The following is a 58,426-nucleotide window of genomic DNA, read 5'->3' as shown; positions in this document are numbered from 1 at the left end:
GCAATGACCAATCTCGATAAAATAGTCAAGAGCAGAGACATCCCACTGACAACAAAGGTCCGCATAGTCAAAGCAATGGTGCTCCCCGTAGTGACATATGGCTGCGAGAGCTGGACCATAAGGAAGGCTGAGCAAAGGAAGATCGATGCTTTGGAACTGTGGTGTTGGAGGAAAATTCTGGAGTGCCTTGGACTGCAAGAAGATCAAACCAGGAAATCAAGCCAGACTGCTCACTTGAGGGAATGATATTAAAAGCAAAACTGAAATATGTTGGCCACATAATGAGAAGACAGGACACCCTGGAGAAGATGCTGATGCTAGGGAGAGTGGAGGGCAAAAGGAAGAGGGGCCGACCAAGGGCAAGGGGGATGGATGATATTCTGGAGGTGACGGACTCGTCCCTGGGGGAGCTGGGGGTGCTGACGACCGACAGGAAGCTCTGGCGTGGGCTGGTCCATGAAGCCACAAAGAGTCGGGAGCAACTGAACGAATAAACAACAAAAGCAAACAAATTCACCAACATGCTTTGGGGCTGCAGCTGGCATCCTGTTCACCTCCCACAAATCGCCAGAGCCCGGCTGGTTATTTTACTGAACATCTGAATTTGTTTCTCGGCACTTGGAAGCCCCCGAATCAACAAAACAAACTTGCTTTCCTGGTGTGGTCTGTGGAATGTGGTCTTGCCTTCTAAGGAGTTTTGCTTTGTCAGGGGTGTCACCTAGACCTTCTGAATGTTGGCACTTGTCATATGCAAATGTATTTAAATTTAATGGCTGCATTAAATAAAAGCAGGACGAAGCACCGAATCATCCTGTAATGGCCTGACAGGCTCTGCCCCCAAGACTCCCTCCCTCCGTTCCTTTGGTGACTCACGCAATTCATTTCATTTTCTTCTGCGCAAAGTAATTAAGGTCAGCAGATTGTAGGACCTCACTGCTCACTGCAAAACTTTTCTCCTTCAGCGAGCTGCAGAGGCCCGAGACGTGCACCTCCACGGAAGGGGAGTGAGGGGGCGACTCCAGCGGCAGGGTCGCTGGCGGTGCGTTCCCCCCCCTCCACTGCTGATGCTCTTCCTCCCCTCTCAGCTCTTGTCGTCCTTGACTTATCTGCTGTGGACGGCACCTTCAGACGAGTCTTGTTAGCGGCCAAGTAGCAGCAGCCTCTTTGGTCTCCGTTTGCCAGGGTGGAGGTGCTCTGCGTTGTCAGCTCAGCAGGCTGCCATGCCAGTATTTGGGGTGGCGAACTAGGAGCTTGCCGTTGGGAGTAGGAAAAGAAGGCTCAGTGTTGTGCAAACCTAGGCAGTTGGGTGAATTCAGTAAACTATGGTTCAGCCGACCATGATCAGCGTGAGGCATGGACCCAGCCAACCACTATCTGAATACAGGTAGTTCTCACTTAACAACCATTCATTTAGTGACGGCTCAGACAACAATGCTGAAAAAACCAACTTACATCCGGTGCTCATATGTACGACCTTTGCAGCATCCCCGCAGTCGCATGACCACGATTTGGGTGCTTGGCAACCGGTTTGCATTGATTGATTGATTGATTTTGTCCCTGCTCATCTCCCATCAGGGGACTCTTGGCAGTTTATTTTATTTATTTATTTATTTATTTGTGACTGTCGCAGCGTCCTGTGGTCAGGTGGTCACCATTTTCGACCTTCCTGGCCGGCTTCTGGCAAGCAAAATCGATGGGGAACTACATGATTCGCTTAACGACCACGTGGTTCGCTTAATAGCCACAGTGATTCACTTAATGACTGCTTTGCTTAGCAACCAAAATTCCAGTCTCAACTTTGGTCATTAAGCAAGGACTACCTGTAGCGCTGCTGCTCAATGTCCCCAAATCATTGGAGGCACCAGGATTTGTGGTTCTTGAATCCATTAGTATCTTGGACAGAGGGAACATTCCCTTTTTTTCCCCCTAAATGAGTTTTGATGCCAGGTTTCTCCTTTCAGATCCATTCTTAAGTGCCAGGCAACAGGCATTTCTGGGGGTCACCTGTGAAATTATAAGCCCGACAGAAATAGACTGCAGTTGCTGGCGCAATGCCTTGTTCTCCTGAAGCTGCTCCAGGACCACAAACGGCCTCCTTGGAGTTTGCTTGTGGCTAAACATCCAAGGTGGCACAGGATGTGTCTTCTGGCCTTTGTAGGGTCAGGGGCAAGGTTCTGGAAGAACACTAGCATCCGTGTCTGGACTCATTTGGAAACGAACGGCCACCTCAAGCAATGGCTCTAGATCAAATGCCGCGTGTCCAAGCAGTTTCCTGCTGAATTCTTCCTCCTCTAGCTAGCAGACTCCATCTTGAGTGAACTTCGACATCTTCTGCAGCCTCATTTCCATGGGATCACATCTTAGCCTCGGAAGCAGGAAGGGCAGTTTCCGCTGCTCCCACAGTGGGGAGAACTACCGCCCCTGTGTGGGGGAGATGGGCAGTGGTAAAGCTCGATCAACAGATAAATAGTTCGCAGGACATGGTTGGCTGACTTTATTCTCCAACCACTCTGGAATGTTTGGGGAGTAAAATTAATCCAAGTTAGTTGTGGTCCATTAACTGGCCCGGAAGTGTCAGCATGTCAGCAAGCACCCACCAGAATGCAGTCATGTGAACAGAGCATGAGTATTTATATTCCCACAAATGGTCTCTCATATTTCTTGCATCTGATGCATATTCTCCCTATGGCTCGGATAATGGTGAATATCGTCTTCTAGTCTGCTTAGACTGTTAACTTTTCCTGTGCGTTTTTCCCAGTGGAGAGCCTCCTGAGCTGCTCCCCGTATTTTACCTCTTCCACCATTGATTGTTTTGTATGTAACTCCTCAAAGTTAAAAAGGGCTTTTTTTAACCTTTTAATTTAAAAAAAAAAAGTAATTTTGTTTATATCTTGTGAGATTGATATATCTCCCAAGCAAGGGGAAGGTGATTGCTCACGCTTCATCAATGTCGTGAGGTGATTTTTTTTTTTTTTATCAGCTTCTTTTACTTACCAATAAGGTGTGCAGCTTGCATACGTCCCCGTATGTCTCGCATGCTGATGCCATCCTCGACAGCAGTTACTAAGCAAGAAACAGGGCCTGTGTAAAAATCCAGAGGATTTCTGAGAATAGAGCAGTGTTTCTCAACCTTGGTGACTTTAAGATGTATGGACTTCAATTCCCAGAATCCCCCATGCTGGCTCAGGAATTCTGGGAGTTGAAGTCCACACATCTTAAAGTTGCCAAGGTTGAGAAACACTGGAATAGAGGGTTGAGATGACCAGCTTTGCACCTTATAGGTTCAGCTGTGCTATTACAACTGAATTATAAACTAACAACCAGCTGGGTTCACACAACAAACTACCAAACCAAGGTTAATTCTAACCAAGATTCGCCCATTGTGTAAATGCATCAGTTAGGTTTTAAGAAAAATGGAAAAACAGACCAACACACAATGAGGATACTGTAACATCATATAAATTCGTAGTGAGGAAGTGGATAAAGTCATTGCTTTCCAAGCCCAACAGAGTCATTTTGGGTTCGTAGAAATCAGAACTTGTAATGAGGGTTGTTGCAAATTTCAAATTCCACTTTCTGTAAATGCAAAACTTGGGCTGTTCCAGTTGCTCCGCTTGTCTTTTGTCCCTCGAAATGAGGGCGGGGTGTGTGTGTGTCTTTTGGAAGTGAAAAATCGTTCCCGCTACTCCAGGATGTGTTTCTTGAGCCTTCTTCACCTTTGAGAAGCCTCACCCTTAAAAGCGTGGGACGTGGGGACTTAACAAATTTGATTCGAAGAGGTCATTTACATTCTTAATCAAAATCAAATTTAGTTTCTATGATAATCCTGAAATGTAAGTAATTTCTCCCTTCTGAAATTAAAAATTACAACTCGCTAACAACCTTTGGAAGTCGTTCGGAGAACCGCTGGCGGCCCCGGGCCTGCATCTGGGCACCCCCGCTTTCCTGGAATACTGAACAAATCAGGATCGGGCCGCGCGTAATTTTTCCCCGCGGGTCGGCTGGCTTTGCGCGGCGCTCGCGCCCCGCCAGTCCGCGGCCGCGCAGATCGAGCGCCCGGCGCGGACTTCGCCCCTCGGCTGGGAAGACCCGCGCGCCCTCCTCCGGGGGAGCCGCCGCCGCCGCCGCGCAGCCTCCGGAGCCCCGAAGCGCCACTGCCGGGCGCGCGGCCGGGAAGGCGCAACTGGCGCAACTGCGCTGCCTCCCTCCGCCTCCCTCGAGGCGGGGCGCCCTTCCGCGCCCCGGGGCCTCCGCGGCTTCCCGGCTGGCCGCGCAGCGCGCAGCTCGCCCGCCACAGGCCCCCTGCAAGCCGGGGCTCCCTGTGCGCGCGGCCCGCCCGGCGGAGAGGCTGCCGGAGCACACCTGCCCGCCGGCCCGCCCGGCCGCGCGCAAGAGACGCGCCCGGCCGGGGAGGAGCGCTGCGGCGCGCGGGTGGCGGCGGCGGCGGCGGCGGAGGAGGAGCCGCCCCTTCGCTCCGCAGCATCCCCGGCCCGGCGAGGGCTGTGCGGAGGAGCCGACCCGCGGAGCCAGCCGGGGCCGCCTCGGAGCCGCGCTGGCCGGGGGAGGCTCCGGAGAGGGCGAGCTGCGCCCGGGCGCGCCTTTCCAGGTGAGGCTGCGGGAGGGGAGGCTGCGGGGTCCGGCCGGGCGGGGCGCTTCTGCGGCCGCCGGAGCGGGACCCGGGGACGCCCCCTCCGCTCCGGGCCGAGGACGCTTTTCGGCGCTGGCGGGCGCCGGGGCGGAGCGGCCGTTCGCGGGGTGGACACGGCCAGCGCGCGCGGCGGCGGGCTCGGGCCCCCGGCCTCCCCCCGGCCGCTTGAGCCGCCGCTGCTTCGCGAGCGCCCCTCGGCTCCGCAGCCCAGGCCCACGCGGGGAATACCCAGGCGCCGCCCCGCCACCCTGGGATTTGGCGACCAGCCCTCCCACCCCGGGCTTCCCTCCCTCCCTCCACGGGCCGCTCTCGGTGCCCCCCTCATCCCCCTCTGCTTTCGGCATCGCTCTGCTTTTCCACCAGTGGGCAGGGAGTCCCCCCAGTCCTGCCCCCCCTTCCCGGGAGAAGGCCCCGGCCCCCCAGGAAGCCGCAGGGACCTATGGGGTGGGGGGGGCACAGCTGTGCGGCTCTGAAGCCCAGTGCAATCTTAAAAGCCTCAGGAAAGGCAGGGAGGGGTCTTGCAGGATCCCCGGGGAAGGGGGCCACCCCTTGGCTTTGCCCATGTGGCTGCCCCACCTGAAGCGGGTTGGAATTCTTCAGGGCCTTTTCCTGTCTTTCTGGGCCTTACAAGAACCCCAGGAATGAGATTCGGGGCAGTTGGCATCACAACCTTGGGCATGCCTGGTGCAGGCATGCCTTAGTTGTGATCTAGGCCAGAAGTCTGCTGCACCGAAATTCTTTGCTGCTTCGTGGTGAGAAGGAGTAAGACGGTGAGAGCCCCCCCCCGCCCCACACAGAAAGGCGCACCCACAGCAGTTTTACTCACCCCTTTCTCTGTTAACAGAAAATGGGTTGCCCTCTCATGTGTCCGAACAAAAAACGCGCATCCTTCCTTCCAGGCAAGTGATAGTCCCTGCCCTTCCTTAATTAAAATTGCTTTCTAGTACACTTTCCAGAAAATACTCAGAATTTTCATTCACCAGAAACAGGGTGGGGAGAAGAGGCCTCTCTTGGTTGGAGGAACAAGATCTGAGTTCCTTTAATAATAAAGGAAAACCTCATTGGAGGTTTTCAAGAAAAGACTGGACAGCCCTGAGGATTCCTGCACTGGACAGGGAGTTGGACTAGAAGACCTCCAAGACCCCTTTTAACCCTAGGATTCTGTGATTCTAGGAAGGAAGAAGAATGCCATCTTTTACCTTCCGGTATTGGTCAGGTAGTTTTCTGCAAAATCTTTCACACCAGGCATTAAGAGTTTGGCCCAGAATAGTTCTTGGGGTGTTTACATCATCCAGACTAATTTTATCTCAGATTTCGATTGGGCAGCTTCCCAAACAAACAATGGTCACGACAGACCTGTTTCGTCTCATTCTGGAGACATAGAATCATGCATTGAAGTTTCAGGAAGGCACGTTCTGATCAAATGTTAGGGGAAAAACCTTCCTAACAGTAAGAGTGCTTGTAAGTGGGACGGATCATTCCAAGGGGTGGTGGGCGTCCTTCACTGGATGGTTCGGGCAAGGCTGGGCTCTACAAGTCATTGTGCGGCTGAAGAATTGAGTCTGATCAATTGAACAGGTAAAAGGTAGAGGTTCCCGTTTAGTCGTGTCCGACACTAGGGGGCGGTGCTCATCTCCGTTTCATGGCCAAAGAGCCAGTGTTGTCCAAAGACACTTCCACGGTCATGTGGTCCGGAACGCCGTTACCTTCCCGCCGAAGCGGTACCTGTTTATCTGCTCACCTTTGCATGCTTTCGAATCGCTAGGCTGGCAAGAGTGCGGGATCTCACTCCATCACGCGGCGCCCAGCTCTCAAACCACCGAACTTGCAACCTTCCGGTTGGCAAGCCTGGCGTCTTAACCGCTGAGCCACCACGCCCCCCAATCAATTGAATAGAAGGGGCTGATGTGCGTGAGTGTAATTTAAAGCATTCCAGCTTTCAGTAGAAGGGAAGGTCTGTAGCCCAGGACTGAACTGTGGAGCCCTTGGCGGTCTCTGGGCTTGGCTTTTGCCTGCAGACGTTTCATTACCCGACTAGGGAACACCATCAGTGCCGGTGAACGTGGGGTTTGCTCCCTGTTGAGATACAGTGGCATGCCCTGCCAGTGTTGGTGGGGGAGTGGTTGACAGAAGGAACTACCAAGGAGAAAACCACACCCCACCACCAGCGCTGATGGTGTTACCTAGTCAGGTAATGAAACGTCCTCAAGCAAAAGCCAAGCCCAGAGACCGCCAAGGGCTCCACATTCCAGCTTCCTCTTGAACACACTCAGGGGAACGAAGCCCACAACTGCTTCGTACCTTTCTCAAGTCCAGAGCTGAAGTGCTCTCCACCCATCCTTGTTCTGGTATAGAACCACACCATTGATGGTGATTCAACCCATGTTGAATCACCAACCCGTTGTTGGCCCCTAACCGACCCTTATTTCAAGCCACTGCAGTCTCCTGATTTCCATGCAAGCAATGGGTGACAAAACCAAACATATTTTATGCACTTGAGGCTGCTTTTGTTATAATACAAGGAAAAGACTAGCTTAATACTGATAAAGCTCAGGACCGCTTAAGCTGGTGAGTCTCATGATGTGATGACTGCCCTACTCAGCTTACCATTAAATTCGATTCATGCGTGGTTGAGTAGAAATCTCTTTAATGGAGTGTAGTGTGCAGTGCAGTGAAAACACTGCAAATAGAAGTCCCCGCGCTTTCTCCAAGTTAAACAGCCCGATGGACTCAGCCCCCACCCCCTTCTTCAGTCTGCAGCCCCCCCTGTTCGTGCCAGTTTGTTCAGCTCTGTGCAGCTGTCTCCAGCGGCTCGGCAGCTTGGCCTCGGGTGCCAGAGGCAGCCCAAACAAGATGCTTTCGCGCTCCTGGCTTGTCCCCCTCCCACTTCTACTGACTCACAAGTCTTGACACGTGTGGACTTCACTCATGCATGCGAGTCCGATCAGATGTTCTGGGAACATTTGATCTGGGAGCATGACACATGAGGTGGAGATGAGAGCAAGCGATGTTGAGGGCTGGAAATGCAACTTTGTGCTGTGGTCAGGTGCCAGCGGGGAGAGGCCCTCAGAATAATTGGTTGCACTGTCAACTGTTCTTTCTTAGGACATTTTCCCTAAGAATCTGACTTCCTTAAATTTCTTGGAATTAAGAAAAATACATTCGTTATTCTGTAACCCATAATCATAGAGCTGGAAGGGACCAAGTTGGTCAACGCTCTCTTCATTGCAGAAATCTAAAGGTGCCCCTTATCTAGCTTCTGCGTAGGGCTCTGATCTCTCTGAGTCGTTGGCTGCACCCTCAAACTACCCTTGGGATTTTTTTTTTGACATACAGTTTGAATTTTCCATTAAATACATTATTCTTTTAAATCCATTATTCCATGTTCTGCATTCTAGGATGATAGAGAGCAGGTGGTCTTCTCTTCTTTCAGGTATTTGAAGAACATTATTGTATCTATCCTGTCTTGTCTTTTCAAGTCTATATGTGGAACTATAATCCATAAATGGTTTCTAAGTTGTGTTAAATTTTCTATCAGACTTTTTTTCAGTACAAGATTATTTTTGATATTGGTGTATATTCCTACAACTTAGTTGGTCATTCCTCCATAGAGGGAATTATACATGATTTTCAATAAAAGTCATAGCGTATCCTGGCAGCCAGCTCAGTATATTTTGTGAGAATATAAGGTTTGGTAACTTTTAACAGAAAAATGGCTAGCTAGAAACAGAATTCATTATTTAAATTTTATTTCATTCTGTAATAAATCATCTTCCAGAATTGTTGGGCTTTACAACATTTCCACCAAATATGAAACAATGATCCAGCCTAATTACTGCATTTCCAGTGATTTTTTGGAAAATCATTTTTATATTTTAGCAATCAGTACTGAAGTAATACTCCAGTGATAAAACATCTTCTACCAGTTTTCGCTCAGTAGGATTTTCCTGGTAAATTTAACATTTGTCTTCCATTGATATTTCTACTGTTGCATCTCAGTTGTCATGCTGAAGTTCTGCATCATTTCATTTGGTTCCTGATTCATATTTCATCAGCAGCTTGCAAATAAGCTCCAATGGATGTTCTGCATTTTGTGTTACATGTTTTTCAAATCTGGTCAAATCCTTAATATTCCACCTTGTTTTTGAAATTCCTTTTGAGTGATGCTTTTTATTTGGAGAGAGATGAGACCAATATGGTAATTCTGACCATTCCATAGGAAGAACATCTTTGGCAATTTCAAAAGCTTTTAGATATCATGCCGGAGTCTCAGCAATCTGATGTCTGTTCTTGCAGATCATCTTTGGCGTGCTGGAGCACCGCTTGGCCCTGTGGGAATACAACAATGACTGAAATTCAGATCGACAGTTCCTGCCTGCCTCCAGTCCAGGAAGGTACAGTATGTCATGACCAGAAATGATTGTTCAGAGTCTCCAGGGAAAAAAAAATTAAAATAAGGTAATAAGTTGAGCTTTGCGCAGTTCCAGAATGATTCAGAAGTGCTTTGGATACTTGTGAGCATAGAACTTGAGATTTCTCTCAAGTTTTCATCCGAATTTGTAAAAAGGCTGGTGCTTGAGGAGTCACATTAACTAATGAGTCAGTTTCTTAAATCAGGAATCTTGTTACAGAGTGGGCATGTTATAAAGCATGCTCATTGATATACAAGCATGCAAAATACATTTATGTCCATTGGAAACATATATGCAGGACCTTGTGATGTTGAATGTTGGACACATATGGAAAATCTGTTAGCTTAGACCCAGCCATGCTGGGAATTCTGAGAGTTGAAGTCCACACAGCTTAAAGTCACCAAGGTTGAGAAATACTGGCTTAGACACAGCTCTGAGGAGTCTTATTACAGGAGCAAATTCGAAAATACAGATCAGGAGAATTAGAACTATGCCTTAAACTGAGGATAGGGGGAATTAGAAACATACATAAAATCTGTCCTTACCCTTTTTGAACTGGGATGCCAGAACTGAACCCAGGACCCCAAATGGGAATGATATTAAAGGCAAAACTGAAATACTTTGGCCACATAATGAGAAGACAGGACACCCTGGAGAAGATGCTGATGCTAGGGAGAGTGGAAGGCAAAAGGAAGAGGGGCCGACCAAGGGCAAGATGGATGGATGATATTCTAGAGGTGACGGACTCGTCCCTGGGGGAGCTGGGGGTGTTGACGACCGACAGGAAGCTCTGGCGTGGGCTGGTCCATGAACTCACGAAGAGTCGGAAGCGACTAAACGAATAAACAACAAAGGGCAGAGTAGAGTAGAACTTCAGTGTTTCCCTTTTTTGGTATGGGGATACAAGTGGATTTTTTCCAATCTGATGGCCATTCTTGTGTTTTCCAAATTTGCTGGCATATAGCATGCATCACCTTGACAGCATCATCTCGCAAGATTTTGAACAGTTCAGCTGGGATGCCATCGTCTCCTGCTGCCTTGTTATTAGCAATGCTTCTTAAGGCCCATTCAACCTCACTCTTCAGGATGTCTGGCTCTAGCTCACTGACCACACTGTCAAAGCTGTCCCCGATATTATTATCCTTCCTATACAGGTCTTCTGTATATTCTTGCCACCTTTTCTTGATCTCTTCTTCTTCTGTTAGGTCCTTGCCATCTTTGTTTTTGATCATACCCATTTTGGCCTGGAATTTACCTCCAATGTTTCTAATTTTCTGGAAGAGGTCTCTTGTCCTTCCTATTCTATTGTCTTCTTCCACTTCCACGCATTGCTTGTTTAAAAATAATTCCTTATCTCTTCTGGCTAACCTCTGGAATTTTGCATTTAATTGGGCATATCTCCCCCTATCACTGTTGCCTTTTGCTTTCCTTCTTTCTTGGGCTACTTCTAGTGTCTCAGCAGACAGCCATTTTGCCTTCTTGGTTTTCTCTTTCTTTGGGATGTGTTTTGTTGCCGCCTCCTGAACAGTGTTGTGAACTTCTGTCCAGAGTTCTTCCGGGACCCTATCTACTAAGTCCAGTCCCTTAAATCTATTCTTCACCTCCACTGCATATTCCTTAGGAATATTAGTGAGCTCATATCTAGCTAATCTGTGAGTCTTCCTAATCTCTTTAGTCTGATCCTAAATTGTGCAAGAAGAAGTTCATGATCTGAACTACAGTCAGCTCCAGGTCTTATTTCTACCGACTGTATAGATGTCGGCCACCTTTGGCTGCAAAGGTGCCTTACATTTTTCTTAACCAGGTGCATTTCTCCCTGTTAAATTCCATCTTCTTTATTTCACCTCAAGCTCCTCTAGATCTTTTTGAATTCTCTCTTCTCTTTTTGTTCTGAAGAACTAGTCACCACTCCCAACTCTGTGTCCTCTTGACAGAGCCCTGGAACTCCCCGCTCAATGTTTCAAGTGAAGTGGAGCCATTAATAAGCCCATTTTAGATGTGTTCATTCAGCCAATTGTTAATCCATCTAACAGAAATATCATCTAGCCCATATTCTACCATTTTATGAAGGAGAATATCATGAGAGCCTATGTCAAATGTTTTGCTGAGGTTGAGGTATACTATGTCTGCAGCATTACCCTGATCTACTAAGCTTGTAACTGGATTGAAGGAGACAAGTCAGACCCTGTTTTTTGTGACAAATCCATGCTCTCTGGTTAACTATGGCATGTCTATCCAAGTGCTCATAAACGGGCTGCCCAGTAAGCTTTTTGAAGATCTCTTCCTAGGTCTATTCAAAGACCTTTCCCAATCAAGCTGGCAAGTCTATAATTTCCCAGGCCCCCCTTTTGAAGAAGGGGAGTGACGTTGCTCTCTTCCAGTCTTCTGGGGCCTTGGTAGTCTACCAAGAGTTCTTCAAGCAGGGAGGGGTTCTCAGCAACTTGAACTTTGGAACTGTACAGACTATTCCAAGATTTCAGATTCAGCATCAGAAAACCAGGAACAGATTAGTAATCGTGTTTGTAGATAATGTGTGTCTGTATACGCATGCATACATTCATACAGTAAAACCGATTTATAACTTGTCCTTCCCTTTTGGCTTAAATGGAAGGTTAAAATGATCTTAGATCTTTCTCAGTGAGCACTCAGTGGCTCTTTGGTTGGGCTGTGGCTGCACTTTTACAGGTATTAGTAGAGAGGGGAGCCCTCCCTCGCAGCACATTTGATTTTGGGGGATGTGGTGAAGTGCTTTGTCCCCACAACAATGTGATGAAATAAAAAAACCTCCCTGAGAATGTCTTTCTGTTGGAGTCAGAAGATTGAGGCCCTCTGCTATTACTCGCTCCTAGTAAGTGGCGTTCAGAGGTCGACTGTCTCTTCAAGCTAGATATCCCATTAAAAGTTATAATAAATGCTGAAACATAACTGTAATACAAGCAGCTTTTTATCAGCTCAGTGTCATGTTCACTGTTTCAATGTGCACTGTACATCCTAACGTTTCACATGCCATGGCGCTGACGCGTTTCTGTTTGGGAGGGAGCTGCTGTGAGACCTTGTGCCAAGCTCTGTATCTATGTTCATTTCAATGGAATGTGTTTGGGTTCTGTGCTTGGCTCAAGGACTTTTCCCGCAGAACATCAGAAGCCGTTAGGAGCACCTGGGATTGTGAGTTGGGAAGATTCTATGGGGGGAGGGATCTCATTTGTACCGAGGGTTTTTAGTTTGCATTTGGCGCGCTTTTATCATTTTCAGCTTTCTTTGTGATCCTGCATACCATTCTTTAATAAATCAGATATCTTTGCTTTCCTGCTCAGGAGTCTGAGAGTGTTTTAGAATAGGCATTACATAAAGCTGAGAATCCCAAAGTTGTACCGTTAGCTCCTACCAAGATCAGTCTCTTGTGAGGGAAAATAGTTAACGATGGCCGAGTCCAAGCTCACGACCGGGGGACTTGAGGAGCCGGCTAGCTTGATGCCCGAGTCGACAGTCAAGAGCGGAGAACTGAGCCTCACCCCAGAACCTTCAGATTTCCGGCAGGATTCGAGTTCCAGCCCTGAGGTGGAGGAATCTAACGATGGGGGAGAACCAGAGCAACCAGCACCCAGCGAATCGCCCGCAGAGTTGATCACCTGGGATGCAATGGGAGAACCCCAGCCAGGGACGTCCCAGGCGTCCTGGAAGCATCGGTTCCCGCTGACCCCAGACGTAGAATCTACCACGGTATCAATGGAGAGACAGCCTAACACGCAAGGGAGGGAGGAATCTCAAACCCCTGAAAGGCTAAGAGTGGTGGAGGCCAAAATAGAATCAATGGAGTACATGTTAAGAAACCTGTCTCTATCATTGGGGGGGCAGGGGAGGCACGACGGAGGTCCCAGCTTCATGCAACCATCCCCTATCCTCCCACCTGGACCGCCAGCGGAGCGGGGCCGGAGATGGCTCTGGGATGAATCTCCACCCCGCAGAGCGACAAGTACTGTAACCTGGGGCCCAAACACTCAAGCAGCCACCAGTTCCGCTCCAACAGGAGTGGGGGTGAAAGACTTTTCTGTCAAATTTGATGGGGATCCGACAAAGTTATCTTTTTTCTTAACTAATGCTAAGAGTTATATGAGGCAGTTTGGGGCATGCTTCCCTTCCGAAGAGGCTAAGATAACTGCCATTGCCACCAAGTTGAAGGGTCGAGCGGCTGACTGGTATGTTCAATTAAGTGAGGCTGACTCCCCTGAACTTGAGTAATTTGGGGACTTTATGGGGGCGTTAAAGCTGCATTTTGAGGATCCTCTGGCCAAGGCAAGAGCTAAGAAGGCGCTGAAGGATCTTACCCAGGGCCAGCTGTCTGTAGCTGATTACGCCCTGGAGTTTAAGGCTTTAGCTGGGAAAATCCCTGACTGGTCTCAGTCAATCTTAATAGAATGGTTTAAAGAGGGACTCAACCGGGACGTCCTACGATGGGCGTTGTGTAGAGACGACCCAGAGTCATTGTACGAATGGATCTGTCTGGCCGGCAAGGCTGAGCACGCCCAGGATACCTTCATGCAAACCAGACGACCTGAAAAACCACCAGCCGCCATGAGGGGACCCCGAAGTGCCGCAACTGCTGCCCAGCCAGGCTATAGAGCCTGGGAAGAGGAGAGAGGTCGGCGCTATGAGAGGGGTCAGTGTCTCTGATGCGGAAAGGAAGGGTATCGAGCACCTGATTGCCCAAAAGCCAAGGCTGGAGATCGAGCGGGCAAGCTGCCGGCCAAATCGCCCGCCCCCCCTGCGGTGGATGACAGCATCCAAGGGGGCAGCCAACGCTGAGGAAGTATTCTACTTCTCGGGAGAGGCTGAAGATGACTCTAAGGAGCTGGTGGGAAACACCAGCCACCTGCCATGAAGAGCGCCTGCAGGCAGGTGGAGGAGGATGGGCGCGAAAATGCCATGGTGAGTGCTGACTGTCCAACTCTAGCAGTAAAAGTGAAATTGGGCTCCCGCACAAAGACTACAGAGGTCTGGGCTTTAGTTGACTCTGGGTGTTCCAGGTGTCTAATTCACCCTGATCTGGTTGCTGCTTTGGACCTGCCTAGCTTCCCCCTCCAGCAGCCTTTGATCTTTACACAGTTGGATGGTTCAACGGCGGGGGGGGGGGGGACGGCAACCCATTTCACTGGAACTGTCGCAATCCAAATGGGCAGCCACCGTGAGACTTTAAAATTTGTAGTGGGACCTGTTGGCAATCCCTTGGTAATTCTGGGGATCCCCTGGTTGACCTATCAAAGCCTATATATAAACTGGGAACACACAACTCTGACTTTTAAGGATGGGTTTTACCAAGCTCCTACAGCGGAGAGAGCTTCACGTGCGGGGGTTGGAAGGGCTGCAATTGCCACGCCGCGCCCTAGTTTGGCACATTTAGAAGGCTTGCCCGATCGATACCAAGACTTCGCAGACGTCTTTGGGGAAATGGAAGCAGATCAGATACCCCCCATCGGAAAACTGACTGTGCAATAGAGTTGGTTCCCAACGCTCAATTGCCCAAGCCAAAAATTTATCCAATGACTCAGAAGGAGCTTGAGGCATTACAGGACTTTATTGACAAAAATCTGTCAAGGGGGTTTATTGAACCTGCAAATTCCCCAGTTGGGGCCCCTGTGCTATTCCGGGAAAAGAAAGATGGCACGCTTCGACTCTGTACGGACTATCGGGGGTTAAATTCCGTCTCAATTTGCAACAAGTACCCTCTTACTCTCGTGAAGGACATGTTAGCTCACTTGTCTAAGGGCAAGATTTTCTCCAAGCTCGATCTTCATGAAGCCTATTTCCGCATCCGAGCTGGAGATGAGTGGAAAACCGCTTTTAATTTTCCACTGGGTTCATTTCAGTACAAAGTCCTCCCTTTTGGGTTGGCAGGGGCGCCCGGAGTCTTCATGCAATTGATTAATGAAGTATTACATGATCATTTGTTTAAAGGGGTCCTGGTTTATTTAGACGATGTTCTCATTTACACTGAAACCAAGGAGGAACACGAACGCCTCCTCAAACAGGTGTTAAGCAAGCTTAGAGATGCCAAACTTTATGCCAAGCTTTCCAAATGTGAGTTTCACAAGACCCAACTTGACTATCTGGTCTATAGGGTGTCTGACAAGGGCATTGAAATGGACCCTGCAAAAATTCAGGCGATTTTAAGTTGGGAACGTCCCTGCACCCAGAGGCAATTGCAAAGTTTCCTCGGGTTCAGTAATTACTATCGCCAATTTATCCAGGGGTTCGCTGAGATTGCTTTGCCCCTCACTGATTTACTCCATACCAAGGGCTTGGGAGAGACACGCAAAGTAAAAAAACCCTGGGGCGGTGCTGAATTGGACGCCTGAATGCCAGGCAGCATTTGAGAAGTTAAAAACCCTCTTCACTGCTGAGCCTATTCTACAGCACCCCGATCCTGAACGCCCCTTTGTGGTCCAAGTTGATGCTTCTGACTCCTCAGTTGGGGCTATATTGTTACAGAGAGATTCTGAAAATCACTTAAAGCCCTGCACTTATTTGCCCAGAAAATTTTCTGAAACCGAACGCCAGTGGCATGTTTGGGAAAAGGAGGCTTTTGCTGTAAAAGCCGCTTTGGAAGCCTGGCGTCACCTCCTGGAAGGCGCTAAATGCCCTTTTGAAGTTTGGACCGATCACAGGGATTTGGAAGCCCTCCGCACCCCCCAGCATCTCAGTCCTAAACAAATTTGCTGGGCTCAATTTTTCAGTCGCTTTAACTTACAGTTAAAATTTATTCCAGGAAAGAAAAACTTTCTGGCCGATGCTTTGTCACGTTTACCTCAGGACCTTGACCACGTGGCAGATGTGGTTGGGACTGTTCTCACTGAACCACAACTGGGCTTAGTTGCTGTCACCCGGAGCCAGACCCGTGTGCAGGCATCCCCGCCCCCAACCCAGTCTGGGAAGCGGAAAGTGCAAGTTCCTTGCCAATTACAGAAAGACTTTCTCCAGGTGCTGAAATCTGACACTTGGTTTCTAGCTAATAAAGACACTGTTTCTTTTGAAAACGGTCTGGCATGGGTGCAACACCGCCTTTATGTACCCGAGACTTTATGACCTGACATTTTACAACATTCCCATGATGATAAACTTGCTGGGCATTGTGGTTTTGTTAAAACATTGCATTTGGTTCGTTGTCAATTCTGGTGGCCCACCTTGAGACGCGATGTAAAAGACTATGTGGCTTCCTGTCCTGTTTGTGCAATGTCAAAGTGAAAAGGGGGGAAACCTCAGGGGCTTCTGCAGCCTGTGGCCAGCCCGTCCCATCCCTGGGACAAGATTTCTATGGATTTTATTGTGGATCTTCCTCCCAGTCAGAAGAAAACTGTCATTTGGGTTGTAAAAGATTTTTTTTCCAAACAAGCCCATTTCATTCCATGTGCGTCCATCCCGTCGGCCCCGCAATTGGCGCACCTATTTCTCATCCACGTCTACTGTCTCCACGGTAGCCCCTCCTGTTTGGTCAGCGACCACGGGACACAGTTTACTTCCCAGTTTTGGAAATCATTTTTAAAATTGATTGGCACCAAACAGGCGCTGTCCACCTCATCCCATCCTGAGACTGATGGATCTACTGAGATTTTGAACTCCTCCCTTGAACAATTTCTTAGAGCATACATTAACTACCATCAGGACAATTGGGTGGAGTTGCTGCCTTTTGCTGAAGTGGCTTACAACAATGCTGTCCATCAAAGTACCGGGCAAACCCCTTTTCCAAGCTCTGTATCTATGTTCATTTCAATGGAATGTGTTTGGGTTATGTGCTCTGTTCAAGGACTTTTCCCGCAGACCATCAGAAGCCATTAGGAGCACCTCGGATTGTGAGCTTGGGAAGATTCTACAGGGGGAGGGATCTCATTTGTACCGAGGGTTTTTAGTTTGCATTTGGCGCGCTTTTATCATTCTCAGCTTTCTTTGTGATCCTATGTACTATTTTTAATAAATCAGATATCTTTGCATTCCTGCTCATGAGTCTGAGAGTGTTCTAGAATAGGCATTCGTTACACTCAGACAAAGCCAGTGCCAGCAATGAGAACAGGTTCTCAAATGTAGGTTCACGTTGGGAAATCCTAAACATGTCAGGAACTGTCTTTCCAAACTTGGAGCTTTGATGCTGCTCCTTCACACACATTCCTCTGGTGCAAAGAGGCTTTGTTGATGCCCAGGAATTCCGAAGAGTGGTGGAGCTGGTCTTCCATTGTCACCGTTCCAACGCTTGCCATTCCTTCCTCAGAGGCATTTGGCCAGCCCACTTGTCATCCCTCTTAGTCTGGAGAATCACACCACTGATTCTTTGGCTCTCCTGGATTTAACAGCAATGCCACTGCAGTCCAAACACATTCGGAGGATACCAGGCCTGGGAAGGGTGACTTTGGCTATGAGACCCACCCAGTTTTTTCCCAGGTCTCTGCTTCCCTCTGTGATGTTCCTTGTGCAAGGATGCACTAAATGCTTTGCAGATCTCCCCAGAGGGATTTGCCTCTTGTAGCATCCACAGTTAGGGCTGGATTTAAAAATCTCCTGTGCTAACCTGCTTCAGTTTCAGACAAGGAGGGGGCAGCTCCATTAGACTGCATTAGGTCCAGTTCATCTCTTTCTTGTTCCTTGAGGGATTCCTTCCTTTTAAAACTTACATCTCTTTCTTTTTGTTCGAGGATTGTAGCTCTGAAGGAGCAATTCACATATGCATACTTTAAAAATAGGAAACCAAAGAAATGAAAAACTTGAATTAAGAACAAGATTAGGAAACAGATGCCTTTATTATCCATCTGACCCAATAGGCACAGTGCCTGGGGCTGATGAAACTTTGGGGGCCTACAAAAATGTTTTAAGCTTAAAATAAAAATACGAAAAACAGCAGTAAAATCCTAAATACCCTAAAATTAAATACCTTTAAGATATTGTTGTATCGCTACTTTATTATGCATAAATGTCTTGCGACATGAAGAACGTAGTTGCAGGGAATGCATCTACAACCCCAAGCATCTGAATTATTACCACAAGGGCCTACAAAGATAAACGTGGGTCTTCGCGTGGCCCTAGTTTTACTCCCTCTTCAGTATTGAGCCATTCGCCAAGCCTTCCGTTTTTTCTCACAGGGGCCCTGTGCTGAGGAGTCAGCGCAACTGGGCCTTTCCAGGTGCAGGTCTGTGTTAGTCCCTGGGTGTGCAGAAAGCTTGTCAGTGGTCAGGGTGGAAATATCCATGAGGGTGATGCAAAGAGGCCCACCCAAAGCTAGAAGGCCTTTCACTTGTCCAGAGGGGTTAAACCCTTGGGGGTCCTTCAGGGATCTCCGTTGCAGCACAGAGGGACTGCGGAGCTCAGCACCATTGGTTTTGCTCTCACGTGGGCCACCCAGCAAAGGAAGGCAAAGGGAGACAGGGTGGCAGCAAGAGAGGTTCCTGTGGGGAGTCGTGGGGAGGAACAGCCGTAACATGGAACCCGTGACGAGTCTTTTTTCTGTCACCCTCCTTATCCTGGTGTGGGCAAGTCTACTGCCCTGGCAAGACCCAAGCTGCCGGATGTCCTGAAAGTTCAGGACAAGAGCAGCTTGGGTCTTGTGAAGAATAAAAAGTCTCATGGCTGTGGTATCCATCATCTGGCCGGGTACATACGTGCCAGAGGTGCCCTTCCCGAGGCTCCCCCCATGGGCCACTCTCACGCTCCCTTCAACAGTTCAGGTGAGAGACTTACTGTGATGAAGATAAACTACATCCACAGCATTCCCTTAGTCTATGAAATGAGCCACTCTGTCATAAAAAGATGACTTCTGCCCCTTCCTGCGTCTCAGCATGTGCTTTCTCCCCTAAACGTTCTCCGAGCTTTGAGCAGTGAAGAACCAAAATAATACGGGCCCCCAGCTAAAAATAAGGGGGTTCCTGCTTTCCTGGTCTCATCCCCTTAAATAACCATTCTGCAGCCTCCATTTTTGCCCCCCTCCTGCCGCTTCCGCACTCTGCTCCCCCTCCCCACCACCTGCCCCCAAATCATGGTGAGGGTGTAAGGTTCTGACACAATTGACCCATAAAATGCAGATTTCAGATTTATTGTGGATGTGTACAGAATGGAAGCAAAAAGCCACGACTAAAAATTCCCGCACAAACTACCCGATTAAAAGTACACAGGTAAGCCAGAACCCCCCTCCACATTCCTTCCCCCCTTCCATCATCAGTCCAGCATTCCAAGTCCAACCATCTCTGACTGATACGACCTTGAACACCATCTTTAGACGAAACAGTCCTCTCTCCCGCTCTCAGCCAATCTCCCCCTCCCAACCGATTCCTGACATGCGTTGACTCTGATGGCAGAGAACATGATCAAACGATCTACCGGTTCTTTGATCATGGGTTCTGACAGAGGAAGGCGGCCGATAACTTTGGGGCCAACACGGAGCCTTCCGACATGGCCTTTAATGTGCACCGAGAGGAAGAAATGTGGAACAAATGTGGTTTGGGAGGCAGGGAAGAACACAATGCCAACAAGTGGCCTTTTTCCCACACGTTTAACTAGGCCCATGAAGGGGCTGAGGGGTGGGGGAACTTCAGAAAGAGAGAAATGGGCCCAGTTCCCTGTAAGGTTGTCTTAACCTAATTCCCTTAGTCTGTTGTGTGGTGGGATCTGCCAGCTTTGGATTTGCCCCTTTGAGATGGATGGTGGAGGAAAGTTGGGGGGGTGGCTTCCACCAGCAGTTGGAGAGCAGGGTCATGCTGCTGGATGGAAAGGACTGTTTTTCCTTTCCATTCAAATGGAAACATGTGTAATGGCCCCTTCGTTTAAAACTGGGCTGCGCTAGGCACCACCCCAAAAGTCAACAAACCTCTATCTCCTCTAAAGCAATGCCAAGCTTTTATATCATCAGTTTTATAAGGTTTTGATTCACTGTATTTGGGGTGTGCGTCAGCAAAGGATCGTTACCTTGTCGTGGTGCTGGAGCTTGAGCACCTCAGTGATGCCATGAGCTAAACCGTGAAGGGCCACCCAAGACGGGAAGGTCACGACAGAGAGGTCCGACTAAATGCGATCCCTGGGGAAGGTAATGGCAACCCACCCCGGTATTCTTGCCGTGAAAACTAAATGGATCAGTACAACCAGAGATATGTCGGTATATGTCAGAAGGTGAGACCCCCAGGTCGGAAGATGGTCAAAATGCTACTGGGGAGGAACAGAGGATGAGCTCAACTAGCCCCAGACGTGATGACGCAGCTAGCTCAAAGCCGAAAGGACGGCTAGCGGCCGACGGTGCTGGTGGTGACCGGCGAATCCGATGGTCTAAGGATCAACACACCATTGGAACCTGGAATGTAAGATCTATGAGCCAGGGCAAATTGGATGTGGTTATTGGTGAGATGTCAAGATTAAAGATCGACATTCTGGGCGTCAGTGAACTGAAATGGACTGGAATGGGCCACTTCACATCAGATGACCACCAGATCTACTACTGTGGACAAGAGGACCACAGAAGAAATGGAGTAGCCTTCATAATTAATAGTAAAGTGGCTAAAGCAGTGCCTGGATACAATCCAAAAAACGATAGAATGATCTCAGTTCGAATTCAGGGCAAGCCATCTAACGTCACAGTGTTCCAAATATGCACCCCAACCACAGATGCTGAAGAAGCTGAAGTAGAGCAGTTCTATGAGGATCTGCAGCACCTACTGGACAACACGCCTAAAAGAGATGTTATTTTCATCACGGGAGACTGGAATGCTAAGGTGGGCAGTCAAATGACACCTGGAATTACAGGTAAGCCTGGCCTGGGAGAACAAAACAAAGCAGGACATAGGCTGATAGATTGCCAAGACAACTCACTCTGCATAACAAACACTCTCTTCCAACAACCTAAGAGACGGGTTTATACATGGACTTCACCAGATGGACAGCACCGAAATCAGATTGACTACATCCTTTGCAGCCAAAGGTGGCGGACATCTGTACAGTCGGTAAAAACAAGACCTGGAGCTGACTGTAGTTCAGATTGCGAACTTCTTATTGCACAATTTAGGATCAGACTAAAGAGATTAGGGAAGACCCATAGATCAGCTAGATATGAGCTCACTAATATTCCTAAGGAATATGCAGTGGAGGTGAAGAATAGATTTAAGGGACTGGACTTAGTAGATAGGGTCCTGGAAGAACTCTGGACAGAAGTTCGCAACACTGTTCAGGAGGCGGCAACAAAACACATCCCAAAGAAAGAGAAAACCAAGAAGGCAAAATGGCTGTCTGCTGAGACACTAGAAATAGTCCAAGAAAGAAGGAAAGCAAAAGGCAACAGTGATAGGGGGAGATATGCCCAATTAAATGCAAAATTCCAGAGGTTAGCCAGAAGAGATAAGGAATTATTTTTAAACAAGCAATGCGCGGAAGTGGAAGAAGACAATAGAATAGGAAGGACAAGAGACCTCTTCCAGAAAATTAGAAACATTGGAGGTAAATTCCAGGCCAAAATGGGTATGATCAAAAACAAAGATGGCAAGGAGCTAACAGAAGAAGAAGAGATCAAGAAAAGGTGGCAAGAATATACAGAAGACCTGTATAGGAAGGATAACAATATCGGGGACAGCTTTGACGGAGTGGTCAGTGAGCTAGAGCCAGACATCCTGAAGAGTGAGGTTGAGTGGGCCTTAAGAAGCATTGCTAATAACAAGGCAGCAGGAGACGACGGCATCCCAGCTGAACTGTTCAAAATCTTGCGAGATGATGCTGTCGAGGTAATGCATACTATATGCCAGCAAATTTGGAAAACACAAGAATGGCCATCAGACTGGAAAAAATCAACTTAGATCCCCATACCAAAAAAGGGAAACATTAAGAATGTTCAAACTATCGAACAGTGGCACTCATTTCACATGCCAGGAAGGTAATGCTCAAGATCCTGCAAGGTAGACTTCAGCAATTCATGGAGCGAGAATTGCCAGATGTGCAAGCTGGGTTTAGAATAGGCAGAGGTACTAGGGACCAAATTGCCAATATCCGCTGGATAATGGAAAAAGCCAGGGAGTTTCAGAAAAACATCTATTTCTGTTTTATTGACTATTCTAAAGCCTTTGACTGTGTGGACCATAACAAATTGTGGCAAGTTCTTAGTGGTATGGGGATACCAAGTCATCTTGTATGCCTCCTGAAGAATCTGTATAACGACCAAGTAGCAACAGTAAGAACAGACCACGGAACAACGGACTGATTTAAGATTGGGAAAGGAGTACGGCAGGGCTGTATACTCTCACCCTACCTATTCAACTTGTACGCAGAACACATCATGCGACATGCTGGGCTTGAGGAATCCAGGGCTGGGGTTAAAATCGCTGGAAGAAACATTAACAATCTCAGATATGCAGATGATACCACTTTGATGGCTGAAAGCGAGGAGGAACTGAGGAGCCTTATGATGAAGGTGAAAGAAGAAAGTGCAAAAGCTGGCTTGCAGCTAAACCTCAAAAAAACCAGGATTATGGCAACCAGCTTGATTGATAACTGGCAAATAGAGGGAGAAAACATAGAGGCAGTGAAAGACTTTGTATTTCTAGGTGTGAAGATTACTGCAGATGCTGACTGCGGTCAGGAAATCAGAAGACGCTTAATCCTCGGGAGAAGAGCAATGACAAATCTCAATAAAATAGTCAAGAGCAGAGACATCACACTGACAACAAAGGTCCGCATAGTTAAAGCAATGGTGTTCCCCGTAGTAACATATGGCTGCGAGAGCTGGACCGTAAGGAAGGCTGAGAGAAGGAAGATCGATGCTTTTGAACTGTGGTGTTGGAGGAAAATTCTGAGAGTGCCTTGGACCGCAAGAAGATCAGACCAGTCCATCCTCCAGGAAATAAAGCCAGACTGCTCACTTGAGGGAATGATATTAAAGGCCAAACTGAAATACGTTAGCCACATAATGAGAAGACAGGACACCCCGGAGAAGATGCTGATGCTGGGGAGGGTGGAGGGCAAAAGGAAGAGGGGCCGACCAAGGGCAAGGTGGATGGATGACATTGTAGAGGTGATGAACTTGTCCCTGGGGGAGCTGGGGGTGGTGACGACTGACAGGAAGCTCTGGCGTGGGCTGGTCCATGAAGTCACGAAGAGTCAGAAGCGACTGAACGAATAAACAACAATTTGGGGTGTGAGTCTGGGGTCCATAGGAGTTGGGGTCTGGGGTACAAAACCTGGGCTTGATGGAACAAAATGGTGTAAAGCCAGTACAAAACAGTCATTTTTGCAGATAAAGCAGCATGTTGGTGTACAGGAGGATTAGCTTATGGAGCCAGACCCAACTCAACGTTGATGCAGGCTTTAAATTAAATGAGCAGCGCTGATTTTCTAGGTTTTCCTTCAGAATGGGAAATGTTGATCAGTGGACACACTCTGCGCCTTTTGTGTTCATTCGTTTAGTCGTTTCTGACTCTTCGTGACTTCATGGAACAGCCCACGCCAGAGCTGCCTGTCGGTCGTCAACACCCCCAGCTCCCCCAGGGACGGGTCCGTCACCTCTAGAATATCATCCATCCATCTTGCCCTCGGTTGGCCCCTCTTCCTTTTGCCCTCCACTCTCCCCAGCATCAGCACCTTCTCCAGGGTGTCCTGTCTTCTCATTATGTGGCCAAAGTATTTCAGTTTTGCCTTGAATACCATTCCCTCAAGTGAGCAGTCTGGCTTTATTTCCTGGAGGATGGACTGGTCTGATCTTCTTGCGGTCCAAGGCACTCTCAGGATTTTCTTCCAACACCACAGTTCAAAAGCATCCATCTTCCTTCGCTCAGCCTTCCTGATGGTCCAGCTCTCGCAGCCATATGTTACTACGGGGAACACCATTGCTTTAACTATGCGGACCTTTGTTGTCAGTGTGATGTCTCTGCTCTTGACTATTTTATCGAGATTGGTCATCGCTCTTCTCCCAAGGATTAAGCGTCTTCTGATTTCCTGACTACAGTCAGCATCTGCAGTAATCTTCGCACCTAGAAATACAAACCTCTGTGCCTTTAGCAGAGGTTTTTTTGGTGAAATTGCTGCTTGCACGTCCCTCATGTTCCCTGGGGGGCAGATGGGCAGTGATAATAATTTGACAATTAAAAAAAATAAAAATAAAAATAAATCCAAAATCGGGGGTTCATGGCTTACAGCGTCCCTTGGCAGTCTTTGGATCTCAGATTTTTTTCTGCTCTTCTCTGTCTCCAGTTGTGTAAATTGCAGTCAGAGCAGAACTTCTAACACCTCCGTGAGCTGCACGGACTTGCCAATGAGTCTACAATGCCAGTAGGCATTGCTGAGGAAAAGCACCCGGGGCCTGGTTTGGTCTGGCACCTAATTCTTTGCAGACAGCCTGCCAGGGAGTGCCCATGGCTCACTTGGGTTGGCTGCATGCTGATCTCTTGCTCAGATGGGCCGTGAGGCAGGCAGAGCTGGCATCAAATGCCGCTCCTCTGTCCACCATTCTCCTGCATTTCATCCCCCTCTTCTATGTGGTTTCTCTGTTAGTTCTTGAGTGCGCTCTGCCACGCTACATCTACAAATTGCCCAGTCGGTTTGTCAGAGTTCCCCCACCTTCGTTCAGACCATTTAATAACAGCGTTTTGATCCATTTTTTAATATTTCATTAGCATAAAAAACACTTTGGGTGACTTAAAAAGCATTGTACACTTTGTCGGATGACTTGAATGTGAAACTGTGATAAATTACAATAATTAATTTAATGTTCTAAATTCGTTAAATTAAATTCTCACTTTAAAAATACAGTATAGCCCCATGCCTGTGCATTCTCAGCCATTATTTCAGCACCTGTAAAGTCTGTGATGACTCTGGAAATCAGAGGTCCCCGGATTAAGAACAAGTTCCGTTCCTAAGTCTGGCCTTGAGTCGAATTTGTATGTAAGTTGGAACAGTTACTTAGCATCAGTTAGTACATAGTATATATTGTACCTCTCTATGCATATAAAACACTTAAGAAACACTTCCAAATACACTAAAACATCTTAAACATAACAATACACGAAGTAGCATCGTCTATTTAACCCGAAACATTTTACTTAACTCAAATTTCTAACATAATACTCTTCGTGGCCGTCCATTCTTAGCTGGGAATTGTCCATAAACCGGGATGTTCTTAAACCAGGACCTGCTATATTTGCATACATGTAGAATGACCTTTGAACCCTTATAGTTTTACACACACACCACTTTCTGCTCACTCCAGTTAAAGTTGCTGCTTGCACATCCCTCGTGTTCATGGTTAGCATACTCACTGAACCCTAACTAGGCACATCACCTGGGTTCCCACAACCTCCTGAATTAAAATGGGGCAGATGGCAAGGCTTGTTGGGCTCTTGAGCAATAACCGATGTGGTTAGGTGGGTTCTCTTAGCAGGGCTAAACCCCCTTGCAATTTTTCCGTGTTTGTTTTTTCCTCCCACAGTTTGCCGAGATTTCGCTGTCCTGGAAGACAGTGCCCTGGCCTATTGTCTGCAGGAGCAAGAGAGTAAGGATGGGGATTAGGGGTGGCCGGTCCGTTCTTTGTGTTGTGAGTGTGTTTAGCATCCTGTGCCTCCAAGGTTTCTCCAGCCACCTGGGAATCAACATAGGCTGCCTACCTTGGCAATGTGCGTGATTTTCGGGGGTGGGGGGAGGAGTCTCTGGCACACTGCCCCCATTTTTAATTAACTGGATGGAGTCTAGCACTTCATGGAAGCCAGCGTGCAGACTTTTACAAGGGTCAGCTGTCTCCAGATGAGATGGCATTTTAAGGACCACTCTCAAGGTTGGCTTCTCTTGGCAGCTGTTTGCGGGAACTGTCCTTTTCGTAGCCCGGAGCAATTACGGCACCCATCCAGTACTGCTTTGCCTGTCGCAGTTCACGCTCGTGAATCATTCTGTGACGTCAAGGCCTTCTCATTACAGCATCAGGTCCTATCCAGGCTCTGAGCCTCCCCCACCCGTCTGTCTGGCTGGGGATTGATGGCTCTGACGATCGGGGCGAGCAGGGAATGCATGTATCCTTCAAATGTAGGGTAGCCTTCAGCCTCTGAGGCTGAGCTAGGAATGGAGCGGGGAGGGAGGGCAGCTGCTCCCTCCACCCCAGCCCTTTGAGGGCACCAATGGATGCCTGGCAGACTGGCAGGCTTTTCCCCAAAGAAGGTACACAGCAGATAGACCTTCCTGCATTTGTGCAATATCTGCACGCTTTGGGCTGCCATCAAGAAGGGCACCGCTCCCTTGAATCTCCTCTCATCGGCCTCACCTTTGATCTGGGCGTCCAGCCCTGCTGGCAAGGAAGCCAGATTCCGTTGCTCCATGCCTTTCCTCTCAAACTATGGGCTGAACCAATGAAAAGGGCAGCAGAGGAGCACATGGGCCTCCTGCACAGGGAAAGAATGATCCAACTCCAGAAGGGGTGAGGGTCTCTGCCTCCTCAGGGTTTGTCCCCCAGAGCTGGCCTTGTTGATCCAGGGGCCTGGAGAGCAGCTGACCTCCTCTTCCTTGGCCTCTGGGGCAGATCAGTTAGTCTGCCTGCCTCTGAGGAGCACCAGCAGCTCCCTTCCAGACCGTTGGGCAGGGAATTTGCTCTCTAGAAAAGCCACCGGGAGTCAGTGCAGAGATGAGGGAAGGTGGTGGCACCTTTTCCCACTGCTTGTGCTGAGGCCTCCTTCTGTCCCTTCTCTCCCCAGTTGAACTGCACTATGCTTCCAATATCCAGAAGAACCAGCTGGTCCAGAACGACCTCCGAATCGCCAAGAGACTTCAAGACCAGGAAGTGGAAGCACAGAAGCTTCAGGTCTCCAGACAGCAGAAGGAAATGTAGGACTTCTCTGCCTTCTCTTTTGTCCTACAGGATGTGTGTGTGTGTGTTTGTGCGTCTATGTTTCTCTTGGAGCAGGGAGTGTGACGTGTGGCAGGGCGAAATGCACCCATCACAGGACTGGTTTCTGCTGTAGCTTTACAGCGTAGACCCAAGTGAGCCACCCATGGCTTGTACTGGATCTCCATGGCTTTTGAACCCTTCCTGCCTTTGTCCCCTTGTTCTTGAACCTTCTGCAAGGGGGCAGAGGGGAGCCCTCCTTGCCATGTGAAACTTTCAGGGAGGGCAACCTTGGCTCATTCCTCAAGGTCACACGAGAGGTGTTGCCAGTCTCCTGTTGTAGACCTGCATCTTGAGGCTCCTCTGAAGTGCCCAACCCTCAGAGAAAGGTGGTCCCACCTTCATGGGGATGGGGGAGAGAAAGGGCTGGCCCTGGTGCAGAAACAGCAGTGGGGAGTTTCCTTTGACCCACAGGTTATCTATGGGGTCATGTGATCCCCACAGATAACCTCTAAAGGAATTCAGGTGGCTGCAGAAGGAAGTCCCACCCGTCTTGTTGTTCTGTGGATTAACAGCCAATGATGGAGATTACATCTGGGGAGCCCTAGAGTGGTGTTCCTCAACACTTTAAGATGTGTGGATGTCAGCTCCCAGAATTCCCCAGCCAGTTTGGTCTAGTGGTTAAGGCGCCGGGCTAGAAACCAGGAGACTGAGAGTTCTAGTCCCGTCTTGGACATGAAAGCCAGTTGGGTGACCTTGGGCTAGTCCCCCTCTCTCAGCCCAACCCACCTCACAGGGTTGTTGTTGGGAAAATAGGAGGAGGAAGGAGTATTTGGTATGTTCACCACCTTGAGTTATTTCTAAAAATAATAAAGGTGGGATAGAAAATAAATAAATGCTGCAATGGTTGTAAGTGTGAGGACCTGTCACAAGTCAGTTTTTCAGCACCATCGTAAGTTTGAACCATTATTCAATGAATGGTCATTAAGCGAGGACTGCCTGTAGTTTGCTTTTATCTATGTATTTAATTTCTTATTTTGAGATGTATTCTCTCCCCAATGTATTTCTGTTTCTCTCTCTCTCTATAAAAGCGCACAGCTTTTAGGTATACTTGATATACAGAGAGAGTGTGAGAGCGCGAGTGGGCGGGCCAGTTTAGTCTAGTGGTTAAGGCACCAGGCTAGAAACCGGGAGACGGTGACTTCTAGTCCCACCGGAGGCACGAAAGCCGGCTGGGTGACCCTGGGCCTCTCCCTCAGCCCAGCTCACCTCACAGGGTTGCTGTTGTGGGGAAAAGAGGAGGAAGGAGTATTAGGTATTCCCCGCTTTGAGTTATTTATACAAATAATAAAGGTGGGATAGAAAATAAATAAATTAATAAATTAAAATTCTGGGAGCTGAAGTCCACACGTCTTAAAGTGACCAAGGTTGAGAAACGGTGCCCTAGAGCCTCCTGCCTTTTCTGTGCGTGCTTTATAATCAGCGAAGCCAGAGTCGCTGTTCTGACTGCCTCTTCCTCCGTCAACATGTAGCGAAGAGAAGGATCCTGAAAATGCCCAGGCCATCCAGAAAGGTCATCAAAGGAAAACGGGAAAAGATTATCAGAAGAAGTCAAAAGACCAGGTACGGGAGTCCCTGATGCCAGGCACAAGTTTGGAATCACCGGGTGCGCCAGGTTGCTGCGCCACTTAACAAGCCTGTGCCAAAGTTGCAGTGATGCACCCTTTGTGGCAGTTTGTCTGAGGGGAGGGGGAGCCAATAAGTTTGGGGGGGAGCTTTCCTGCCTTCAGCGTCCTTGCATCTGTCTTGGCATGACCGCTGAAATTTGCAACTGCCTCCTGCTCCAATCCAAGCACTCAGCCTCCCCCCTACTTTGCAGCTGGAGGGACACTCGGAGTGGGGCTGGGTTTGTCCATTGCTGTAAAAACAGCCAAGGGCATTGCGTTGTTTCAGATGTCACCAGAAAGCCTTTATGGAAGCAGCGCCTCTTGCTGCTCAGGGCCTTGGTGGGCTGCGTCGGGGCGCTTGATGTCATGAGAAGGAGCTGCCCCTGTAAGCCAGGCGTCAGTGGGGCAGAATCTGGGCTGCAGTGTCCCAAATGTATTTACTTATTTATTTACTAAATTTTATCACTGTCCATCTCCCTGCAAAGGAGGGACTCTGGGCGGTTTACGATAAAAACAAAGTTAAAACTCAATGCAAAGCCAATATAAATAGGCAAATGCCACTGCTTCCTGGGGACACTGACCACAACGGTGGCCCAGCGATAGGAGGATCAGCCGAGCAGACTCTGCTCTGATGGCCACGTGCTTTGCTAGCCAAGCTTCAGAAACTGAATTTGTTGCCCTGATTTTCCGAAGGAACAGAATGTAAGAAATAAATTGGTTTCTTCGTCCTCCTTTTCGCACCTTTACCGGAGCCCAGGGGTAAAAAGGGAAAGGGAAGCAAATGTGTTGTCTTCGAATTAGCTTTCTAGAGCGCAGAATCACCCAGGGTATCTAGAAACCTCACTGCTCGTCACAAACCACACACAGAAGAGGAGGGTGGGAGTCAGCCGCTGATGGGCTCCCTGCTGCTCCTTTTGAGCTGATCCAAGTATTGGCTGGCCGATCAGGCATATTGAACCGGGTTCTGGAACATTAAGGCTGAAATGCAAGAATAACATGACTTCATGTAAATCTTGCTCCCCCCAAGGCTTGATCAGTCGTAACAAGGGTGGTGGGCACGGTTTACTAATGCGTGCAGCGGCCCCCTTGGGAGCAGTTCTGGCTCACAAACCAGAGGACAGGCCAGGAACAATAGGTGGCATTCATCCACCCAGGGGCCCCTCGGCGGCCAAGCCTCTCCCCACAAGCAGAGGCCCTGCGTTATTGTTGGATGTTCTGCCAGTGTCCTAACCAGGTTCTGAGTCCTGCTTGAGTGGAGGCCCAGCTGGGAACAATTAGGGGGGCCCCAAAGAAGGCATACAGAAGGCATTGTTCCAAGTTGATTTAATCAGGAGCAGCCACCTCCTAGGCAGGATTTCTTCAAAGAGTCACTTTGCTTCATAGCTATGATAAATTACCAGCTATTTCCTCCCTCCATCTTCAATAGAAAATGGGGTAAGGTGTGCAGCTCCCAAGCTGTCATTCTTCCTATAAGGAAAGCCCTACCCAGAGCTGTAAAGGTAACCTTCCTGCAGAGGTATCCTCAGTGATACGGTAAAAAAATCAAGATGGCCATCACAGTGGTGCAGGTGAAGCCCTACCTGGTTTTTTTATGTGTGTCAAGGCAAAGAGGACATTGTATGACTGAAACAGGGTGGGATGGAACTCACGATTGGAATATGGGACTGGGAAAATACAATTGGTTCAGAAGAAACAGACCCCAAAAAAGGGGAGGGGAGGGTCACATGGTAGAGAGAGAAGGACTACACCTGCACAGCAAGAGGATTGGAGAAGAGCGAATGTCTTCAAAAAGGGGGGAAAGTGGACCCAGGGTCCATCAGCTTGATATCAGTATCAGAGAAAATCCAAGAAAAGATTATCAAGCGGTGGGTTTACACGGACTTAAAAAGAAACAAGGTGGACACTAGAAGGCAACAGCATTTGTTAAAAACAGGTCTGGGCAGGCAAATCTTTATTTATTTATTTATTTGACAAAGTGATTAGATTAGGAGACCAACAGAATGCTTTGGATGTGGTGTGCTTAGGCTCAGCAAAGAATTTGATAAAATTGAACAACGTTGGTTGGATGCTGCTGTTTCCAGATGGAGCTGAAGTTGGTTGAACAACTGTACCAACGCATGGTCTTCAGTGGATTTCTATCTGCACAGAGGGAGGGATGCAGTGGGATATCTTGAGGTTCTACCTTGGGTCCAGTACTCTTCAACATCTTCATTTTATTTAGATGAAGGGGTAGAAGAGGGGCTCATCACACTTGCAGACAACACAAAACTGGGAGGGGGGCTTGGGTTGGATAGCCTCCAGTGGACCCAGGACTCACTGTGGTCTAGTGGTGAAGGTGCTGGGCTAGAAACCAGGAGACCGTGAGTTCTAGTCCCACCTGAGGCACGAAAGCCGGCTGGGTGACCTTGGGCCAGTCCCTCCCTCTCAGCCCAACCCACCTCACAGGGTGATTGTTGTGGGGAAAATAGGAAGAGGAAGGCATGTTAAGTATGTTCACCACCGCCTTGAGTTACTTATAAAAATAATAAAGGCGGGATAGAAAATTAATTAATTAATTAATTAAAAATAAAAAGATCTTGATAGACTTGAACCTCAGGTCCTATCCAACAATATGCAGTTCAGTGGTGGGAAATGTAAAACCCTTCACATAGGCAGGAAAAAGCAGATACAGAGGTACAAAATAGACTCGGGATCAGTGCTTGTGAGAAGGATCTGGGTGTCCTGGTAGGCCATCGCTTAAGCAGTGTGCTGCGGCTCCGAAAGAGCCAGTGCCATCTTGGACTGCATCAACCGAGGTATAGTGTTAAGATCACAGGTCAGACCACACCTGGAATATTGTGTTCCAGTTCTGATTGCCACAGTCCAAGGAGGACACTAAGAAACTGGAAAGAGTGCAGAAAAGAGCAGTAGAGATGGTGAGGAGCTTGCAGGCTGAATCCTAGGAAGAACAGTTAGGTGAGCTGGGTGTGTTTAGCCTAAAGAAGAAAAGGTTGAGGTGAGACACGGTCACCTTCTTCCAATACTTGAAGATCTGTCAGAGGAAAGGCTGTGGATATATTCTCCATAGCACCGAAGGGCAGAAGAAGAACCAATGGGTGGAAGCCTTGCAGAGGGAGGTAGATCCAAACTTGAAATCAGGAGGAATTTCCTGGCTGTGAGAGCTCTGAAGCCGTGGAACAGCCTTCCTCCTGGAATTACGAGGTCTCCATCTCTGCAGAAACCCTAGCAAAGGTTGGGCAGCCATTTGTCTGGGATGGTCTGAGGCAGTATTTCTCAGCCTTGACCACTGGAAGTTGGGTGGACTTCAATTCCCAGAATTCCCCAGCCAGCAAGGAGTTCTGCCTTGGTTAGGGGGTTGGACTAGAAGACCTTCAAGGTGATTTCCAACCCTAGGATTATATGATGATTCTGTAAGTTTATTAGAGTTATTGTGAGAGGAACTTGGATTGTCTGCAATGCAGAATGGCAACATATTCCATGACAACATATTTTGATTTCATAGTTTGGCCGCGACACCTTAGCAGCATCTAATCACTATCAGTCGGGAAGTAATGGACAGAATAACATAATAATAATGGAATAATTCTGGCTAAGTCCAAATCCACAGTATTTTTTAAAAGACAATTCAGGATTATTATTAAGATGAGTGTTGGTTACTTGCAAGAACTTTGCAAATATGAAGTGAACGATATTCTTGTTCACTCATGAACAAATCAGTGATTAAGGGCTTTACAGAATGTTAAGTATATTTCTTAAGATCTTGAGATGAATTCAATATTTATTCACCTTTATTGGACATGAGAAAATGCTTTAAAGGGTTTGGCTGCCAAATTCATTATGTTGGAAGTACGAAATGCTAGAGGGAATGCGTACGACACGAACTTGCCCCCCATTGGCCCATTTTGGTTTGTTTAATTGCTTAATGTGGCTTTGGGAAGAGTCATAGGGTTGAAAGAGGAGAATGCAATTGTGCACTGTTTACCAAAAATTTGGAATTTATCATTACATGAGGAACAATGGATTTATTGAGCATGATGCAACAAAAGAAAAAAGAAAACTCCCTTTTTTTACAGTGGAAGAATAAGGTCACCCAGATTTGCCATCTGAGATTGATCGTATGTGTTCATTGGCTCTCTGTCATGTAATGGAAAGGGTGATCAATGTGTTGCCAAGGTTTAATTCTGTTTTTATCCATTTTCTTTTATTTCCGTTATCCCTTTTCCCTTATTTTGGTACATTAAAGCCATAATTACATTATGGTACATTTTGGTACATTAAAGCCATAATTAGGCAGTCAAGGACGACCTCTTCTTGGTCCTGCTGCCCCCAAGTGGGAGATCCCAGCCCATACATCTCCCTTTGCTTACATGCTGTGCAATGGGAAATCCCTTCCTCTTAGAATCATGGACGTTTTATTTATTTGCACCCTTCCAGTGGTTTTGTGCAGATTTCTTTTTTTCATTTGCAACTGAGAATTGGTGGCAATCTGGCTCATTCTCAGATAAAAAATGGTGTCTTATTCTAATCAAACACATTGTGGCTGAATGTTGGTTCCTAAACAACTTGGAGAGTCTCCCCTTGTTTCTGTTTTGTGGTTAGAATTAGTTCTCTGAAAGAAATGGGGTCATAAGGGAAGCTTTTTTACTTTCTTACTTGTACTTTGAAGGGTTCACTTGATCACAAAAAGGGTTATGCTTTAACAAAATTGTGTAGCTGCTTTGGAACGTTGAGTTCAGTTTTAGGGAAGTTGTGTCTTACTCAGTCTGCCTTGCCAGGATATTTTAAAAGCTTTGGCCAGCCACAGCTTGGGCACAACGTTAATTTTATATATTCATTATTATATTAAGTATTAATGTATAGCTTTTAGCATGACTGAAATTTGTTTTTATTATTTTGCAAAACTTGTCTACCCCATGATTTAAAGCGTTTAAATTTTAAATTTAAAACTTTAAATTTAAGAGTCAAACTCAATCCACAATTTACAACTATATAGCGTGCCACCGAGCTTCCTCAGTGATCTTCTTTGCACGCACCCCCCAGCCTGCAAAGCCCCTCCAATTTTAACATGACAGGGCAGCACTGCATTTATGAATGATAGGGGAAACGTTAAATGGTTTGATTGAGTTTGTATTTTAATTCAATATCAAATTTGGATTTTGCCCACTCACGTCCTTGAGAGTGATCTCCAGCTTGGGCAGCCCTTTCTTCAATAACATCTAACTGGTCCGTTTGTGGTTTTATAAATGCCCCCCACCCTTCACCTGGGCTTGTTGAGCAAGACGGAGAACGCAAGCAAAAAGAAGGGCAAAGGCTCAAAGGAGGCATATCCCTTGGGTTTTCCCATGGGAGGGCTAGCAGAAGGAAGAGAGATCCAAGCAATGAGCATGAGGGAGATCTTTTCAGGAGATCTTTCTCCCCCACGCAGGAGAGAGCCAAGCAGTTCCAGAACTTGGAAAAGGACGAGAGTCATCAGCAAAAGCAGAGGCCCAGGCCCTCACACGGGACAAGAGGTAAGGACAGCCTAGGTCCAGAGAGGACACTCTACTCTACTGGGTGGCTCCACAGTGATTTAAGTGCAGGACAGTGTCCCCTGGGGAGGGGCATCCTTCAGTTGTGTCGGACAGCACTCCCATCATCTCCGTGTGTGGGACTTGACGCATCTGGAAGTCTGGTGGAGAGTTTGGTACGTGCTCTTGGTCTTTGTTTTGAGGGCCTCATAAGGCTGAGATCAGCACCGTCTTAACCTATTCCTTGCCTAAGAAGGCCTTCCGAGATCATCCCCCACATTGTGTTGCAGCAGCAGCCGTTCCTGGCCCAGTGACAACCCCTTACCCCTTACTTTGATGGGGGCATCAAAGAACAGGGCTGCAATTTGGGTCTGTGTCACGCACATTTTGGTGCCCCCCAGCACGGCGCCCGGGGCACATGCCCCAGTTGCCCCTCCCCTAGTTGCGGCCCTGTCAAAATACGTGGTGGCCTTCTTCTCCAGCATGTGGTATCCTGTGAGATTCTCCTTCTCCGTGAGAACCCATTTACAGTAGCTCCAAAGGGCTTATGAGTTTTCCTGCAGAATTTGCCTCTCCCATAACTTATTTCATTCGAAGCGAATATTTGTCGCTCGGGGTTGAGCGGTGGAGTCCTTGGTGCTCTCTGAGCCTGGCTGTTTTCTTGCAGACGTCTCATTGCCAGGCTACTGTAGGCAACTTCTTCAGTGCCAACAGAGAGAGGCCTGAACTACAACACAGAGGATGCGAATAAATTAGAATTCTTTGCAGCTCTAGAAGCAGCATTTAAAACTGCAGGACTCACTACAGAAACCCAAGAGGACGTAAGACAGACCATCATACCACAAATCAGAAGGGCTTGGAAACAGAACCAGCTGAGAGCAGAGGATGGAGCAGCCCTCGAACACCTAACGATGGACCAAACCATCAGCATTGGCACTGAAGATGTTGCCTGGTCTGCCAATGAAACGTCTGCAAGAAAACAGCCAGGCTCAGAGAGCACCCGGGACTCCGCAGCTTATTTCATTGTCACCATTACTGAACCAAATCTCTAAGGAGAGGAAACGATGGGTTGTAAAATGGCTTTGGATTGGTGCAATAGTCTATTGTGCCCTCTCCAGAGCTGAGATCCCCTGGTGGTTCCCCTGCTACAAAATGCCTCCCTGACGCCCTCCAGGCTCCTGAAATAGGTCTTGGTTTGGAAGACAAGCAGAGAACCATCAGCTTGACTGCCACAACCTCTTCCCTTTCTGGTCCATGGACAGGAAGAGTGGATGGATGACTCTGGGTCATTTCCTCAGAAGGAGAGCAGACAACAGGAGGTGCTCCCGTGATTCCCCCAGCTCTCAAAATTTGCTTCAGAGGCAAAGACTTTTCCTCTGCGCATCTATGGCCTTATTTTGGAATCCCCCAGCCTGAGCTGCTTCAGTGATCTTGGTTGCTCGCACACCCGGCCTCCAAAGCCCCTCCAGTTTTAACATGACAACAGAGAGGCTGGGGAAGCTTGCTCTGGCCACCAGACTTGTTTTCAGACCAACTCCTGAGGCGAGGAGAGTTCAGAGGACTCGTGATTCTAGTTCCCTTCTGGACACATGGAGTTGTTCATAAATGGTGACGGGACCACTGCACCAAGCCGTGGGGCCAGCTGGTTTCCTGTGACCAGCTTGGGCAAAGTGGGGAGTGAGAGGCCTTGCAAATCACGTGGTGGCCATTCATTTAGCTATACATGTAAAGCTGAGCTCCCTTCGTTCCTCTTTGCCCACGCTCTCGTTTCTGCGCTCAGACGCGACCACCGAGTCCCTGCATCGGGAGATGGCCAGACTGGAGCTCCAGTCCCAGCAGCAGTTCCAGGAAGACGAGGACCTGGCCCGGCGGCTGCAAGAGGAGGAGGAGCAGGAGCAGGCTCGAATCGTGCGTGCCCAGCCGCGCCCCCCGGAAGGCGGTGCCAGAGCCAGCAGGGGAGGCGTTCCTGCCCATTAGAAATCCAGAAACAGTTCTGCATTCAAGGGCCCAAGGAGGAGGGTTTCCCACAGGAATCTTACCTCCATATTTTTTTTTTTTTTTTTTTGTCGCTCTTCTTTTTGGGTGGAATCACCTTAAATTCGGGGTGATCTTCTTTGCAGGCAAATGTCGTAATTGCTCTGCTCTACCAGCAGGAGCAGAGACAGGAGGGGGGGGGTGGGCCCAGCATCTGTCCCAGAGAGACCCCGTTCTGCTTCTCGACAGGCAGCTGGGTGTGCTCCTTTGTGCCGTGCCAAGACTGGCATGCTGGGGAGGGGGAGGCTTGGCTGGGCACCTGGCCCGACCCTTTCTTTCTGCCCTCTTGCGCAGAGAGCCAGGAGGAACCGGGAGCAGGACGACGACTGCAGGGCAGCCCAGGTGGCCCAGGACGAGGTGAGCAGGCACTGGCAGATTGCTCCGGTGGGAGATCCCCAAAGCCAAGGACCCGCCGTGCCCCCTTTGCAGCGTTCTCTGGCACCTGAGTCAGGTAGGGGGCAGCCATGGCAGGTAGACCCCTTTCAAGGCTGCAGGAGAGGAAGGTGGCATGTGCCTCCAGGAGAATCGCGAGCACCCCTCCGTCCTCTTGCGGGGTCAGGAAAGGCTGGAAGTTCAGACTTTGTGATTTAACATGGCCTTTGAACCAATTCTAACGTTTTAGGATGCCTGGTGCTGATTTTATGTGCTCATGAACTTCCAGTGCCCCTGGGCAGAGAGTCCCGTCTGTTGGGCAGCTCTGCAACCATGCCTTTGGTTTCCAGCAAAAAACGTCCATTGGGGAAGCTGGATTGGCTTAACGACCATGGTGATTCACTTAACCACCTGTGATTCACTTAACAATCATCGTAAAAATGTTTGTAAAATTGGGTCTGGTCCCGTGGTGACTCGCTTAATGATCGCACTGCTTAACCCATTTTCCAGTACCTATTGTGGTTATTAAGTGAGGACCACCTGTACTCTGCAAAGGAAACTGGCATGCTCTCTCTGTGAGTCTTTGTTCTGGGGGGAAGGAGGGCTCAGCAGCCCTTCGAAGTCTGGCTTGCAGTGATTAAGTCAACCTGATTTGATTTCAGCCTCTGCCTGAACTCACCCATGGACGCCCATCACCTCTCTCGAGTCCTCAGTTTCCCTGTCCAGCTGCTCTAACCGTTAGGGCCTTTTTTTAACCTCCTATTGGAATCCACCTCCTGTCCCCAAAATCTGTTATTCCCTGCCTTCTCGCATTCTGGAACAAGAGAGCCTCGCCGTCCTTCCTGGTCCTTGAAGAGGGCTCCCACCGCCCTCCTCGCGTCTAAGGATCCCCAGCTCCTTCAGGTCCTCGGGGGGCCTCTTCCAGTTTCTCTGAACCCTTCTTAAAGTGCAGGGCCTCCGACAGCCTTCCCCTGCACCCCCCAGGGAAAGGGGCCACCGGCTGCTGCTCCCTTGCCCTGCCCTGCCTGCAGGGGGAGAGGGGCTCTCCCAATGCCCTTTTTCCTCCCGGGACCCTTGGCAGCTTTTCCAGGGAAATGACGGGTAAATCTGTGAGGAAACTAACTTTTCAGAGTTTTCAGGGAATGGTCCTGTTTAAACCAAACTGAAACAAAGGAATGTGGCAATGACCTTGGAGGCTCTCTCACACCAGCTTCTGCAGCTTTTGCGAACTTTTATCAGGACATTCCTACAGCAGCCCACAAATCCCCGAATTCCAGAGGTTTGCCCCCTCCCTTCTTCCCACTGAGTCAGTGGCTTTCTTCAGAGTCAATAAGTAGGGCAGAAAGTAACTTGAGATGCATGGCTTATGCATCTGTATGCATGCCTGCATCATCATAGGAATATGCGTACTTCATTCCCTTTTCTGTAATGTATAAATCTCAGTGCATTTCTCTTTCCTGCCAGGGAGACACCCACTCGCTCTCCAGTGCGCACTGTTTAATACACACCACAGTTCAGTCTTGATCGTTGTTTGCTTTGGGTCCTGCGTTTGGTTCCACAAATCCTTTCTCCCTCCCCCTAGGAAATTGCCCGGTACCTGCAGGACAAGGAGCTCCACACCCAGTGGGCGTCCCCACGCCAGGACAGGCACCAGGCCCAGCCCCCCAGGGGCCCAGAGGGGCGACACAGCTCCAGCCCAGAGGTAGGAGGCAGCATCCCTCGCCCTTGGGGGCTAGTCCTCGGTCAGCCCCTGTTCCCATTCTGAAAAAAAGCCCAGGCTGATCAAACAGCTTAGACCCCGAAGCCAGCCAAGGTTAAAACTCACCCAGCTTAGCGTATGGTGCAAATGCATCTGACAGTTGACTCTAACCCAGTTAAAAGGTAGGATGCAAACACAGCCGGGGCCTTTGTCTGTTTATTACCGCCTCCAAAGTGCCCTTTGCTGCCCCAGTTGGGGGGGCAGAGCAGGGGAGGGAATGAGACAAATATTCTTAAATTGAATGCAGATTGGAACTCTGCGATGGAGGCGGGCAGGCAATTGTAAGAATATGCAGGAAGCAGGGTGCCATTTACATAAGCTGCTGTTTGGTTGATCTGAGCAGCCAGGATGCGTTCCAGATGTGAAATAATCTTTATTCAAATCAACACCACCGGCTGCCAAGACTAATGCAACACCTTTTCCCCAAGATGTAGAGCAGTGTTTCTCAACCTTGGCCACTCTAAGACGGGTGGACTTCAACTCCCAGAATTCCCCAGCCAGCCATGCATGGCTGGCTGGGGAATTCTGGGAGTTGAAGTCCACCCATCTTAGAGTGGCCAAGGTTGAGCAACACTGACGTAGAGGCACTGCCAGAAGCGTTTCCTGGGGAAGCAGCTCAGCCAAAGGGCAGGAGGTATGGCAGGATTACCATAAGCTTGGGGAACTCTACCGCCAGTCTATCCAGATGCAGCTCAGGCAGGAGAGCCAACAGGGAGGCTGGTACAGCAGCAGCAGTGCCAACTATCCTTACTGCCCAGCCTCACCCACAGGGTCTCACAGCTGCTTATCTATGGGACAGTGCTTCAGAAGCCAGCGGGCTTGCTCCGACCGCCACTCCGCTGCCCAGGATTTGCGGCTAGTGCCACACTCAAAATCTGGTGGGCACCTTTTTGAAAGGGGAACCTTCCCTCCGAGCCCACCAGGTTTTGGGAATACCCGCCAGGTTGGGCCTCTCATCCGCTACCAAATCCTGGATGCGGGAGGCCTTATTACACACTGATGGTAAAACAGGTCAGTGTACGTGAAATTGTGCAAATTAGAGTAACTTGCGTCTCCACTCGGTCAAGCCACGCTGATTCCCAACAGCACGTCCACTCGTACAATGAGGAGGTTAAGTAAGGTAGCCCCCTCTTTGGGCAGGGTGGGGCATCACCTTTCCCCCCGTAATAATCCTGTAATGTAGCCTCAAGAAGGGCTCACCTCCTGAGGCTATACGTCTGTTTCCCTACTTCCAAGTCAGATTATCCTCTTTCTCATGGAGAAGAAGGTCTCTATTGCACAAGGTCCCCTTGGAGCCATCCACATCTGGGCAGACCTTCTTCCTGTCACTGCTGGCAGTTTCCAAATAATTGGAGGCTGGCTGTGGGTTGTGTGAAGGTAGCTTGGGGGTGGAGGCATCCAATGCAGCCCCTGAAGGTGCCTCCATCCCAGACTTCTAGAAGAAAGATTAAGCAGACCAGCAAGGGGCCATCTAGATCTTCAAGCCCTCATTTGCCTTCCTCTTGTTTCGTTTCCAGAAGGAGTCATGGCAGAGTAGCAGAACTCCCCCCCTGCTCAGAATCCAGACCCAGGAGAACGCAACTGTGACCATGAGACGGAGCTCCATGGAGAAAAAGTCAGTGCTCAGTCCAGTAATGTTATAAATTACGTGATGGGCTGCTTTAGTTCCACAGTCACAGAACACATGGTGAATGCCAAAACATACTTGCTGCCTTCCGCCCTGGGAACCCAGTGTCAGTGAGCCACGACCAGAGGAGATTTGCTAAAGATTGTCTAATATTCTTGCTTCTTGCTCAGGCCGCAGTTTTGCCGAAATATCGCTGAAGTTCTGGATCCAACTTTTCAAGCTGCTGAAATGGGAACGCCCTCTGATGCGATGGATCTTGGTTCACGAGGTAATAGAACAAGAGCACTTATTTTCATCCTTGCGCTGAACTCAGACCGATTCCAAAATGTGTGCGCCTTGTTTGGAATGTGGAGCCCTGGCTGGCCCATAGCGGAGGCTGTGGTTTTGACACAGCGACCCCGGAGTTTGGTTTCCTCACACACACAGTTCTGCAGGGCTGCTCCTTCAGCCGGGTCTCTGACTTACGCCTCAGAGGAGAGCAATTCAGGTTAAAAATGGAAATCCCAGAGTTAAATGTTTGGTGGGAATTCCACCCACCCCATAGCTTCCTACGAAACAGCCGCTCCTTCCGGATGCCACAGGCTGGTCGGTCCCTCGTAGTGTGTCTCTGGGTGTCGCTGCTCAAACTTCCTGGAGCTTCTGACCCGTTGGACCTCTTTTAGTGAACAGTTATGGAAACAAGCACCCGCGTTCAGATGGTCTCTTGCACCTCCTCTGCCTTGATCTTCATAAACTAGACCCGTCTTCGCCCCTCTGTGTTCCTCTGGAGTAGGCCTTAAGTCCTCAGGGCCCCAGAAGGTCAGTCTCACTGTCAGCTGCTGTTGAGCCTGGTTTCCTCCCCAACAGTAAAGCATCTGTCCCAATGTTCCTTCTGAGCTCCACCATTTGACTAGGTTTTGTTCTTAGTTGTCCCCTCGGGGCAGCTGTGTTTCCATTTGGGTAGGGCCAGCTGTTTCCCCCAGGAAGACACCTGATCTTGTTGAAGTAGGCAATTCCAAGGCATACCTATAAGGGCCATCACACATCCCCCATTCAGAAAATGCCCAGTGCTTCAACTTCCAAAAGAAGTACAGGTAGTCCTCGCTTAATGACTGTTTAATGACAGTCCAAAGTTACGACAGCCTTAGTAAAAGTGCATGACTACCTGTACTCACACTTATGACTGTCACAAAATGGCGCACCACCCCTGCGGCCATGTGATTGCAATTTGGGCACTTGGCAGCCGGCTTGCATTTACGACTAGTTGTGATGTCCTGCGGTCATGTGATTGCAATTTGTGACCTTTTTTGCCAGTTTCTGACAAAAAATGTCCATTGGGGAAGCTAGATTAACGCTTAACGACCATGGAATCACTTAACGGCCATTGTCAAAATGGTCATAAAATTGGGTCTGGTCACATGGTGTCTCGCTTAATGACCACACTGCTTAACCAGTTTTCTGGTCGCTATCATGGTTGTTAAGTGAGGACTACCTCTAACAGGTCAAATGCAGTTGTTTGGAATTAAAAGCCATTGCCACCTTTGGAGTCCATGAAACCCTACATGGAGTAAATCACGAGGCAGCCTCTTGGCCTGATGTGCTGTGCGAGGAGAGAATCTGTGTGTGTGTGTTCACAGACGACCAGACAAAAGGACCAGTTACTGGAATGTAAACCAGTTCTTGGCCCCGCAGATTTTCTGTGACACAGAAAATAGCAGCTCCCTTGTTCCCAAGATCATCCGTGTTTGCAGTGCAGCATTTCCAGTCTGTTCCTCAAGAGCTTGTTTTACAAGTGGAGGTGCTTCAGGACCCGTTCTTGCCCCCTCCAGCGGTGTTGGGAGCATGTGCCCCTGACCCATCGCATGACCAGATGGACATCCTCCGCCGCCTCCTCCTATTATAATTATAAAATACGTTAAAAAGCAAGCCTCGTGTGGCACAGAGTGGTAGGCGGCAGTATTGCAACCGAAACTCTCCCCGCGGCCCGAGTTCAATCCCCGCGTAAGTTGGGTTGGTAAAATGAGCACCCAGCTTGCTGGGGAAGGGGATGACTGGGGAAGGCCATGGCAAACCACCCCGCTCTATAGTCTGCCAAGGAAACACAGTGAAAGCAGCGTCCCCCCAGAGGGTCAGACGTGGCTCGGTGCTCGCACAGGGGACCTTTACGTTTCACAAGCAAGGAAAAAACACAACCGTAGGCACAAATGAAGAGTGAAGAGGGGAAGAGTGACCCCCCAAATGGAAGGGGAACAAGGAAATAAACCCACATAGTTCAAAGGGGGGCTTCAGTCATCCTCACCAATGGTCTGGGCAAAGAGCCCAGTCTTCAAGGCCATTCAGAAAATCAGAGGGGCAGGGGCCATCTGGATCTTGGGGGAACCCCTTCCGGAGAAGGCAGGTGTCTGGGGTCCCGATAGATGGCATTGTTCAGCTGAAGGAACCCGGAGCGTGCCAGCCCTGCAGGATCGAATCAGCCAGGCAGATGTTCTGGAGACAGGCGGTCACGAGGCAGGCCCATCATTGCCCTGGGAAACGACTTTTGGAAAAATAATTCTTGGGAGTTGGAGATGGAGATGGAGATGGGCTAGAGCAGTGTTTCTCAAGCTCAGCCGCTTGAAGCTGTGTGGACTTCAACTCCCAGAATTCTGCATTCAGTCAGCGTGCTGGCTGGGGAATTCTGCTGGGGAATTCTGGGAGTTGAAGTCCACACAGCTTCAAGCGGCTGAGCTTGAGAAACTGCGCTAGAGCCTGGGGCAGAAGAGGTGAGCGTGCAGTTATGACCATCTCTTTTCCTCCCCCCGCCTTGTAGCATCCAGCCCAGGACCCCTGGCCCAGGCAGACGGCTCCTTCGACTACCCGCGGGGGGGTGCCACCCCTGTCTTTGTCTCCCCAACCAAACGACAACCAGAAAAGGTGGGCTGCCCGAAATCCAGCAACAAAAAGGAAGGCTGCAGGCAGCAGTGAAGCTTCCTCCTGCTCTGCCCTGCAGATCTATTTCTCCCTCTGGCTGTCCTGCCGCGCCCCCCGCTTGCCGGGGCCGGGCTCTTTTCTTGCTTTGGGACAGGACTGAAGCTTTTTGTCCAACCTTCCGCTGATGTCTTTCTTCCTCGCTGGATTTATTTCCAGGCTTTCAAACAGGATGCCAAGGCTGAAAGCTCCCTCCTCTTCTCTCTACCCTGGGCAGGGGCTGGACTAGAAGACCTCCAGGGTCCTATGATTACCTTGACTCCCATCCTTACTCCGGTATGAAAGGCAGGCTATAAATCCCATCAGTCAATGAACAAGAAGCTTCAGTGATGATGCCAATGTCGGCGTTTCCTTTTTTTATTATTTTTTTATATAAATTTTATTAAAAGTTTTAAAGAGAATATAAAATCTAGCACAAACTAATACAGAACAAAAAGAACAAAGAAAGGAAAAAAAAGTGCAGAAAGAATAAAAAGAAATAGAAAGAAGCTTCCGATTTTCTCTGCAGCAAATATAAGTATGATTACAAAGTTATCTCTTACTCTATGATTACAAAGAAAAGCTCACTTTTTTCTATTATCCAATTTTTTTCTAATCACCAAAACCATAAGTGCGTTTCCCCCCCGTTTCCTGCAAAAAGTCTGTAAGGGGTTTCCAGTCCCACCATAAACATCTACATTTTCTCTGATCAAGGATGTTAATTCCGCCATCTCTCGCAGGCTCCATCGTCGTCACCGGCCGTTCCTCCAGTGTGGGCACCTTTCCACTTCTGAGCATGGAACAGCCTCGCTGCAGCGGTCAGGTGCAGAAACAGAGGGCCGCGACTTCTTTCTAGCCGCCTGTTCTTTCGTCCCAAAAGAAATGTCTCTGGTTTCAGTTGTACTTTAACCTTCAGGATCTTCTGAAGTAATGTACATATTTGTATCTAATTTTCTTGGGCTTTTTTACACGATAAAACATTCCTTCGTGTTGTTTACTTCCAGCAAAGATTCGAAGTACCTTTATACATTCTAGACAATTTCTCTGGAGACAAATACCAACAATACATCATTTTATAAAAATTCTCTCTTAAGAATGTAATGTAAAATTCGGTCCTTTCAACCACGTATTTTCCCATTGATCCATGTGTATATTTTAGCCAAACTTTTTAACCCATTTTATCATACATTCTTTCACTTGTTCTTCAATAACATGTTCATCATTAGTACATAATTCTGTTTCAAACTCAGTCTTTGTTCAAAACCATAAAGTCTTTTATCCACTTTAAACCTTTCTGATAATTGTACATAAGAAAACCATTGACATGAATATCCTTCTGTTGTCAAATCTTCTCTTGATTTCATTTTACAATCCCCTTGAGAAAATTCTAGCACATCACGGTAAATTAACCATTTATCACTTATCATGTCTTGCCTGTAAAATGCTTCTTGTGCTGAAAGCCATAAAGGTGTTTTCAGGCAGAACCTAAATTTAAATTTTCTGTGCTCTAAGAATGGCCCGCCTGACATAATGGTTTTTGAAATCTATAGTGATTTCGCCTTGTGATACCATAGACATCCATGCCACCCAAATCTCAAATCGTGTCCTTCTAGCTCCAATAATATTCTTAATAATACATTCTCTTTTATCCAAACTGAACAACAGGCAGCAAGATACAAGTTCAGATCTGGTAGACCCAATTCTCCTTTCTTTGGCATCTTGTAGTACCTTATATTTGACTTGTGGTTTTTTCCCCATGCCATACAAATTTAGATATATTGTTCTGCCATTGTTTAAATGGTACATCAGTTGTCAAAACAGATTTCATCTTAATCACAGAAATTCTATCCAACAGTGACAACTGTAGTTTGTTCCATCTTGACATATCTTTTTTTAACTTCAGTCTATGTCTTAACATAGTTATTTTGAAATAATGTACAAGTCATATTTTTCATAGTCATACCCAAGTATGAGTATTTTACCTTCTCAGTCTTAAAACCCATTTTGTTCATCAGTTCTGTTTGGTCTTGTATCTTCATTTTTTTTGTTAACATCTTTGTCTTCTGTTTATTAATCTTGAAACCTGCTAGTGCCCCAAATTCTTTTAATTTAGTCGTTAAAAGTTCAATTCCCTTAAAGGGTCTGCCAAAAACAAAACAAAGACATCTGCAAAAGCCCCTGACTTGTATGACTCTTTTTTAATCTTTACGCCCACGGTCCTCTCATCTTGCCTTATGTCTCTATGCAAAATTTCAAGAACTAAAATAAGCAAAAGAGGGGACAGTAGGCAATTTGGTCTTGTTCCTTTTTGCATCTCACTGTCCTGCTTCAGGTTTCAATCACGCACACTTAAACACAGTTGCTGTGGAGATTAGCACTTCACTCCAAGGCTGAAGAGATCAGCAGCAAACAAAAAACATAAGCAAAACAGGAGCTTGCCTGAAGAGGTTTTTAATAGAAGCATGCAGAAGAATTATCCTAATCCAATCCAGGGCTCTGAGAGCTAGATCAGGGTTGTCATCCAGTCCAGAGTTCAGAGGTTCATGAGTAGAACCCACACATGAGCGTCACACAAGAGCCAGAGATCAGACGTTGTTTCCAGCAAAGCGAGCATGGCTCAGGGTTGCCTCTTAAAGCAGGCTGCAGCCAGCTGTCTCTAGTTAAGAGACTTCACTCTACTCACCGGGTGTGGGGGCTGGGGGGGCCGGACGTCGTCAACCTCATCTGGCTGTTCCAGCTGTTCAGGTGGTGTCTGTGTATTGAACTTGCCATCTTTTTAACATCTTCTTTCATCTCCTCTCTTAACCTTACAAGTCTTTCATCCATTCTTTTTCCAAAAGCATCCATTCTACTTCTCATCCAATCAAAGTTATTTCCCATTTGTTCTGAAGTATATCAGTGAGCCCTTTCTGCCCTCTCTCGCCATTTTGCTAGTAGCCATTTTTAATCCAAAAGTGAAGACGACTCAAGCAGGCAGAATAAAAAGATACACCTCTTCTGCCCCCCCCCCCCATTAGTAGCTCTGGGTGACTTCAGCCACAACAGGCATCATATCTCCATGGCAACTAAACCTCACAGTCTGATTCTTCACCTTATCTTTTGTTTTGCAGATTCCACCAATTACATAGACTTTTGAAGGATAAACATTCCCAAACTGGGCTAGTTGCTTTAACTGGCTTAGTGAAAAATTATACCAAAGCACTTCCAACAAGCTAAAAGTGATAAAAATAAAAGTAGAACTATAGGGAAAAAAGACTGTCCCCTTTCTGTTTTAAAACTTTCCTACATCTATTCTTAAGCTTTTTGCAAAGAATTCTTGAATCATTAAATCAGAGTCTGTCTTCTTCTTCTTGTTTTTTTTTTGTAATCTCGGAAGAAGGTTTAACTTACCGCAAGGAATCTTATTTTTGCCGCAGGGGAAATCTCTCTTCAGCTGTAATTAGCTACTTCCTGAAGTAATTAAAAAGTGGAGAAAGCAAGGTTTTAATGTCCGTATCCACTTCATCGCAGTTAGGGCATAGATGGAATCCAGGACTCCCAGCAGCTCAACTTCCGAGCCAGCTGCAAAAACTTTTCTGTTTCTGCAGTTAACTCAGAAGGAACTGCTGTCTGGAGCACACGAGGATTATCTCACTATCTCCCTTTGATCCAGGGAGACTGCACCACCCAGAATCCGCCTCCCAGCTGGCATTCTCAACTGCGGTGGCTCTCCACACATTCGGAGAGTGTCAGCCCACCATGATTCCCCACCGGAAGCTCCCAATGACAGCGTTTCCAATGTAGCCCCCATTGGGCTTTCAGAGAGGGAAGCCAGCTATCTCAGTTTATCCGGCCCAAACATCATTTTTTTTCTTTTGCACTTTGAATACTTTCACCCACCTGCCCGTGCCATCTTGCACTATCCAGAGACACACACTGTTACCAGGTTGCATTGATCACACAAATTAAACCAGAGGGGCTACTGTGTTTACAGGATAGCAACCAGTGGCTATGAACCCTTTCGGGAGAAATGTTGCTGATTTAACAGGCTCCATTAAGATAGCACACAAAGAACCCCTTGTTGTTGTTTTCAATTTACATAGCCGCCCATCTCACTTACATGACTGGGTGGCTCACAAATTTTAAAAAAATGACAAATTCATATGAATAAATTAAAACTACAAAAGCATGGGAAAGTGCCAACCTAAAAATCACGGACAATACAATCATCTTGCAGGCCGTCCAAGTCCATGGGATTCCCAGGCCTGGTGGCACAGCCGTGTCTTCAGGGCCTTCCGAAAGGTCAATAAGGTTGGGGCCAATCTCACCTGAGGTGTGATGATATTCCAGAGGGCGGACGCCGCAGCAGACAAGGGTCTCCTCCAGGGTCCCGTCAAATGGACCTCTTTCATAGATGGGACTGGCAACATGCCTCTTCTGCTGGTTCTGATGGGATGGGTGGTAGATTTAACCAGGGGGATGCTGTCTCTCAACCCAGCCCCACGCCATGTAGGGCTTTATAGGTCACAACCAGCACCTTGAATTGAACCCAGAAGCAGACTGGCAACCAATGCAGCTCATGGAGCAGAGGTGTAACATGCTCTGGTCTTGGAGCACACCTCTGAAAGCTGTAGCTTCTAGATGGTCCTCAAGGGCGTGTTACAGTAATCCATACGGGGGGTGACCAGGGCGTGAGTGACAGAGAGTGGAGTCTCCCGATCCAGGAAGGGGCGCAACTGGTGCACAACCCAAAGTTGTGCCACGGCCCTCCTGACCCTGACTGCCACCTGCTCCTTGAGCAGAAGTCATGAGTCCAGAAAGACCCCCCGATTGCACACAGTCTGGGGCAATGCCACTCCATCCAGCACCACAGATGGTGACTTCCCAGATCCTGGAGATCCCCAAACCCAAGGCCACTCAGTCTTGCCGGCTGCTTCCCATCCAGACCCCCAGGACCTCCAAACGCTGAAACAGGACTTCCACAGCATCGCTTAATTTGACAGGTGGAGATGTACAACTGGGTATCGTCAGTGTACCATGGCGACAAATGACTCACCCAGTGGCTTCATGTAGATGTTGAACAGGTGTGGAGAGGGAACCGGACCCTGCAGTACCCCACATAATGGGCCGAGGGCAGGACCTCTCACTTCCAATCAACCCTGACTGGACTGACTGCAGAGAAAAGAGGAGAACTAGCACAATGCAGTACCACCCACCCCCAACCCCTGCAGCCAGTCCAGAAGGATACCATGGCCAGTGGTATTGAAGGCTGCCGAGTGGCCCAGTACAGCAAGGTTGGATGCAGCATCCCCATCCTGCAAGTGATTTTACCCGACAAATGTCCTGCATACACTTCCGCACAGCCCTGTAGGTGAACCTCTGAATCCCCCCTAGGTCACCCTGAGCCAGACTGCTGGTCAGCAATCTGCAGAGGCGATAAGGGCGAAGTACTGATGCTTCACCACTCTTACTGCCACAAGGCAGGCCTTAAAAGAGGTTCTCACCCGTATTTGGTCAAGTTCACTCTTCGCTGACCTCCAGTGGCATGCCAGACCTCTCTTAATCCATTTCATCTCCCTCGGCCTTTCCATAAACTACGGAGAGTGACAGGCTCTGTGGGAAGAGAGAGGTCACATGGGTGCAATCCAATCTAAAACCACCACCACCCCCTTATTCCAAGCAGTGGCCAAGGCCTAAGTCAGACTGTGCAACCAACCATCCGGAATAACCCCCAGCTCCTGGAACCCGTCCGGATCCATCAGTCGCCAGGGGCAGGCTGAGCAAATAGAACCTGCCTCCTCACAGCTGGAGGCCCCCAGAGAATTCCATGGTTACCAGGGTGTGATCTGACCCTGACACGGGAGCCACAGGATGCTCCCCCAATCCCAGAGCACATTGCCACTGCTCGGACAAGAAAACCAGATCAGGGCATGCAACTGCTGTCCCGTGTTGGGCCCTGGATGACCTGGGATGGGACCAAGGCTGTCACGGGGGCCATGAACTTCCCCAGGCTGAAGTCCCCCAGAACCATAAGCCCGGGGAACCCCACCACCGACTTGGGGTCAAGTTGCTTAGGCAAGGAGGTTGCTACGCAGCAGGGAGGCTGGTACAGTAGGAACAATCTCAACCAATCCTTGGAGCCCAACTTAATGAACAGGGTTTCACATCCAGTAACTCATGGAAGCCATTGGAGATCCCTAGAAGACAACGGGTACACGCCCCCTCTGCTCTGGGGCCTCAGCTGATGCCACATCTGGGAGGGAGACTCCCCCTTCCAGACCCAGCCAGGTCCGGTAACGCACCCCCAGTCAGCCCTCTCATCTGTGATTAAATCACAGGAAACCCCATGACTGATTAAATCACAGATGAGGAGACTTTATCACAGGCTAACCTGGCATTTAGGAGCAGCACCTGAAAGCCCGGCTTCTAAGAGTTGCCGACCATGAAATCGGGGTGAGCTTGGGGGGCTGGCACACAAAACCAGGACAAGAAACCAGATTGAGTTCCCCGAGAGTGGCCTGCCCGGTCTCCCGCCATATCTCCCCATCCCCACCTGGATGTCCTGACCTGTCCTAGATCCCCCCGAGATCCCAGCACCCCTACCAAGACAAGGAATCCTCACTCCATTACGCCCTCCCCAAGAAGGGATAACTGGGTTCCCCAGGCACTTCGGCTCCCGCTCTCAGTGCCACAGGAATACCCAAGAATCACCTCCATCCCTCTCCCACACGCCCACCCACCCTCCTGCTCTCACCCAGGCAGCAGCGCTGGGTATTGGAGCCATGAGGTAGCATTTGAATTCAGACCGATCTGTACATATGTACCGACATTCCCCAAAGACATGAAAAGAGAAAAGAGGCAATATGTTTCTTTTCCCACTGTGCATGCGGTTTTATCTTCCTTTGGTTGCGTGAGGATGTGCTGAGTGATGACTTTGCGGCCTTAAAGTGCACAATTTGAAGCTAATAACGGGAGGGAATGGGCACATGCTATTCGAGAACAAGAATTGGAACGGGCACCTCTGACTTGGAAGTAGCAGGCACCCTGTCTTTTCCAGCGTGGTACCCAGCCCTTTTGAACCACGGACTGCAAGATGTGCAGTTTGCAATTGGTGCTAAATGTTTTAGGACTAATGGTTCTAAAAAAAATTCTCTTGAGACTCAGTGCTTCTGCAAGTAGCATTTCTGGCCCGTGGCTTAGCCATTCTGATGGCAACTTCAGGAAGTCTTCATCTGACTTTATGTTATCTCCTCTGTCTCTCTGTGTGTGTTTTTAATAAAGTTCTTAGGTGTCAGTTTTTACTGTAGTACAGTTTTTACTGTTTTATGCACAATTTCAGAAATGACTTTTCCTGGCCCCTGCATTTCCCAGCTCTCTGTCGCATTTTCAGCACACCGCTACTCAGAAATTGATCTTGTGATTGCCACTCATTCCAAGGCCGGTGGTCTAGAATTTCAAGAAAACATTCATTAAAGGATGTTGTGGGGGGAGCCTTCCCAGCAGACGGAGGAGGGGGCTTTGGGTACAAAGCCTGTGGCTTCTCTTCATCCACCTCAAAAACACTCTCTTCTCTGGCCCTGCCTTAAGAGCACCTAAAGGGCCCCTTCCCTTCTGCTGTGATGTGGCTTGTGCCTGTTTTTAATTCTTCTGAATGCTGATGCTCCTCTCTGCCCCCCAGTGAAACAAGGATCTGTATTTTGGTGCTCATTACAAATTCTCCTTCCTGAAGTGTGGAACAGTTGAAACATCTATCAGTATAAAAGCATAAAACATTAAAAACAGGTGGCTGTAAGTCACATCAAAGCCGAGAGGGTCACGCAGCACCAAACTGACCATGGACGGACCTCCATCTTGCCATGGGAAAGGCACACCGCTGCGGTCAAGGGAACCCCAGAGAGTTGGGCAGGATGCGTGGGAGGCCAAGGCTTTGGGGAGGACCTGGGGCCAGGACACAGGATGGTCTAAAGGAAAAATCAAGACTTTGTGCCTGGAAGACAGTTTCCAAAACTCTGAATGCCGAGGAACTTCAAGGCTGTCTTGTCCAGACTTTTGCTCCATCACTTCCCAAGGCCTCCATCATTTCGCCCCCACCCCCACCCCATCTTGTAAAGTCATCGTTCAGGACAACCCTGCTTTCAGCCTGCCCCCCCCCCAACTTTTTGGAGAGCAGCTGGCTGGAGAAGAGAATGGGGTCGGGGCAGTTATTTGCCTTGCTTGTGGTAAAGCAGTCTTGGCAAAGGGCTCCCCGATGGGCTAGCAGGATGTGGGACTTGCTTCAGAGCCGTTCTTTTGAAAAGGTTTTGGCCCCCAGCGTGTCCCATTTCCACAAAAATACAGCAAGCACTGAATTGTGCCTTCCAGGGTAAAGGGCTTCAGATCTGGCACCAGTACAGTTGCTCTCAGCTATTTATTAAAGTAGACTGATGTTTTTCAGATTTTCACACAAGTTTAAAAGGTAACACATTAACTTTAATGAGGATTCCTTCAAGCAAAGCCCCTCGAAAGCACCTTTTCCAAATCATGTTCAAAACATGCACAGTCCTAGTGAATATGGCCAATATGGCTTTGGACTGATCTCAACAAGGGTTACTTCTAAGGACATATTGTGACCCCTTTTCTCTAAATTCTGGGATGTAATTCATATATTTGATGCTAGCAAAAGATAGGATTTCTTGGCACCAAATTTGTTGTGTGTTTTCTAGAGGTCGCTTGGAAAGTTCAAAGCACAGCTGATTTGGTGGTGTATAAATACAGAAATAGAGTTCCAGATGTTTGTCTTTACCGCATAACTGGTGGGGAGCTGCTGTACACACACACCACGCAAGATCAAGGCATGGTTGGCGAAATGTAGTCAAGGTTGAGGCAAAGATTAAAGGCTCCCAACGCAGCCTGTCGCAGACGTTTCCATTAGGCCTCACCGGCAAAGCTCATTCACGTAAAGGAACAAGCCTGTCATGAGTCATTTCTAGACTGAACAGAAAGAGCACAAGCTGCAGCTGGGGGGAAGGAAGTTTGCATGTGGGAAAGCGATGACCAACTGTGATAAAATGAGTTTCATATTTAGGCTTCTGATAGGTCATTGAGGGAAAGCTGAAAGCCACGAACCACCCCTGGGAAGGCTGACACACTAGCCGTGGAGCTGAGACCTTTTGGACATTCTTCTGGACAAGCCACTGAGAAATGGGTGGGATCAGGCTTTGGAATGCCACAACGTTCTCAAGAACTTCTAGTCTTCCCTGTGGCGGCCTTTGGGCTGCAACACAAGATGGCTGCAGCGGAATGGACTTGACTTAAACGCCATGCTTTTATTTTTGTATGAGGACTTGGCCACGGGTCACGTTTCCCACTGCCCTCCTCCCACCCCACACATACACACAGCAGTGTAAGGAGGCCCCTTTCAAAAATGATTCCCATGTGTTGCGTTGTGTTGTGTTTTTTTAAGTTCAGCTCGGGTCGTCAGGGCAATATCTCCAGTTCCATTTAGATAAACCTGCTTGAAGGGGGTAATAATGATTCTTCAGCTGCATAAAGGACTGCTTCTGGCTGTGCTAAGATCCCTTCCCAAAGAAGAGTTGCTTGAATCCTTTTGGATATTCTTGTATGCTTCAAGGGAACCCTTCTTTGCTCCTTCAGGAAGATCTGGAGTTACATATCTTCTGAATAAATTTTTTCCAAAAGCTGCCCTTTCAAACTGGCAGCTGCTTCACAGCTTCCTCCTTGTTCTTCTTCGGGATACCGGTAGGTGCAGTCGTCTACTTCTTGGGCTAACTGCCCATGTAAAGCTATGGAGCAGAAGAAGGGGGAAACATTAAGCCCTGAGCTCTATGCGCAGGCATGCCGAGCACTTCAGGACTGGTGCGCAAGGTCAACCTCCTGCTTCCACCACCCAGAAGAAATCCAGCTGCATACAGGTTGACGTAGGAGCTCTGGTGAATAAGACCAGCTCCTGATGCCTCGGGAAAGCAACGGCCACCTGCCAGAGTCATAACCAGCAGGAGAAACACCTTCCCAGTTCATCAGATCGACAGACATTTCTAGGGAAGGCTTCCTGCGTTCTCATCTCCAGAGGAAAAGAGCCATTTCCAAAATCCCTGCCAACCTCAGCAAACCACATCAGAGCATGGCTCCTTATTTTATAATCCCCAACTGTCTCCCAAACCCTAAATCTAGTGAGTGTGGACCCGTGCCCCCCGCCCCAAAAGGCACAGTCTTCCTTGAGTCAAATATGGCGGCTGTTTGCTGTTGCCTTCCAGGATGGGGTTCTTTGGGTTTGCTGGTCTAATCTACGGCCCTTAGATTTCTTGATTGTCTCCCGACCATAGAGTCACCGGGTTGGAGAGCAGGCGCTTCGCACATGGAAAGGCTCCAGCAATGCCTTGAAGCAGAGCTATGAAAATGGCAGGAAGCCACTGTTGCCCAGTGGAAGAGATGAGCTTAGTGGAAGGCAGGTAACCATGTGGAGCAACGCAGGCTTTTGGCCTTGGCCCTCCAAAGGTATGACTCCACCAGTGTGGATTGATCAATCCCTCCCTCCCTCCTTTCCTTCTGCACTGTGTACTTGAAGGTGAGTGCGGAGAGCTTGGAGCACGCGCATGCTGTGCTGTGCTGCTGTGGGGCTGGAGCCTAGATGCCTGTCCTAGGTGTCCTGGAGGTGTTTTGCTCCCCTTCCAAGAGGCAGGCCCCACCATACTGGGGCCATACTGGGGGGTGCAAAGTGGTGGGAGAGGAACCCCGCAGAGAGTCAGCAGACTGCCGCGAGCAGAAAGGAGCAACAAGATCGCCTTACGTTTCAGGAACTTCCCTTGGATCCAGGATTGGAAGAAAATACAGACGAACAGCACGCATACGGCAGACAGAAGGAGGACCATGACGAGGGCGATGCTGACGGGGATCAGTTGGCTGCCTGGCTCTAAAAAGAAGCAAAAAGCATCAGAGACAATCCCAGGCTTTCCTACACGTGAAGGCCACCCTGGAGACCTTTGCAGGGCAAGGAAGCACTGGGCCCTAAACTCTGGCACCTTTTTTGTTTTTTGGCAGCTCAGGCCACCCTGTCAAATGGCCACCTGCCTGTGGCTGCCCATCCCTACCACAAATAATAAATTTGGGCCAGTAGAAATCCCAAAAGCTCAGAAAAGTGGCTAACACCTGCTACCCAGAGGGGACCTTTGGCTACAAAGAGCACTGGTTCCCAGCCAAGTGCCTGCCAGCAGAAAAAGGGGCTTTTCTCCCCTGGTACCCTTTGCTCATTAGCTGCCCAACAAGATGCCACAAGGAGACGCTGTTGTCACCAACCACGGAAGGCCATTCGGGGGCCTGCTTTGGGAACAAGAAGGCCACTGAAGTATTTTTACAAAAAAAGAATTGGCATTGCTGACCACATCTCACATTTGCCTTAAGCAATTTCTCCCGTACAACATCTAAAACCCTTTTTGCTGGGGAAGTTAGACTGTAGGCCCGAGGCACGAAGCCAGACAGGTGGCCTTGGGCCAGTCCCTCTCTCTCAATGTGGCCTGGTGGCCCTGCAGTTTTCTTGGGAACATTTCCAGAAGGAGCTCGCCAGCGTCACCTTCCTGGGGCTGAGAGAGAGGGACTGGCCCAAGGCCACCTGTCTGGCTTCGTGCCTCGGGCAGGACGAAGCCCAGTGCCTTTAACCACTATCCCAAACTGGCTCTCATGTGGATCTAATTTCTCAGGGATGGGAAAAGGCAAGGAGATAAAAGCAGAGAGACTTCTTCTGCAAAGTCACATCCTCCTGGTGATCAGCAGCAGCAGCAACACACAAACTTACAAAAGGAGCAGCAGCAGCAGCAAAATTTAAAGGAAAACCAAAAATGTGCGGGAAAACAAGGGCAGAGGACAGTCTTCAAGCAGTCAAACCTCCCCCCAAAATCAGCCTGGATGCTGCTGATGGGCAGGTCCTCCAAGCTCAGCCATTACTGTTTGTGATCAGGCCCTCCGATTTGTTCCGACACGCTGCCCCTTGTTCCGCGGGGCAGCCACAGGGGGTCCAAGCAAGTGCAGTAACAAGTTTTTGCCCATCTCTGTTGCTTGTGGGTTCCCGTATTTCTGACTTTTTACTGCAGTAGTAAAGATCAGAACTCCCACATGGGTGGGTGGGGGAGGCTAACCCTGCCCCAGGCTGCTGATCTTGACGAAAGCCTAAATTGTGTGCGTTGGGGCGGGGAGCAACAAGAGAAAGAACGGAGCGAAGGGGATTAGGCTGGTGGCTGCCAAGCCATAGGCTGGCTTCCGAGCATCTGGGATCACCAAAGCCACACAGCCACGGCTAGACAATGTCAGCCAGACAGCTCATGGCTCCAGCTTCAGAGGAGTAGCTGTTGTTCTTGTGCATGCAAATACTAACTATGGGCTTCGTGACGCTTGCCCCCGTTTCTTCCAGACATCTGGAGAAAACCTAGCACCCCGTTCTCTCTTGTAGACCATGAGAATTACAACAGAAGAGCGCCTACTTCCCTCCCAGCCCCCCACCCTCCCACCCGCTTAACCACAACCTCAGCAGCTGCACACCTATAACATTTGGGGTTTTATTAATCTTGATAATTAAATGATAGCATAGGCTGCTGTTAAGTCCAGCCCATGTGGGGAGCCTATGCTTTCGTGTAGTGTGCAGGCCAGAAATTGGATACATTCAGTAACCAGGTTAAATAAGTTGTGTGAACGCAGGCACCCTGCCTCCTTCTCTGGAAGGAAATTACAAGTGGCTATTTTTTGCAAGGGAACCCCCCCCAAAGTAATGTGTTTTATGATGCTCAAACATTCCAGGACTGCCTTCATACAACACATTTCATGCAGTTATTTATTTATTTAGCAGCCTTTCCAGATGCCCCAATCACAAGACTTCGGGCAATGTGCATCAGTCAATTAATTTTTTGAGTTTGCCCAATACATACGTCGACCCAGAAACTAAAAAATGGGCTGAGTTTGCACAACACCCTAAGAAAAACACCGAGCAAGTTTCAAACTAGCCAAGCCTTGCAGATCTTTGGCCTGATTACACATGTTCTGTGAACACAACCAAAATATACTCGGCCCATTTTTCAGTTTCTGAGTCAATATAAAAAGAAAATTATATAGCCTTAGGAAGAAAGAGGCCTATTCACACAAGAAGCCAACAAGGCCAGAGTGACCTTTTTCAGGATGCTTTCAAAGAACAAAGCAAAGGTACCATCGTTTGCGTCTGGACTAGCTTAAAAGTGCTTTAGAACCTCCTCTGAAAAACAGCCTCTTTAGAAATGTGAGCTGCTCAGAGTCAGTTGGTGCCTAGATGGGATTAAACAATTAGACAACAAATAAATGCTCAAACAAGACTTGCCTGACATCTTAGTAGAGAAGATAGACAGGGAAGTGGAGGACTGTGTGGTGAGGCTTTCTGACCCAGACCAGCAAATCACATCTCGCTCCTTTGTCCCGGGTTTCCAAATCTTATCATCTGGACATCTGCAGGAATTGCCCAATGGTGTTAAAACATACGCTTCACATTTTATACTTGGGATTTAAAAATTTATTATTTCAGAAGAACTTACTTTCTCCATGGGTGGCATCCACCTGTACGCTGGTCATTAAAGGTCTGTTCAGGACAATTCTGGCAACCTTGATAAATACATAAATAGGTTTTCACTTCTGGATGAGTCCAAGGTCCACAGCAGCCGTTCCTCCCCTTGGCCAAGAATGGCTGCTTGTGCGCCGTCTCATTCAGCTTCGGAGCTTTAAAAATCACACAGACGCACACAGCAGCTGTCCAGGGCACGTGAAAATCCTGCAGCTGCAGATGCTCAAGGGACGTTCTTTCCTTATAGCTGGGGGGGACAGATTCTGCACAGGTGGGCCGGACATTTTTTCCAGGTCTTCAGAGCACCACGGTGGAACGGACCCTTGCTGTTCCCAGCGTGCATGTGTGTTTTTATACAGGCAAGCAAGTTACAGCTTAATTCTATTTTACCCTTCGGCCTTATTATGAATTGAATGACCACATCGGAAGTCCCTCAGCCAACATCTCCTTGCCGTTTCCATCCCACCACAGTACAGAGAGCCATGGCAACTGGCGGCCACCTTACCTTGAGGAGTGCGCTGCTGTCCAAGGGGGCATTCACACGCCTCACAGTCTTTCCCGCATGAATATCCAGCGGCACATTCGCAAACCGCATCGGCAGTTTCAGTACACTTCTCTCTGTACGCATAATTTCCTTAAGGGTTAAAATATTGCAAGAGCTTGTTGTAACTGGGGAGCAATTGACTTTGAGAGAGGACTTAAGAAAGGCCCGACTAGGGTATCCAGAGCTGGGGAGTAACTGACCAGCCTCCTTGCTGGGGTTCAGTAAAACGGCTGCTAAGAGGCCAGGGCAGTCAAGGTTTCTCCACAAGACCACGGACTTCAACTCCCAGAATTCCCCAGCCAGCATGGGGAGAAACAGGGCTAAGGGAGTTAACTCCAAGTGGGGGTCAATTTTTGTTCACTGCACAATCCCAGTGCGGGGTTAGGGCAGCGTCCCCACCTTCTCCAAGCCACCCCACTGCCAAGGATGGGGAATCCCTGAAGCCCCGCGGCCCGGGACTTCTCCTGCCCGGCTCAGGCGGGTTTCCCGCGCGGAGAGTCGCTGCCCCTCGAGACCGGCCGGCTGGAAGGAGCCTCCGGAGGCAGGAGCAGCCGGGGAGGGGGGCGCGGGAGCCGCAGTAGGACCCTCCGCAGCATCTCCGGAGGGAAAAAGCCGCGCTCCGAGGCGACCTCAGCCGAGAGGAGGGCAGCCAAGCGGAGAAGACGCCCGTCCTCAGCCAGCCCCGCAGAGCGCCGGAGAGATGCGTCTCCGCGAGGCGCTCCTCCACGCGCCGTCGAACACGCGACGGCTGCTCAGTGGCCTGAAAGCGGCGGGCGGGGGTCTCTCCCCCCCTCCGCCGCCCCTTCCCCAGGAACCGGGCAGGCTGAGCCTTTGCCGGGGACCGCGGCCGCCCCGCCGCTCTTCGTGAGGCAGCCGCGCCGGACCGGAGCCGCGGACTTACTGTCGCACACGCGGCACTGCAGGCACTTCCCCGAGGTGTCCCGGTAGGTCCCTGGGGAAAGGGAAGGAAGGAAGGAGAGAGAAGGACGAGTTAGCGCGTCCCGAGCCGGGGGGGGGGGGGCGCCGCATGGCCCGCATCCCCGGAGGGCGCCCCCGAGACCCCGGGCAGCCTCGCCCGCCGGCGCTCACCCGACTGGCAGGAGGACCGGGAGAGGCCCCGGCTCGGCGGCAGCAGCAGCAGCAGCAGCAGCGCCCAGGCTAGCCGCCCCATCGGCTCCCGAGCCCCGCGAGCGCTCTCCGCCTCCTCCTCGTGCGGCCGCCGCTTGCGCCGGCTCCTCGCCTCTGGCGCCCCGCGGGGCCGGGCGGGGCGGGGGGGGGCGGAAACCCCCCGCAGACTTTCCAAGAGGGGATCCCCCCCCCGGGCTTCGGGGCGGGGCGTGTCCGGGGGTGTAACGAGCCGGAAACGGCCCGACGGGAATCCACGCGAGTGTTGGACGCGTCGGAATGGGAGCGCATCGCCACAGCTCCGGGTCAACCTGTGGCTGGCTGGGGGCGCTCGGAGAGACGCGGGGGGCGGCTTGCAGCCGTTCCCTTCCCGCGCACCGATGATGCTTCCTAGTCAGGGAAGGAAACGGCTGCAGGCCAGCCGCCCTCTCCCCGCTCCGCGAGCCCCCAG

General features: G+C 49.1%; 2 protein-coding genes and 1 long non-coding RNA gene across 3 annotated transcripts; 1 reads left to right on the top strand and 2 right to left on the bottom strand.

Moving 5' to 3' along the window:
- Positions 1-3,864: 3,864 nt before the first annotated feature.
- Positions 3,865-4,992, bottom strand: LOC134507197 (skin secretory protein xP2-like). Its single transcript, XM_063317691.1, has one exon. It carries the CDS (start codon positions 4,990-4,992, stop codon positions 3,865-3,867), a length of 1,128 nt encoding a protein of 375 aa, XP_063173761.1.
- Positions 4,993-8,947: 3,955 nt separating this feature from the next.
- On the top strand, positions 8,948-43,236 carry LOC134507194 (coiled-coil domain-containing protein 50-like). Its single transcript, XM_063317688.1, has 11 exons — positions 8,948-9,042; positions 25,487-25,549; positions 26,736-26,865; positions 28,399-28,489; positions 33,809-34,043; positions 35,821-35,948; positions 36,369-36,431; positions 38,029-38,148; positions 39,723-39,820; positions 40,003-40,100; positions 42,621-43,236. The coding sequence occupies exons 1-11, from the start codon at positions 8,994-8,996 to the stop codon at positions 42,773-42,775; spliced, it is 1,230 nt and encodes a 409-aa protein (XP_063173758.1). The 5' UTR covers positions 8,948-8,993; the 3' UTR covers positions 42,776-43,236.
- A 12,839-nt stretch (positions 43,237-56,075) lies between these two features.
- On the bottom strand, positions 56,076-56,934 carry LOC134507119 (uncharacterized). Its single transcript, XR_010068873.1, has 3 exons — positions 56,812-56,934; positions 56,281-56,347; positions 56,076-56,194 (listed from the first exon to the last, which is right to left on the bottom strand). It is a non-coding gene; the product is annotated as an uncharacterized LOC134507119 (long non-coding RNA).
- Between the last annotated feature and the right edge of the window lie 1,492 nt (positions 56,935-58,426).

This window comes from Candoia aspera, chromosome 18, assembly GCF_035149785.1.
Source record: "Candoia aspera isolate rCanAsp1 chromosome 18, rCanAsp1.hap2, whole genome shotgun sequence".
Classification (NCBI taxonomy): Eukaryota; Metazoa; Chordata; class Lepidosauria; order Squamata; family Boidae; genus Candoia; species Candoia aspera.
The sequence above is the reverse complement of the archived record's forward strand: the minus strand, read 5'-3'. Positions and strand labels throughout refer to the sequence as shown.

What these genes read in the sequence shown, in the direction of transcription:
- LOC134507194 (XM_063317688.1), top strand. Translation starts at nt 8,994, where the DNA reads ATGACTGAAATTCAGATCGACAGTTCCTGCCTGCCTCCAGTCCAGGAA. An exon ending in CCCAGGTGGCCCAGGACGAG is followed by an intron (nt 36,432 to 38,028) that starts GTGAGCAGGCAC and finishes CCCTCCCCCTAG; the next exon opens with GAAATTGCCCGGTACCTGCA. An exon ending in GACACAGCTCCAGCCCAGAG is followed by an intron (nt 38,149 to 39,722) that starts GTAGGAGGCAGC and finishes TTTCGTTTCCAG; the next exon opens with AAGGAGTCATGGCAGAGTAG.
- LOC134507197 (XM_063317691.1), bottom strand. Translation starts at nt 4,992, where the DNA reads ATGCCGAAAGCAGAGGGGGATGAGGGGGGCACCGAGAGCGGCCCGTGG.